This window comes from Diadema antillarum, unplaced genomic scaffold (genome assembly GCF_040938485.1).
Source record: "Diadema antillarum isolate AM-2024a unplaced genomic scaffold, OU_Dant_1.0 seq00000835_RagTag, whole genome shotgun sequence".
NCBI lineage: Eukaryota > Metazoa > Echinodermata > Echinoidea > Diadematoida > Diadematidae > Diadema > Diadema antillarum.
Window position 1 is genome coordinate 1110133 of NW_027271711.1, and position 53245 is coordinate 1163377.

The 53245-nt window shown below is 41.5% G+C and overlaps 1 protein-coding gene across 1 annotated transcript; it reads left to right on the forward strand.

The window, feature by feature from the left end:
• The first annotated feature begins 27993 nt into the window (after window positions 1-27993).
• LOC139740106 (uncharacterized) lies at window positions 27994-42719 on the forward strand. Its single transcript, XM_071650690.1, has 3 exons — window positions 27994-29391; window positions 29946-30508; window positions 42695-42719. The coding sequence occupies exons 1-3, from the start codon at window positions 27994-27996 to the stop codon at window positions 42717-42719; spliced, it is 1986 nt and encodes a 661-aa protein (XP_071506791.1).
• The last annotated feature ends 10526 nt before the right edge of the window (window positions 42720-53245 follow it).

The window sequence follows — 53245 nt, forward strand, 5'->3', positions numbered from 1 at the left end:
CTAGTAGAACACATCATTGAAAGTTTGAGGAAAATCAGACAATCCGTTCAAAAGTTATGAATTTTTGAAGTTTTTGTGCAGTACCCGCTGGATGAGAAGACTACTGCAGTGTATGAATAACTTAGATGTCACATGCGTACAACAATATAAGGAAAATATAAAGAGAATTTCACAAAATTCCATCTTTTGAAAAAAGTACAAATTCCCCTGACTCGTTACCGATAAATGTTATGGGTAATATTATTCCCCCTGCCTTTAGAAAGAGGCAAGTCAATTGCTCTTTTATTATGCGAAAAAAGTGAAAATATGTTGAATTTTCTTTTATATTTTCTTTATACTGTTGTACGCATATGACTCACAAGCTGTAGTAGTCTCCTCATCCAGCGGTTCCAACACAAAAATTTAAAAAATTCATAACTTTTGCATCGATTGTCCAATTTTCCTCAAACTTTCACTGATGTGTTCTACTAATATTGTTGCATTTTCTCAATCCTTATGTTTATGAAGGTGAACTTGTTCTTTAAATCCCCAAATACATGTTCTCCTATTCATCCAATTAAACCAAGGTCAAGGAAGGTGAACATTCAACACATTTGTGACAAACTTGTCATTTCAATATTTTGCCAGTTTTGTGAAAATGTAGTCACACATTGTCCACATGTACTATCTAGACCTATTAGGAGAATCATGCATTATGGCGGAGGCATAACAGTCGCCATAGCGACATTTCTAGTTTCCTTATTAAATCTTACAATTCTACTCAAGATATAGTGACGGCCTTATAGATAACGATTTATACCAACAAACTGTGGACTTATAATACTCTAAATTGTACGAGCGAGTGAGCCGAATTTTGTATAATATTCCGCGTTATCATTACGTTTTGTTCTTATCTTGCTTGATTTTTTTTGGCCCCCCCCCCCATGTTCGAAACCGTTGGCGCCTTTTTTTGATCCAATTGGCGATCGCTTCAGAACGAAAGAAATTGCAGCCGCTGCTCCGCGAAACATTTTGCCTGCTAAATGTAAAATGACATGTGTGAACACAATAGACATTGTCATTTTATCCACGTCATTATCACGTTTTGTTCTTACCTTCTTTTTTAATATAAATTTTGGCGAGCGAGCGCAGTGAGTAAGCCAAAAATTTTTGTATTTCAGCTGACAGAACATGAAATTCTTGTGTGAACACAATAAACATTGCCATTTTGTCCGCGTCATCATGTTTTGTTTTTATCTTGTTTGATTTGGTTTTCAGCCTCCCCCCTTTTTCCGGGCGAGTTTTTTTTTCTTCTTCTTCTTCTTCTTTTCTTTTTTTTTTTCTTCTTTTTTTTTTTCGTTTTTTTGCGCCCCCAAGGAGTGGCGCCCGGGGCACGTGCCCCCCTTGCCCCCCCTAGATACGCCACTGATCGGCTGTCAGCGTCCAACTCACCGCGGACGTAGGCGTAGGATCCCAAGGTCGCAAACCCCAGTATCTACCACTGTGCCTCCAACGGGCCTCCAACTTGGCCTGTGGAATGCAATGCACGGTCCTTGACCAATAAGATTCATGCAGTTACTGATTTAGTTGTAGATAATAAGCTTGATGTCGTAGTCGTAACTGAATCATGGCTCTCTGGGGATAGCAGTAGAGATGCTTACAATTTGGCAGATCTTAGATCATCTTTGCCAAATTATGATTTTACTCATCAACCCCGTGTATCTTCTAGAGGTGGTGGCATTTTTGTACTTTATAGATCGACAGTACGGTGCACTGTTAATACAAACCACACTTTATCTTTATTGGAGTTGCTTGATCTAACACTTAACCTTACTTCATCCTCTGCAGTTAGGTTATATTGTATCTATCGCCCTCCTTTAAGTAACAGTTTCTCAAGTCGGACCTTCTTGGAAGAGTTCCTCACTCTTCTTGAAGGCGCAAGTGTTAGTGATTACTTACCTGTACTCATGGGCGTAAATCCGGGGGGGGGGGGGGGGGGATGGGGGATATATCCCCCCCCCCTGAAATGGAGGAGGGGGGATGGCCTGTACAACCATCCCCCCCCCCCTGAAATTTGAGGAAAAAAAAATTGAGGAAGCAGAAATGTGATTGTATCAATTTTGGCATATTGCATGACGTTCGTACACCCGCCTTCAGACAGGTAACAGAGCTGAACAGTATTCTATCTTGTAGGATAATGTATACATAATTTTCTCAAGCGCTCGATCGCTTCGCTCGCTCGCGAAGAAAGTAATATCGACATAAGGTATGATCCAGACGTTGACAACGTCAAATAGCATAGGCTTACATGTAAACATGCTATGACGCGAGCAATGCGGGACCGTCTGCAAATCATGTACGAAAACAAACAAATAATAACAAAAACTGTACCGCCATAATTGAACCCCCCCCCCTCCATTTCCTGAATCATTCCTGAAACGATGATGACTCTGATACATCTATGGGCATACCCAGGGATGATCAGGGGCGTCGAATCTATCTCGGGGGAACCTACGGACGGAACCCACCTACCTACCTATACCTTACCTACGGACATGTTGGGGGCAGACAAATCATTTGTCCCCCCAAGCAATTCCCGAGATGAGGACAAATCTCGAACTTTCTTTATGGAAAATTGTCCAACTACCGCCAGAACTATGCACCGGATCTTTGAATTGCAATCATGAATATGCAAAAGCTCCGCTACTGGGTCCCTTTCAATAGACTTTGTACACTTTTGAGATCGACGTATTTCCTATACATTTTATCAAAGAGTGTGCAGCAGATCTTTCACTTACCAAAGCTCCCTCATATGCAGAGGCGTCGATGGAGGGGGAGGGGGATGGTTCCCCCATAAAAGTATTGGGGACAAACATATCATTTTGCTCCTCCTCGTAACTCCCGGGATGTGGAAATGTTTTTTTCTTTTTTGATAGAAAACTGTCTAAATATTTCACCCAAAGATGGCTGAATTTCAATTCTGAAAATACAAAATCTCCCTCGGGTAAGAGGGGGATAGGCCTAACCCCTTCCATACCCTCCCCTTTCAGTCCTTTCTACTTAATACACTTTAGATTGACATATTTTAAAATGTTTCATCTAAAGTGTGCACTATGGGTTTGTTACTTCAGTATAAAAAAATGCAAATGTTCCGTGGGTGGGAGGAGATATCTAGATACTTTCAATTAACGGAGGGTCCCCCCCCCCCAAAAAAAAGTATACACTTCTAGGATTGAAATTTTCCCAGATTACATCATAAATGTGTTTACGAGATATTTTCATCTGAATTCTAAAAATGCAAAAACACCCTCGTATGCAGGGGCGTCGATCCTGGAGGACGGGGAGCGCGGACGGGGGAAGAGGGGAGGGACAAACATATCATTATGATCCCCAATGATTCCCGAAATGAGGAACATTTTCTTGCGTTTTTTGATAGAAAACTGGTAGGGTGGTGTTAGCACTCGCCCACGCCTTCTCCCTGCTCGCCCGTCCCCCCCCCCCCCCCATATGCATACAAGTAGACTGTGGTTACACTTTGAACATAGACAGTTTTCCAAATATGCCACAGAATGTGTGCACCAAAACGTTTAAATGCAATCAGAAAATACAGAATCTCCCTCGTGTAGAAAGGGGGAATAGGGAATAGGGCTTATCCCCTCCCACCTTCTCTAATTGACAAATTTCCAGATATTCCAACAAAAGTGCGCACCAGATTGTTGAATTTCAGTTCTAAAAGTGAAAAAAAAGCTCCCTCGAATATGGGAGACATATCTTGCCACCCTCGTATTGCTTGGTCCCCTCTGTAGACTTAGTATACTTTGGGGAATGACAATTTCCGAATTTTCCACAAAAAGTGTGCTTCAGATCGCTTTATTTCAATTCTAATAACGCAAAAGCTCCGTCTTGTGTTCCCCCTCCCCCTAAGCTCTACCTCACTAGACTTTGTACATAAAACACAAAGATGGTGCACACTCAGAATAAGAGCTAAATTCCATGATTTTAACACTTCCCTGAAAAAGCCCTATTTATTTCTACAATTATTTTTTTTTTTTGGGGGGGGGGGGGCGGCGCTGGAAAAAATTCCAAGTATTGCACCAAAAGTTTGCACCAGATCGCTGAATTTCAGGTCTGAAAATGCAAAATCACCTTCGTGTGGGGGGAGAAATGCCTCTTATCTACACCTTCGTGTTCTTGCTTTTTCTATTTGAATTGCTTAACAGACTGCGTTCATGATAATTATTCATCGTAAAAATTAATACGAGTTTATTCAAATAATACCATTTTCTAAGCAAATTGTCCACTGTAATCTACATCAAAGTATTTTGCTACCTTAAACAAGCGGGACTGTTTCAAGTCGATAAAACACGTAAAAACACGCATCAAATTGCACCATTTACAACATCAAAATGCAAAAAGTTCTCACCGTAGGAGGGGGAACATCCCCCTCCCACACCCTCCCCCTCCCCCCTCTCTCTCTCTCTCTCGCTCCGCTCGCTCGGGTTTGGTCCCGTTCGTGATATTAAGTGTAAGAATTAATACAAGAAGTTTAGTCAAATGATACCATTTTATAGCCAAATTGTTTTATATTAATCGACATCACAATATAATGCTACCTTAAACATGTGGGACTGTTTCAAGTCGACAAAACACGCAAAAACATCCATCAAATTGCACCATGTACAACATCAAAATGCAAAAAATTCTCACCGTGGGAGGGGGAACATCCCCTCCCACACCCTCACCCTCCCCCCTTCCTCGCCCCCTCGGCTCGCTCGGGTTCGGTCGCGTTCGTAATATTCAGTGTAAGAATTAATACAAGAAGTTTAGTCAAATGATACGATTTTATAGCCAAATTGTTTTATATTAATCGACATCACAATATAATGCTACCTTAAACAAGTGGGACTGTTTCAAGTCGACAAAACGCGAAAAATCATGCATCAAATTGTACCATGTACAACATCAAAATGCAAAAAGTTCTCACCGTTGGAGGGGGGATACCCCCCCCCCCCCTCCCATCCCCTCCCCCTCGCTCGCTCCACTTGCTCGGGCTCGGTCGCGTTCATGACATTCAGAATTAATACAAGAAGTTTATAGGATAAAGGCAAATTGTTCAATAATAATTTACATCGAAAATATTCTGCTACCTTAAACAAGTGGGACTGTTTCAAGTCGATAAAACACGGAAAAGCATACATCAAATTGCACCATTTACAACATCAAAATGCAAAAAGTTCTCACCCTTGGAGGGGGAACATCTCCCTCCCACACCCTCCCCCTCCCACACCCTCACTTGCTCGCTCCGCTCGCTCGAGTTCGGTCGCGTTCATGATATTAAGTGTAAGAATTAATACAATAAGTTAATTCAAATGATACCATTTTATAGCCAAATTGTTTTAAAAAATCGACATTAAAATATATTGCTACCATAAGAAAGTGGGACTGTTTCAAGTCGACAAAACGCACAAAAACATGCATCAAATTGCACCATGTACAACATCAAAATGCAAAAAGTTCTCACTGTGGGAGGGGGAAACCCCCCCTCCCACACCCTCCCCCCTCGCTCGCTTCGCTCCCTCGCATCTTACCGCTCCCCCTAGGATCAAATTCTGGCTACGCCGGTGATAGGCCCCACTAATGATAGGCCTTCACAGTGATTTCGCACAGGCGGAGCAAGAGCTGAAATACCACGATGTAATCATTCAGTTATCTATGAATATTTCTTTTTCTTACTTGTTTTTTGATAGGAAAAAAACCCAAAATTTCACCAAAAGTGTGCACCAGATCGCTGAATTTCAGGTCTGAAAATGCAAAATCTTCCTCGTGTGGGAGGGGGGCCCCGCTAGGTCGCTCCGCTCCCTCGCACAGATATTCCAACTCAAAGTCCCTCCCCCACCCACCATCATTAAAACGGAACGATGCCCCTGGGATTATTGCTTTATTGACTTAAATCAAGAAAATGGAAGAATACAATTAATAGCTACAGGAAAATATCTACTACGTTATTATTACATACAAAGAAATGGATATCCATGTTACCATTTTATTGAATTTATTTGGGCATTATTCAGGTATGCGCTACGTTTTTGAAAGGGGGGGGTGTCAAAATCGCCTGTCAATCAAGAAGAAAGAATATCAAAAGACAAGAGAAAAAACAACAAGAAAGTCTTCATACTTTTAAGGTCTGATTTTCCGCCGAAAGTCGGCTGACAAGCAAAAAAAAAACCCAACAACAAACAAACAAACAAACAAACAAACAAACAAACAAAAACAAGAACAAAAAGTCTTCATATTTTTGCTGCCACTTCCCTCCCACTTTGCATGCAAATGAGTGGGACATTCGATCCCTGTAAAGTGTGTGTGTGTGGGGGGGGGGGGGGGGGGACCAAGCTTCCCTCTTCCCCCCCCCCCCCCCCCCAAAGGCTGCGCCGGTCCGGTTATGGGCTTGTAATCGTGGTGATGGTGACTATCGCCGATCCCCCCCCCCCCCACTCCCCAGTACGGATTTACGCCGTTGCCTGTACTCTTAGGTGATTTTAATGTGCATGTAGATGATCCCAATGATAATTTTGCAAAGTCTTTCATGGATGGAGTTGATTATCTGGGGTTCAAGCAGCATGGTCAAGGTGCCACTCATCGCGCCGGTCATACTCTGGACCTATTCTTCACTAGAGACTCAGACTCTGATATCATCCACCGTGTCAGCATGTTATTTTCGCTACCTTCAGCAAACCTCACAAGGCCGCAGAATCCCAAGAAACAAGTGAGCTACAGAAAATTTCGCAACATCGACATGGACTCTCTTCGAAGTGACATTGAATTGTTAGTCAGGTCTTTTCTTGGTCTGACTTGTCCTTCTGAAGTTGCTAATCAATACAACACCTGTCTCCGTTCTCTGTTAGATAGGTACGCTCCTCTCCAGGTGAAAACTGTAACGATCAGACCTCAAGCACCATGGTTCAACGATGAGATTCGGGAGGCAAAGAGAAGACGCCGCCGGGCAGAACGTCGAATGATCAAGTCAGGACTTTGTTTTGATCGGGAACAGTATCGTCACGAGTGTGAATCATACTACGAATGCATCTTCAAGGCTAAGTCAGCTTACCTTAAGAATCTCATTGCTGATGCTGACACCAAGAGACTCTTCAGTCTTGTGAAATCACTCTCCTCATCAAATCACTCACCGATTCTTCCTGACCACTCGTCGGACTCTGAACTTGCAAACAAGTTTGCAAAGTTTTTTGCTGAGAAGGTATCCAACGTTACATCTGCCTTCCCCGACTCTGTTCCAGTGCCATCAACCGCAACCTTGGTTGGTCCGTCTCAGTTTCAACTTTCAGAATTCTGTCCTGTATCTGATCTGGAAGTTAAGGAACTTATCGCATCACTACCACCTAAGTACTGTAAACTGGACCCAATACCTACCTGGTTGTTGAAGGACACGCTGGATGATATTCTTCCTGTCATTACCAAGTTGTTCAACCTCTCTTTTTCCACTGGTCTTGTCCCAGAACCATTTAAGTCATCTCTACTCCTCCCTCTCCTTATAAAGTCTTCAGTTGACCCAAATGAACTCAACAATTATAGACCCACTGCTAATCTTCCATTTTTGGGTAAGGTCTTGGAGAGGATTGTGTCATCACAACTCAAAGATTACCTTGAAAGATCCGGCATGTTTCCTATTTTTCAATCCGCATATCGAAATCATCATTCGACAGAAACTGCCTTGGTTAAACTTTTCAATGATCTTCTATTGGCCGTAGACAAAGGAAATGAAGCAGTGTTGATACTCCTGGACTACACAGCTGCTTTTGACACTATTGACCACAGTGTGTTACTTCGCCGCTTTGAAAAAGACTTCCTGATATCCGGAACTGTTCTTCAATGGATCCGTTCATATCTTCACAGCCGTACTCAACGAGTCATCATCAGTGACACGCTGTCTTCATCATTCCCCCTGACCTGTGGGGTTCCGCAAGGTTCCGTGGTCGGGCCACTCCTTTTTCTTCTTTATACCAGTCCGCTGTCTAAAGTCATTATATCCCACCAAGGCGTCCAGCATGTGGTGTATGCTGACGACACACAGATTTATGTTACACTCAAAGCAAATGAGAAGGCTGAAGCAGCTCAAAAACTTCAGAACTGTCTTGAAGACATTTCAATCTGGTCCTCAAACAACAAGCTTTGCCTCAATGAACAAAAATCAGAGATGATCCATATATATTCCAAACATAGAAACACCAATTCATTCCCAGATTTAGTTTCTGATAATGTTTCTACCAAGTGTAGTGAATGGGTACGCGATCTTGGTTTGATCATTGACAAAAATCTTACCCTTCAACAACATTAAGCACATTTGTAAGGCAGCATCTTTTGGATTGTTCAAAATTGGGAAGATAAGGCAACTACTTGACCGACCTACAACTGCCAAATTAACTCATGCATTTGTTTCTTGTCATCTAGATTGTTGCAATTCCATATTTTCTAACCTCACTCAGACACATTTATTCCCACTTCAACGGGTACAAAATTCTGCCGCAAGACTTGTCTCCCTCTCCAGGAAGTCCGAGCCCATAACTCCAATCCTCCGTTCTCTCCACTGGCTTCCCATACATCACCGCATATCTTTTAAAGTTCTTTTGCTTCTGAATGGGCAAGCTCCCAAGTATCTCACAGATCTTGTTTCTTTACGTTCCATTACTTCCTCAAGATCCCTCCGTTCATCCTCCACAATGCAATTGACTCCTGGACCTCGTACTTCCACAAAATACGGTGATCGTGCTTTTTCTACAATTGCCCCTTCTCTGTGGAATTCTCTACCTGCCTATATACATCTAGCCACTTCCGTTAATCAGTTTAAGACTCTGCTGAAGACTTATCTTTTTAGTAGATAGTCCTTTGGAATGGTCCAGTTGTGGGTCGGTCGATGGAGGTGCACACTGATTTTGATTTTCCGTACTTATCGCATTTATACACTGAATCTATTTTTTATTTTTTGTATTTTTGTATTTGTATTTTTGTATTTTTGTGTTGTTTTGGTCTAAATATTATTTTTTCCTGAAACTGTGCGCTTAGAAACATTTGTATTGAGCGCCTTATAAATGTATTGTATTATCATTATTATTATTATTAATTCCTCAGCAGTTTGGTTTTCGGAAACGCTCTTCTACAAGCATGGGTGTTTTCCATCTGTTATTAGATTCTATTTTAAAGTCTATTGATGACCATAAGTACTGCTTGGGAATTTTTATTGACTTGTCAATTGACACCATTGACCACTCTATCCTTCTGAGTAAACTTGAGCACTATGGTATTCGTGGCGTAGCGTTATCATGGTTTGAAAATTATTTATCTCATCGAACTCAATTTGTTGTGGTTAATGGTGTCAAATCCCAGACTACTGTCACCCAGTATGGTGTACCACAAGGGTCAGTGCTTGGCCCTTTGCTATTCTTAATATATATTAATGATGCTATCAGTTCATCAAATGTATTTTCTTATTCACTATTTGCGGATGATACTAGCTTGTTGTTATCCCGTAGAAATATTACTACTTTCCCTGCGTTCAGACGATCCCCCGCTTCGAGGGGAATCTCCCGTTTGCCAGGACATCCCCCGGCAATCCCATCGTGTGGACGCTCGGTGGGAGATTCCCCGCTCCCCCGGAAAGCTTGTCGAGTCCGACAACAATTCTGGCGGGGGACAGAGCGCGCAGCTGTTTTCCTCGTAAGTGCGCATGCTCAAAATGTGGTGGCGAATAACCTTCGACACAGCTGAAACCATCAGCCGTGATTTGTCCCCCGTTCAGCGGGGGATTTCAAGACACGTGTGGACGGTCGATCGTAAAAAAGATAAGATCTCTCCCTCTCTCCCCGCGAAGCGGGGGATCGTCTGAACGCCGGGACTAATGGCCATTACAAATGCTGAAATCAAAAAAATAATTGACTGGTTCTGTTGTAACAAACTGTTGCTCAATGTTCAAAAGAGAACTGTGTTAATTTTAGATCCAGAGGTAAGAAAATTCCTAATAACAATGTTGATCTCCTGAAGGTGGGTTGATCACAGTGTTGCACGAAGTGAGCATGTGAAATTTCTGGGTGTTATTATTGACGAATATTTGACCTGGAAACCCCATATAGATGCTATATGCACTAAAATTTCTCGAGGTATTGGTGTGATCAGTAGATTGAGATTTATCCTACATAGGAAGGTCTTAGTTATGCTTTATAACAGTATTATTCTCCCTTACCTTACCTATTGTAATGTTGCATGGGGTAACAGTTTTAAGACTTATATTAATAAACTCAAAGTATTACAAAACAAAGTTATTCGGTTTGTTACCAGCTCCAGCTTTAGGGAACCTAGTCAGCCATTATTTCTTAAGATGAAGTTGTTACCCTTTGATGAACTTGTGTCTTTAGGTAGTATGATGTTCATGTTTAAACTTAAGTTTTGTCCTCACATATGCCTCTTAAAAGACCTATTTTCTTGCAACTCCCAGATACATACTTACAACACACGTCAAAGAAACCCAGAGCTACCAAGTCTCACGCATTCTGCTTGAGACTCAAGCATTTAGGGCCTGTCTCACGATCTCACGCAGGGCACCCATTTTTCTCACGCATCGGGTGAAGTCTGCAATTTGTGCCAAAAATAAGCAGCATAGCTCAAAGGATTCAAGTGATAGTTGCAATTGAAGGTATATTTCCCTTTTGTCTTTCAAAATTAGTAAAAAATAGTCACTTAAGTATGCACCAGATCGCATCATTAAGAGCTAATAATTCAAAAAAGCTCCTTACTATGGGAGGGGTGACACCCTCCTCGTTCGCGTGCGCATGCGCGCGAGCGCCGAAACGCCGAGCCATGAAAATCTCACTCATAAAAGTTTTTTGAACTTGGCATCTCTGGAAACCTTCTGCATCATCCTCGTGTTAGGACAAATGTTGCATTCAATTCCTTCCAAATCACATGTGTGAAAGATTGGTACCAGTTACCTGCAGACGTTAAGGTCAGTACGACTGTTACTAGATTCAGGATTTTATGTAAATCATATTTACTTGGTAGATTGAAATAGATTAGCTATACAGTTATCATTTTATGAAGATGTACTACTGCTACAGAGAAGGCTCGGTATGCTTATTGTGCCAGACATCTTGTCATCACTTGTTTTTTCTAAAAAAGGTACAAAACCACCCTTGGAAGTGTATTTCATTGGGACTGATAAAATCAGTTTGTTTTTACCAGGCTCTGTTACAAGTGTATATTGGATCTATTTACAGTATATCGATTTTCCTCTGTATAGTGTCGACGAATCACTGTGTGTGTGTGTGTGTGTATTTGTGTGTGTGTGACCAATTGACGCTCTAGCACTTTTCAAATATCATTATCAGCGGGGGGGGGGGGGGGGACTTACGTTATGTTATCTTCAATGTTTCACGTTTTAATTTTTTTTTGGTACATCTGTATATAAATGTATATATATTATAAATGTTATAAATGTTTATATATGTTATAAATGTTATAAATGTTATAACTGTTATAAATATTATAAATGTTGTGAATGTTATAAATGTTATAAATGTTTTTATATGTTATAACTGTTTATATGTTATATATGTTACAGTAGGCCCCACTCACAAGCTGTCCTTCTTGGGGTCTATGTTTGGTTTGGTTTTCAATAAATTGAATTGAATTGGAAGTCAAGGTTAAAGTTTCAACGTGTAACAAATGTAACATTCAACAATTGTAACCACGTGGGGGCGCTGTTCTTCACAGTATGAAGAAATAACCACGAGACCTAATGTATTGTTTGGGATAGGTAAGCCCGACGTGTATAGTTATCATATTTCCAATCATGCAATATTAGAATTTTGAGCTTGCAGACTGATGATATGATAAACAACTGATACTACAGGCAAAACCTGTATGAAAGATTCCAAATAACATAAAATACAATGGTATATTGGAAAATTCTGGGGTTTTTTTTTAGTCATCTCTATTTGTCACATGGGTGGACTTAAATCATAAAACAATCACACTCGTGCCATTCACAGTTATAATATGTACAGTTTATTGAAACAATCTGTGGCAATATTTAAATGCTTAAACCTGGAATATTTCACCAGTAGGGAACATCAGGTCTCTGAATTTAAGCCTGAAAACGCGAAATTCTCCCTCGTGTGGGAGGGGGCATCTCCCCCTGCCCGTTTTCCTGAATGCTTTTTTGTTTTATATTTGTCTCACTTTTTCGATAGAAACAAGAATTGAATATGTTACAAAAAGTGTGCACTATAAATATCTCTGAAATTTAACTGAAAATGCAAAAATCTCCCTCGTGTGTGAGGATACCCCCTCTCTTCGCTTGGTCGCTCCGCTCCCTCTCACATATCTCAGAAGTTTTTGCTCCCCCCCACCCTCCCCTATAATGGAAAGGGTTCGACGGTATGATTATTTTAATTGACTTAATTCAAGAAAATTTATAATTCCATTAGAAAGAAGGAACTATCTACTACATTTTTTTTATTACAGGATAAATACCAATGTTAACATTTAATTTATGTCATTTCATTTCATTTTTAAAGTACACATTATGCGCCTGTGCATATCATTGACTATATCGCCGATCATCTCCCCCTCCTCGGTACGGATCTTCACCGATGGCTGGTACAACAGTGCGAACACTGGAAAAGAGAATCCCCGGAAGACAATTAAATTGTTCATTATCATTATCGTTACCGCACTTATTGCATAATTCGCATGGCGTGTTTATTCGGTGACAATGCTTAGCAAGTATTGTAGCAGATCGCCACTTCTCTCCCCCTCCCCTCCCTCCCCCTCTTCGTCCCCACCTATCTCTTTCTCCATACCAAATTGAATAATTATCCCCGTGCATTCTCACTTGAGAATAAGATTTTCCTCATAACTCTTGAATTTACTTAAAGGGGAAATCCAGTCCAAACATAAGTTAGTCTGATAAGAAAAAGTAAAATATTACGAGTTTAACGATACAAATATGATCGAAATCGGATAAAAAATAAGGAAGTTGTGACATTTCAAAGTTTCGCTATTTTTTTTTTTTTTTTGGTGGGGGGGGGGAAACGGTTCTTGAACAGTCAATATGAATATGCAAATGGAAAAGTGAGCATATCATTACTTCATAACTTACCATATAGTTCGTACATAAACTTTTGAAATTTCAAGTGTTTCATTCAAACGCACTTATGCCCGAGGCTCAAATCCTCCTATATCTGACAGTTTGATATGACACAGTTAGCTAACTCATTTGCTTATTCATATACCCACTGTACAAGAACTGTTTTGGAGAAATTATCAAAACTTAAAAATTTCATAACTTCCTTATTTACATCCGATTTCAGTCAAATTTTAACTGTTAAACTCGAAAAAATTTCTCTTTTGTATCAGACTAACTTATATTTGGACTGGATTTCCTCTTAAAACGCCATGACTCATCTCTCTTCCCTCCCTGGATGTCCAGATTTTTTTCCATCCTATATGATTGTATTTAAAGCCCGAGAGCATGTGATTTCGCTTGTGTTTGCTCAATGCATGTCCACTCTTATTATAAATCTTGACATAAACGCTCAGGATTTCCGTATTTCCCTACCCCACCTCCCCCCCCCCCCCCCACACACACACAATTAATGTGTGTGTTTAAAGGCCTGGCCGAACCCTGTGCCAACTGAAAGCTGTGCACAAACAAATCGGATGATGGAGGGATTGCCAATCCCACCGAACTGCCGGGGGGTCAAGGGGAAAGAGCAGCAAACACAAGTCAATATGCTTAGCATACTCTCGGGCTCGTCACTTGCCTTTTGTCAAGGCTCTCTCGCTGTAATAACGGGCAAGCGAAGCGAGCCCAGCCGGCTGGGCTCTCTTCACGATATACAGCGAGAGGGCCTTGACAAAAGGATAGCTCGTCACCAACCAACTTGGGATAGGGAGCACAGTACTCATTGTTTTCGACACTTCATTAAAATGCAACGAATTCATTTGAATTTATTGGTATTTTTCTGTTCTGGATTGCTGCACTATTGAAATATGTAAGCCTAATTATGTTACACCCGAGCAAAGGAAATTAATGACCCAAGAAGCAAAAATATTAAAAACATTCTATTTCTTGGTCAATTTCAATTTTGCTCCGATTTTCCTGAACACTTCGAGCGATCAATTTCATCTTCCTAAAAACGAATTTTTCGTCGTCACAACACGTTCATTATAGACGTGGAATCTCAGGTTACCTCCAAACATTTCAGATGGTTTCGTTTCCCCCTATTAATGCTTTGATCGCTCTCAACTAAAGTGCTTAATGTTTGTCTTAAATGAACGACAATTCCAGGAATTTAATTGGTGAGAGTTTTAACTGATGGGGAAAATCATATTATTGCCAGTGGGCCTATGTAGGCTCCTTGATCATAATGTTAATGTGCATTTACTCGGAAGAAAAAAATACAGTTTCGTTTCCTATACATTGTACGTCCCTTGTGCAAAAATTGCTTCAGCCATGCTCAAGTTCTGTATGCAAGTTATTAAAATGTTACTCATGTAATTACATTACATATGTATTGTATAATAGTAGTATGGTATGCGACATTTGAGTAGGGTTTCGGGGCAGAATTCAGGAGCAGAAAACCAAGATTGCGCAATCGAGAGGGACGGCTCCTGAATCCTGGCCTCTGATTGGTCAATTAGCCAAAACCACGCCCATTTTGCGATGAGTCATCCACCTGCTCCTGAAAGCGGGGCAGCCTGGTGGGGCAAGGAGCAAGGAGCAAGGAGCAACAGTTTGGGATGATGTAATAACTTTCCAAGCTGTATTGTTTTGAAGCGTATGTGAAATTCCATCATCTTGATTATTAAACGTATAATGTGATACGCAGCTTATAATAGTGGACAAAGAAAATGAAAGAAAGAACCCAGGCAAGTTTCTGATAACAATCACATAAAGATGATACCGCAGTAGCGTGGATAATGGATATCCACATGCGTGATTATCGTGTAGGGGGTCATGTAATCGGTGATATGGTTTCAAATTTTATTTGAGGTGAAAGAAAATAAATAAAACAAAATATCGATAATTTGAAGTCAGAGTTTAAACCACAATGTCAAATTAGGTATCCTTTGTAACACATGAAATTCATGCCCAGTGTTTATACAGTTTTTTTATTAAGCCAGGGTCTCACCTCTAAGCAATCATTACATGTGAAGTAGTGTAGCAGTTGAAGATAAACAACGTTCATACAATTTGGTATACAGCTAACAGGACGGTGAGGCGTAAAACAACACAACATTTGCGCGTTCGTTCGTGTTTTTTTTTTCGTTCATCAAACATCTTAAGTTCGATCAGTCTCTATTCACCCCTATACAAATGAAATAGTGATATTTGCGAGCATTGAAACACGGATCAGTCGAAAACTTTCACTCGTTAAAGTCCCTACAACTTCGTACAACTTCATGTCGAAAGGAGGCCACGCACTGGTATTTTCCTTTGACATTGTCTAAGTCTATATATTTCTTTCTCTCGTGATAATCTGAGAGTGTCTGGTGGTAGTGCTGTATAGTATACGCTACAAACCGCAATACTGAAAGTCTTGTGTGTTCGAACGGATGGAAAGTATTCAGCATGACAGGGGCATGTCAGGACAGGCATTCAACACTGTCCTATGCAGACGAGTGCATTACATCTCTTTTGTTGAGAACAATACAAATTATCGATGGTAGACATTCCTCGTGTTCGTTTCACCACCACCAGCTCAGTCCCCTTGCTGGTCCCTAATCACTCGAATAAACACCGTCAGGCCCCTGGGAGCAACTTTTTTTCACAGGGGTGCTGAACCCCTGAGCCACCCGTAGGTTGCCGGACCATATTGCACTCATTTTGGAGTGACCGCAGGGATCACTCGAAGATTTTGGACTTTGCCACAATAGTTCCGTAACAGTAAATTAACACAAAATCTATAATCATCGTTTGATGATAGGAAACCAAGTGTTGTCTTTATCATATTCTATAAATACTTCACGTATACGTTGTGATACCAAGGAGGTACTACGTACGATACCTGCCCGTAATATGGGTCATTCACGTAAACAAAAATCTCGGCCTCGAATTATACGATTGGTAAACAAAAGCTATCATTGATTTGAAATTGTAACACGACATTTCCATAAAGAATAATTAATAAACCTAAATAAAATGTCTTTCAGGGGGTCTTACTAAAAATTATTTGATTAAAACATTGTTGATTCCTCCGTACCGAAACTTGATATGGTTCTATCACATCGCCTCCAACGTATACATTGTTTATAACAATATAACGCTCAGTAAGACTCAATAGGCGCTTTCACATCAGCCCGATGTTTCGAAATAGCGCGCTATTTTTTCTGACTTGGGAAATTAAATTAACACTAAATCTATAATCATCGTTTGATGATAAGAAACAAAGTATTGTCTCTATTATATTCTATAAATACTTCACGTACAAAACGTTGTGATACCAAGGAAGTACTGCGTGATACCTGCCCGTAATATGGGTCATTCACGTAAACAAATCTCTGCTCGTTAGCTTTTTTTCGGCAGTTGTAACGGGAAGTGACTGTATGCGGTAAATTTTGATTAAAAAATGATAATAAATGACCGGACGATATATTGCCTGAATTTCACCCCAGTATTTTTTATTTATTTTTTTTTGGGGGGGGGGGCTGTAACTTCACAATTAATTTCTATAAAAATGTAGTGTCTATACTAATGTATTTTGGCTCATTTGGAGGTTGAAATCTTGATGCAAACTTCTTTCGTTTCATGTGTGTGAAGCTGCAGCCTGCAATAGGTGTAGCGTTTCAAATATTGGCGTCGTCTATCTGTTTGGATACTTTCTGAAATGTCTGTTGACACACACACACACACACAAATCGGAAGTTACCGATCGAGTTTTTTTCCTACTTTTGGGAATTGTGAGGGTGGCTATATAGTCGCGATTATTCAAAAGTGCCTCACATGCGCTGATCAAGCCTGTGTCAAGACAGTCACTAACATATCTCTGAGCTGGCGGTTTGAACATCAAAAATTCAATCGAAATCCAGCTAGGATCTTTTTTCTGTGTGTGTGTGTAGTAGCTAGTACACGTGTGTCTAGTCTTCAAACTTTCATGTTCGAGATGATAAAATCGTTGATGCCGGTGGTTCTCAAATACAGACATACGTGAAATATCTACAGTCGGTGCCATAATCATTCAATTACAGTACTTTCTTCGGACTCACAAAGTTTAGTACCCAATGGCACAACCTTGGATACATAGTATTCAATGGATGGAGCTGTACATTACTAGACATTCGGATTATTTCCATAACCAGGTAGGTAGGGATACTGGTATCGGCGACCCAACATGTTCAATGGGGTTACGATACCGGTGTGTGTTCCACCGTACACCAAATGAAGCAAGTGGCTGGGCATTGGGTATTGTGTGTGTTTCTCTGGTGTGTGTAGGCCTGTACGGCGAGAGTTGGGAGAAGGGGAGAAAGATTCTGCCGAGAGTCCTTGGGGAGCTCGCAGAGTGATAGGAAAGCCTAAAAATAGATGTGTTTCGGTCAAGGGGTCAGGAGGGCCTGTCGCTTGGTGGAATGGAAGGCGTGGAAGGTGGCTGGAGTTTGGCTCGCAAAACGCAGAGACAGTATCGTATTGCAATGGAAACGGCAGGTGGCGCTCTGTATGTAACGGTCATCCTGATAGATGTTGGAAAGATTTTGCCTTCTTGCAGCAAATTACTACGTACTAAATTCGTAATTTTCTCATCTATTTTACCCTGTAATGTGAAACGAACCATCGTGGATGTTGATACTATCCTTCCTCAACACAATTTCATCAAGTATTCTGCAAATACTAGCAAATAACATTCTGATACGCCACATAAACAGGAACAGGACCATCCCTTTAAGACTTTCAGTACATGATCCATGTAATACATGGCCACATTTTATGTAGGAATTATTGAAAGGGGGGGGGGGGGGGGAGGGGGAGCAGAGGAGGAGATGAAGGGAACATTAAACCGGGGGGGGGGGGGAGGGGCTGCCACACAAAGAAACTTGTGTATTCTTAGTGAAATTCAACGATCTTGTGCACACCTTTTGTGGAAAAGTTGAAAATTCTTGAATCATAACAGTAAGAAAAACTAATATTCAGGGGACAGTGTTAATGGCAGGTCCGGCAGAACTTTATTCATAGTGATGGGCCCACTGACAATATGAATAGGGGACAAGAACGTCTATCCGTTTTCAACATGGGGATGGGGAGCATGCACGAACCTTTGTCTGGGGTGGGCAAGAGTAAGGCCATATGTTGGGTGTTTGAGAGGAACACAAAAACGAGGGAGCGAAGGGACTGAGGAGGAGGGGGGGGGGGGTGTGGGAGGGGGATACCCCCTCCCACGCACCCCTCCCACGCAAGGGAGATTTTGCATCTTTAGAAGTGAAATCCAATGATCTGGTGCACGTTTTGTATGGAAGGAGGAGCCCGTCAAAAACATGGATATACGTCGCGTAGTAATTTGAATTGCTACGCGACGTAAATAATTACGTCGTGTCGTTATTCGAATTACTACGCGTCGTAATTCGAATTACTGCGCGACGTAATTATTTACGTCGCGTTGTAATTCGAATTGCTACGCGACGTAATTCCGAATTACTGCTCAACGACTTAACGTCACGACATTAAATGAATTAGTGTCATGCTGTAATTCCTAATGCTACGCAACGTAAATAATTACGTCGCGTAGTGATTTCAATTACGACGCGACGCAAATAATTACGTAGTGTTGTAAATAATTACAACGCGACGTAATTCCGAATTACTGCTCAACGACTAACGCAGCGAATTAACGTAGCGACGTTAAATCAACCAATGAAATCGTTCGTTATTTGCTCAGTGATGCATCACGGTGCACGTGCCAAAGGGCTAGACACGTACTCATTTCCTACAGCATGTTTGTCAGTACAGTATGGAAGCAGGAGCCCGTCAAAAACACAGATATACGTCGCGTAGTAATTCGAATTGCTACGCGACGTAAATAATTACATCGCGTCGTTATTGAAATTACTACGCGACGTAATACCGAATTACTGCTCAACAACTTAACGTCACGACATTCAATGAATTAGTGTCATGTTGTAATTCCTAATGCTACGCAACGTAAATACTTACGTCGCGTAGTAATTCCAATTACGACGCGACGCAAATAATTACGTAGTGTTGTAAATAATTACAACGCGACGTAATTCCGAATTACTGCTCAAAGAATAACGCAGCGAATTAACGTAACGACGTTAAATCAACCAATGAAATCGTTCGTTATTTGCTCAGTGATGCATCACAGTACACGTGCCAAAGGGATAGACACTCATTTCCTACAGCATGTTTGTCAGTACAGAGTACTTGGTTAGCTGGTATACCTTGAATACAAATATTTCTGATGCAATGTAGGCCCAATCATTTTTGCCGGGTGTTTGTCGGATAAAGCATTGCCATGGTAATCATAATTTCATCATAATTTTGTGGATTGAATAATTTTTATAGTATTTCAGTAATTATTGAAATTGGTATTTATGATGATTTATAGGTGTAGTTATGTTAGATTTTTTTCTCAGTTTTGAAGTAATTGAAATTATATTTGGTAGGTATTATGGTTTTGAGGCATATGTGAAAAAAAAATTGATTAGAAGTGAAAGATTTGTTGAAAGTTGAATTTTTGATAATAAGTATAATAATTATAGAATTTATTTAAATGAATGAATTGAATGAGATGTTTATATGTAATATGTACTATGAATATAATGGTTATTATTTTATTTTTCTGCAACAAGTAATGCAAAACATTTATGGTTTATCTTATTAGTAATCTGTAACGTACGTGTTCAATGAACAATTGTTATCTGTTTGTATCTCTTGTGTGTAACGCTGGTGGAAGGCGCATTTCCACTTTCGCATTGTGGACAATAAAGCAATCAATTCAATTCAATTCAATTCAATAATTTAGGTTATAAACATTTCATAGGATTGTATTGTCAACGAAATGGCATATGGCTCGCTGTATAGCAGGGAGGTGGAAAGGAACTTCCACCACCCTGCTGTATAGTCAGCTCCGGTTTTCACCAGCACGCAGTGAGCGGATTGCATGCGCTTCACTACCTGTTTTTCACACGCTATTACGAACGATCCCATTGGTTGTTTTAACGTCGCTACGTTAATTCGCTGCGTTAGTCGTTGAGCATTAATTCGGAATTACGTCGCGTTGTAATTATTTACAACACAGCGTAATTATTTGCGTCGCGTCTTAATTGGAATTACTACGCGACGTAATTATTTACGTTGTGTAGCACTGGTAATTACAAAATGACACTAATTCATTTTATGTCGTGACGTTAAGTCGTTGAGCAGTAATTCGGAATTACGTCGCGACGTAATTATTTACGTCGCGTAGTAATTCGAATTGCTACGCGACGTATATCCATGTTTTTGACGGGCTCCTGCTTCCATAGTTTTGATGGCAAGAGAGCAAGTATTCAAGACTAATGTGAATGACTGATATTGTAACTGTTACCTCTTTTTCAGCATGTGGGTCTTCACTGGATAGGCCTAGTATCACTAGGTCTGTGGTGATTGACCAAAGGGGGAGAGTGTGGGGGTATCCTCCTCCCACACGAGGGAGATTTTGCAATTTTAGAAGGGGAATCAAACGATCCGGAGCATACTATTTTGTGGAATTTGGGGAAAATTGTCAATCAAAAAGTAAGAAAAAATAATATTGAAGGACAATGTAAATGGCTAATGAGGTATCCGTCATCTTTTTTTTTTCTGTGTGTAGGCCTATATGCCCTATAGTCTTGGAGATTGACCAAAGAGGGAGGGCATGGGAGGGGGTATACCCCTCCCACGCTGTAGGGGACTTTTGCACTTTTTGATTTGAAATCTAGTGCAAAATTAGATCTTAGGTGGTGTATTTAGAATACTTTCAGCAGAAAAGTAGGAAAAATGAAAAAAAAAATGAAAACTGAGGTGGACAATAGGTAGAAGGAGGGTGACGTGGAGGAGGTATCACCCATATATACACATACTACCAAAATACAATGTATGTATAGCATACACTTTAGTTGTCATATTTGAGAAAAAAAATCAATAAAAACACTTAAGAAATAGCAATATCTAGAGGAAAAGTGAATGGCTATTTCGTGCCATTAAATTTTGTCACTTCTCTCCCCTCCTGTAGTAGAGAACCTTAGCAATTTTAGAATTAAAGTCCAGCGATCTAGTGCACTTTAGGTTGCATATCTAGAAGTTTTACAATATGAAAAGTAATAAAAATGATATTCTGGGGCAATGGAAGTGGACCGAAGAGAAGGGGGAGGAGGTGGATGGGGGTGTTGCCCTTCCGACTTTAAGGCAGTGGCGTATCTAGGGAAAACGGCGCGAAACTTGCACCCCTAATTTCTGAAAAAAGTGTTCAACCCCAACCCCATCCCGGTAGGGACTTACAAAAAGTCCACATGATATGCTTTTTCAAACACTTAAAAGGGGTCTTGTGAGGGTGATTTAAATGTAATAATTTTTGATAAACTTTGGCGAGCGAGCGCAGCGAGCGAGCCGAAATTTTTTTTTATTTCAGCTTACAAAACATGGAATTCTTGTCATTTTGGGGTTATTTAATCTTAAAATTGTAATCAAGATATAGTGACTGCCTTATAGATAACGATTTATACTAACAAACTGAGGACTTGAAAAAATACTATAAATTAGTACGAGCAAGTGAGCCGAAATGTGTATATTTCTGCGTCATCATTACGTTTTGTTCTTATCTTCTTTCTGAAACATTTTGGCAAGCGAGCGCAGAGAGCGAGCAGAAAAATTGTGCATTATAGCTTACAAAACATGGAATTCTTGTCATTTTTTGGTTATCTTATCTTTTTTTAATATCTTATTTTCTTTCCTTTTTTAAATATAGATTTTGGCGAGCGAGAGCAGCGAGTGAGCCGAAAATTGTTGTATTTCAGCTTACAAAACATGGAATTCTTGTCATTTTTGGGTTATCTTAACTTCTTTTTTTATATCTTATCTTCTTTTTTTATTTTGGCGAGCGAGCGCAGCGAGCGAGCTGAAAATTTTGTATTTCAGCTTAAAAAACATGGAATTCTTGTCATTTTTTGCTTATTATATCTTACAATATTCTAATCAAGATATAGTGACGGCCTTTAAGATAACGATTTATACCAACAAACTGAGGACTTGAAAAAATACTCTGAATTAGTACGAGCGAGTGAGCCGAAATTTGTATATTTCCGCGTCATCATTACGTTTTGTTCTTATCTTGTTTATTTGGGGTTTTTTGCGCCCCCTTCCTCTTTTGATCCAATCCAAGAAATTGCAGCTGCTACTCCGTGTAACATTTTGCCTGCTGAATATAAAATGACATGACTTTGTGTGAACACAATAGACATTGTCATTTTGTCCGTGTCATCATCACATTTTGTTCTTATCTTCTTTTATATATATAAATTTTGGCGAGCGAGCAGAAAATTTTTGTATTTCAGCTTACAAAACAGGGAATTCTTGTGTGAACACGATTTATTTGGTTTTCTGCCCCCCCCCCCCCCCCCCGTCCGGGCGATTTTTTTTTCTTGTTTTTTTTTTTCTACTTCGTTTGTTTTTTCCCCCCGTTTTTTCCCCCGTTTTTGGTGCCCCCAAGGAGTGGCGCCCGGGGCATGTGCCCCCCTTGCCCCCCCCCCCTCCCCCCGATACGCCACTGCTTTAAGGAACTATTGCAATTTAGAAGTGAAATTCAGTAATCTAGCGGCACTTAAGGTGGCATGTTTTGAAAACTGTCAATCAGAAAAGTAAGAAAATTAATATCCAGGGACATTTATTATTCCACTTGTGTGTCATTCACTTTGTACTTAGTCCATAAGAGGTGCAACAAAGGATGGAGGGTGTGGGAACTTTTGCACTTTAGTAAAATCCAGCAATCTATAATGCACAAGTGAGGTGGCATATTTAGAAACTTTTCAATAAAAAAGTTTTAAAAAAAAGATTATCAGGGACAGTACGGCGCATCGAAGGGGGGGGGGGGGGTGAAGGAGGATGTGTTCCCTCCTCCGCGAGCGCACACACACACACACACACACACGTAAGCTTTTGCATTCTTAGATTCGAAATTCTACGATCTAGTGTACAATTAGGTTGCATATTTTGACATTTTGCAATACAAGAAGTATGAAAGTAAATACTCCCGGTAAAATGTGGCTGAATAGTGGAATCTTATATATACTAGCAGCACCCGTGGAAATCCACGGGTCTGAGGGCCTGATATTTTTTTTTGGATTTATTCATATTATTTTGCCGCGTTTTTAGTTGTCAAAACGAAAGAACTTTACTAATTTCTCCTTTCTTCTTTTGCACCCTCTTCTACCCATGGCCATCCCCTCCTAACACCTGACTTGAGGAGCCGGTCCATGGAATGGGACTTTAAAATCGCCCCGCTTGCTGTTACCACAGATCACCCTTACGAAAAAGTCCTGTGGTACTCCTGTGGTAATTACCACAGGACGGTACCACAGGACAGTACCACAGGAAAGTACCACAGGACAGTACCACAGGACAGTACCACAGGAATTGTCCTGTGGTATTTTGGGACATACCACAGGACAGTACCACAGGAATTCCTGTGCTATTTTGGGACGTACCACAGGGCAGTACCACAGGAAAGTACCACAGGACCGGTACCACAGAACAGTACCACAGGACAGTACCACAGGAACTCCTGTGGTATTTTGGGACGTACCACAGGGCAGTATCACAGGAATTCCTGTGGTATTTTGGGACGTACCACAGGGCAGTATCACAGGACTAGTACCACAGAACAGTACCACAGGAACTGTCCTGTGGTATTTTGGGACAGTACCACAGGACAGTACCACAGGTCGATCATTACCACACAGCATTACCACAGGGCAGTACCACACAGCATTTCCATGGTACCACAGGAGAGTACCACACAGGATAGATCGAAAAAAAAAATCTGGGAGACTTTTAGCCACATTTCGAGGAATATTTCTGATAGGTGAGTGATGGATTTTAGGACAAACATGGCCCTACTTAATAACCTGTCCTACTCCTAACATATAACCTCAAACGAGAGTCTAATGGCCAAGTGCCAATCTAGTCCTATAATAGATCTATATAGTCATATTCTATTCCTAGGTAGCCATCGACCCTATCAGTACATATATATATGGCCGTCTATCCGTAAAGCATTAAGGCATGGTTACTAACTCGATTATACTTTATTATCAAGATATGAAATTACACTTTCATAACAATATCTATGATATTGGGAATAACATAACATAATTAGACAATCTTTCATAAAGTTCAAAGTAAGTTCCATCATTAATACTTTGACTTTTTAAGTCATATATGTATTTTCTAAAATCTAGAGTGCTTTTTATGAATATTCATGAGCTATGTAAAAATTTGTACCACAGGAGTACCACAGGAGTACCACAGAAGTACCACAGAAGTCCTTATGAAATTTCTCATGCTTTACATCAGCACTTTCACTAAATAGGTAATACTGTAGGAGTATAGGACAGGATAAGTAATGGCAAATCAATTGTTATAATTCACAGCATAACTCATCTATCAATCAATTAATTGAGGAATATTAATATGTGCTTTTTTGTTTGTATTTTTGTTATAAATTTCAGTTGATTCTGCCTTACAATTTTCCTGTGTGGTACTCCTGTGTGGCACTGCTGTTTGATATTCTCCTGATGTGATAGTCCTCTGGTATAAAATGTTAAGAAAAAAAAAAGAATATCCTGTAGCATTTTTCTGTGGTACTTACGAATTTAATTTGCTGTGTGGTACTTCTGCAATGTTTGGAATAGCACCATATTATGATTTTCCTGTGGGATTTTGGACAGTTCCTGTGGTACTCTTCTGTGGTATACATCGAAAATTACCACAGGAATTCCTGTCGTACTGTCCTGTGGTACGTCCCAAAATTCCACAGGACAATTCGTGTGGTACTGTCCTGTGGTACGTCCCAAAATACCACAGGACAAGTCACGTGGTACTGTCCTGTGGTACTATCCTGTGGTACTTTCCTGTGGTATTGTCCTGTGGTACTGCCCTGTGGTACTGCCCTGTGGTACTGTCCTGTGGTACGTCCCAAAATACCACAGGGCAAGTCGTGTGGTACTGTCCTGTGGTACTATCCTGTGGTACTGTCCTGTGGTACGTCCCAAATTACCACAGGACAAGTCGTGTGGTACTGTACTGTGGTACTATCCTGTGGTACTATCCTGTGGTACTGTCATGTGGTACTGCCCTGTGGTACGTCCCAAAATACCACAGGACAAGTCGTGTGGTACTGTCCTGTGGTACTATCCTGTGGTACTGTCCTGTGGTACTGCCCTGTGGTATTGTCCTGTGGTACTGCCCTGTGGTACTGTCCTGTGGTACGTCCCAAAATACCACAGGACAAGTCGTGAGGTACTGTCCTGTGGTACTATCCTGTGGTACTGTCCTGTGGTACTGTCCTGTGGTATGTCCCAAAATACCACAGGACAATTCCTGTGGTACTGTCCTGTGGTATGTCCCAAAATACCACAGGACAAGTCGTGTGGTACTGTCCTGTGGTACTTTCCTGTGGTACTGCCCTGTGGTACTTTCCTGTGGTACTGCCCTGTGGTACTGTCCTGTGGTACGTCCCAAAATACCACAGGACGAGTCGTGTGGTACTGTCCTGTGGTACTATCCTGTGGTACTTTCCTGTGGTACTGCCCTGTGGTACTGTCCTGTGGTACGTCCCAAAATACCACAGGACGAGTCGTGTGGTACTGTCCTGTGGTACTATCCTGTGGTACTTTCCTGTGGTACTGTCCTGTGGTACTGCCCTGTGGTACGTCCCAAAATACCACAGGACATGTCGTGTGGTACTGTCCTGTGGTACTATCCTGTGGTACTTTCCTGTGGTACTGTCCTGTGGTACTGTCCTGTGGTACTGCCCTGTGGTACTGTCCTGTGGTACGTCCCAAAATACCACAGGACAATTCCTGTGGTACTGTCCTGTGGTACTATCCTGTGGTACTTTCCTGTGGTACTGTCCTGTGGAACTGCCCTGTGGTACTGTCCTGTGGTACGTCCTAAAATACCACAGAACAAGTCGTGTGGTACTGTCCTGTGGTACTATCCTGTGGTACTTTCCTGTTGTACTCTCCTGTGGTACGTCCCAAAATACCACAGGACAATTCATGTGGTACTGTCCTGTGGTACTGTTGTGTGGTATACATCCCAAAATACCACAGGACAATTTGTGTGTACTGTCTTGTGGTACTGTCCTGTGGAACTTTCCTGTGGTAATGTCCTGTGGTACTGCCCTGTGGTACATCCCAGAGTACCACACGATGCTGTGACACAGTACCACACAGTTCCTGTGTTAACATATATTTGTGTGGTACATTGTGTGGTACCAACCAGTACCACAGGAAGTACCACATGAGCCTGTAAAACAGTACCACACAGTTCCTGTGGTAACATTTATTTATGTGGTACATTGTGTGGTACTGACAAGTACTACAGGGAGTACCCTACAAGCCTGTGGTACAGTACCACACAGTTCCTGTGGTACCATTACAAGTGTGTGGTACATTGTGTGGTACCGACAAGTACCACAGGGAGTACCACAGGACTTTTTTTGTTAGGGAACTTAGTGCTTCAGCACCCGTGGAAATTCGAGGATTGTCTTCTTTGCCCAAAGATTCTTCCCGTCAAAGCACGGGGTGCCAATGACATTTTGCCCTACATATCTCCCCCTTCCCCATGCCATTCGCCCTCAGTCTCGACGCCCGTTGAAAAAAAAAATACATGAGCCCTTTCTGGCCCCAACGCACACACATCTTTTCTCTTCATGAAAAAGCTGAAAAGTCGCGTATGTCATGAATAATATTCATTTTACCACGTCATTTAAAAAAAACGACAATATGTTTACATATCCCCGCCCGTTTATCTGCTTCAGACTGTACATTATCATTATTATCATTAATATATGAATACTATTATTGTATCATCATTTGATAAATATCATTTTGGGAGGGGAGATGATATAGTCATTATAGGTTTAATAAGTAGGCATCCGTGGGTATCCATGGGTCTCAGGGCCTCGTATTTTTTCTTTAATACATGTATTTCTTTTCCCACGTTATGGGAAAAAGAAGATTATTCTTGTCTTCATTTGCTCCCTCTTTTTTATTTTTATCTCCAAAACTTGGTCTGACGGACTATAGAATCACCCATTTAATTTCCACTTGTAACTTCAAAAATAGACGGTCGGCAAAGCGAGGTTTTCCCCTACGTCCGCACGTGTCTTATGAATATTCATGTTTACAGCAGCAATAAACGAATGGACAGCGGCGCGTGTAATCTGAAATGGAAGGGCACGATCGGCAAGGATAAAAATTTAAATGGATATTTAGCCGTCCTAAACAGTCTGACTACAATGATACCCGACGTGAGGGCTAAATGACGTACCTGAGCTGCATAGTATCCTGTAGTGTTGTGCAAAATACAATAAAATAACAGCATTCGCTGTTTTCATTTCGGCACGCCAATGGCGAACTGTACGTAAATGCCCTTGTATGACCGAGCCGTGTATGTAATTACCATATGAGAGCCCATATCACGTGCACGCAGATAGTGTGTTTCGTGTAACCATCGTCAATACATACACAGGCGCAGGCCTGTAATCTGATATGGAAAGGAACGATCGGCAAGAACAAAATTTAAGTGGATATTTAGCCGTCGACATCACTGCTAAACGGTCTGAGTACAATGATACCCGACTTGAGAGCAAACTGAATGACGTAGCTGAGCTGCAGAGGATCCTGCAGTTTTGGAAATAAAATACGGCATTCGTAGCTTCCCGTGTACCGAGTACGATATCATACAGATATCATATGTGGTACGGAGATATCATATGTGGTACGGAGTCATGGTTGTCTGGAATCAAGCCTGGCAAGGATCCCGAACACAATGCCATCAAATCAAGCGAAGTGTTTCCACCAACGCATGCCTTTTATCGAAACGACAGAGAGACCACCGGTAGTGGGGTCTTCGTTGGTGTTAGAAAGGACATGACATCTGAAAGCCAGCCGTCACTTACGACGGAATGCGAGGTAGTTTGGACCAAAGCCAAGATCCAAGGGAGCAGGGACCTCTACATTGCATCCTTCTACATGCCACATAGACACTTGGACAGCATCCGCAAATTAGGAGACTCACTGCAAAAATTGCTGTCCCAGCCCAAGGAGAAGCATATAGTGCTAGCGGGGGATTTCAACTGCCCCGACATAGACTGGGAGCATCTGACAGTGAGGAAAGGAGCACCGGATAGGGAGGTACAACAAGCTCTCATTGACATCGCCACTGACTATGGACTGACACAAATCCATGATCAGCCCACCAGGTTAGAGAACATTTTGGACCTGGTCCTCACCAATAATCCATCTTTGGTGAAAACTTCCACAAGTATCCCTGGAATCAGTGATCATGCGATGGTGGTGACCGACTTCTGTATCTTGCCTCAACTCACCACACAAAATGCCAGACGTCTCTATGTCTTCTCCAAAGCAGACTGGAAGAAAATTCATTCTGAAGCTTCTCACCTCTCCACCATCATACTAGAAAGAAAGAAACAGGGGGATGATATATGCTCATTATGGACCACCTTCAAAACTTCACTCTCTCACATCATTGATGAAAGTGTCCCCTCGAGAACAACAAAGAGGAGAAAGTCCCTCCCTTGGTTCAACCACAAACTGAAACGTATGGTACGTCGAAAGGCCCGACTGTATAAGCAGGCAAAGAGAAGCAACGACTGGGGCAAATTCAAAGACTTCCAACGGAAATGCAAGAGAGCATTTCGCATAGCAGAAGAGGAATATGTCAACACTTCCATTATCACAGGGCTTGACAACAACAACTCCAAGCCCTTCTGGAGATACGTCAAAGCCAAGCGGCAAGACAGGACAGGACTTCCACCACTCAAAAAAGATGGGAAACTCCTACATGACAGCAAGGATAAAGCCCAGATTCTTGTGAAGCAGTTTGAGTCAGTCTTCAAGAAAGCAAGTAGTGACCTACCCACTACCAAGAGTTGCAAACACCAAATCGAACCTCTAACTGTTACTGTGGAAGGAGTTGAAAAGCTTTTAGCTGGTATCAACATCTCTAAAGCAGTCGGCCCAGATAACATCCCAAACATCATCCTAAAAGAATGCTCCAAAGACTTAGCTCCGGGATTGACCGAGATATTCCAACTGTCTGTATTAAAAGGCACCTTACCCCCTGACTGGGTAAAGGCAAATATCACACCTGTCTACAAAAATGGAGACATACACTTGGCAGAAAACTACAGACCAGTCTCACTCACGTCAGTAATCTGCAAACTCCTCGAGCACATCATTTGCAAGCATATGATGGACCATTTGGAGACACACAATATCTTAACATCTCTAAATCATGGGTTCAGATCAGGTCACTCTACCGAAACTCAACTGTTAACTACTGTCCATGATTTTATGACAGCCTACAACAAAAGGAAGCAAGTAGATGTTGCCATACTTGATTTTTCGAAGGCCTTCGATACAGTCCCACACAACAAGCTACTACACAAACTTACTGAATATGGGATCAAAGGCCCCCTACATAGTTGGCTGCAAACATTCCTCACTACCAGGGAAATGTCTGTAGTAGTGGATGGACACCAGTCTGCGGCAGTGCCTGTTACATCTGGCGTCCCACAAGGCACAGTCCTCGGCCCATTGCTTTTTCTCTGTCACGTAAATGACCTTCCATCCTGCGTCAAATCACAAGTACGCTTATTTGCTGATGACTGCCTACTATATAGGGAGATCGGATCGCAAAGAGATCACCAGATACTCCAAAACGACCTCATCAACCTGGGGAAGTGGCTGAAACATGGGGCATGACATTCAACACCAGTAAATGTAAGATACTGAGCATCAACTCAAAGTCCACCCACTTTTACAGGCTACAGGATCAGATCCTAAAGCAGGTACCGGTATCTGAACACCCTTACCTCGGAGTTACTCTAAATGAGAAGCTGAGTTGGAGCCCACATGTTGCCAAGACAGCTCGCAAAGCAAATGCAGTACTTGCACTTCTGAGGCGTAATCTGGGGTTCTGTCCAAAGAACTGCAAGAGAACAGCTTACACAGCACTCGTCAGATCCATCATGGAATACGGCGCCATAGTATGGGATCCATACTTAATGAAGGACATAGACTCCCTCGAAAAAATCCAACGAAGAGGAGCCCGTTTCATCACTGGAGACTACCAGTCGAGAGACCCGGGAAGTATGACGCAGATGCTGACCAATCTTGACCTTCACACATTAGCATCGAGGCGGAGATGTGCAAGGCTATCATCCTACTTCAAAGTGGTCGGGGGGTTGGTACCAGCCCTCCCTGTAAATGATTTTCTCAGACCTATACGACCAAAAAGACAAATCAAAGCAAAGAAATTTACTGGGTTTGAGGCAGACAACCTAGTAGAAAGGCAAGTCACAAATCATAGTAAGTGTTTTGTTGTTGAAAGTTCAAATACAGATCAGTATAAGAACTCTTTTTTTGTTAAGACAACGGTGGACTGGAATCATCTCCCAGACACCATAGCAACTTCCCAAACAGTAGCAATATTCAAGGCTGCAGTCGGGGACCAGTTTCTTCAGTACTGGTACCAGTAATCTTCATCAGCCCTCTCTCTCTCCGGTGCACTATACCACAACGGTCCTGCACTGTACACATCCAGCATCATGATATGCAATAAATGCAACACAGCGACAGGCTCAATGCATACACATATCTCTCTGCGATATACGAGTATTGCCCGTACCCGGTACCCATAGTGTGTGTGTCATGTCTCCGCGAACGATCAGCTGGGCGAGCGAGAATGCTCACTGTGCTACCGCTATAACAGGGCCATTCTCAGATTAAGTGTTCAATTCCATGTGAGTAAAACCGAAAAATCAACCACAAAGTAATACATTCAAAGATGTGTTTTCGGAAACTTCAAAACCGGTCAAATACGAAACAAAAAGTGGAACATTCTAAATGATGGCCATTCATTTAGTAAAAATGAATTGAAATAGAGCATCATATATGATATTTGATCACCAATCAGATACGTTACCGCAAATTTACATGTTGTAGTGGACTCCTAACTCTGAATTAAATTTATTGTTTTGATCCAATTTCTGTTTAGGAAAAGACATCTGTCCCCCTAAAGATATTGGGGTTTTTCAAGAGGTAAAGATGTTGTCATCCCTTGCTAATTGGTAGAAATTATTTCTGTGTGGTAAGTTGAAATATGCTTTTTGCTGAAATGAAATGTAACCTTAAGATTCACTTTGTATTTTTAGCAAATTTCGCTTACAAATAAAGTTTCGAATTCCACAAATCATGCAAAGGGAACGATCCAATTTGGAATTTCACAGGAAACAAATATGAATTGCTTTCCTGGGGAAATAACTATTGAAAAACATCGAATCACCTTTGGTAACGTATCTGGTAAAATATAAGTAATAATTTTAGTTGTGTATGAATTAATAAATATCACCTGTTTAATTATTTACCTCATGAATTGATGTAAAAATGAATGATGTAAGCCCAAATTAACCATTTTAAACATTGTACGTAATATTTAAACTATGAAATGTAGTGGAAAAGAGCCCTAAATGTGAAAGCTGAGTTCTTCATTCACAGAATATTCTCATCTTACGTCTGAATGTATTTATCCATCTGACTATAAATATTCATTACGTTTTGATGGATAATGCAAACAAGGTTTAAAAAATATATATTTGCAGGCATTTAGAAGGAAGTAGGTACAGTCTCTATGAACTCGATATGCTAAACAGTTGTTTGACCTATGGTAACGTATTTGGCTCATCCCTTTTAATGAAAATGAATAAATAATTGTTCAACTTATCAATGAATCTTGAGTAGTTCTTCATATGTTGAAAAACACTAGAATAAATATGCAACAGAACACTGAAACTTTTCTCGGAAGCGTTTCATAAACTACTTTTTACTCTTTCAAAGTTTGGTAACGTATCTGGCGTACCGTAAATGAATCTGTCGGTGAAGTTACAGAGCAATTTCTACTAAATATTCTTCATTTGAACATAACTTTAATTTTTTATGGAAGCGTCATTCTATGCAGAATTGTTTTATGAACACTTTGTTTTACATAACATTATTTGTCACCGTGGGTGCCCTGAATTATACGTAACGTATCTGCTAAATCCGAAAAGCAAAAAACTGATATGCTGAATCTTAGCTTCGTCTTGTAAGATAAACGTTCAAAGTTGTTGCATAGAATATGAAAGTGGCTGGGTTTTATAGAATAGAACTTTGGAGTTTATGAGCACACAACGATTTGTTTGTAAAAACATTTACAATTTCTTTTCAGCATTTTGATTGTGTGGTAACGTATCTGTCGGAAAACTTGGCATTAAGTTGTGAGACACTGATGCAGAAAGAAAAATCATGTGGAAGTGTTGGTCTTTTTCACCTCTCTGTCCTTTTGGTGTAAGAATATAATCCTGAGGTCCAACAAAACGAAGCAGGTAATGTGTAGGGATGAATTTTGACCAGATTTGATCCCCAGAAAGCACAAGACCAATGAGCAAAATTCGGTCACGTATCTGGGGTAACGTATCTGTGGTAACGTATATGGTCGATCATATTATCATGAGAGCGATATCTACCAAATATTTCTCGCTTGTACTAAACTTTAATGTTGAATCGATGCGTCATTCCGAGGAGTAATGTATAATATACAATTTGTCTGACATTGCAACATCTGTCGCAGTGGGTGGCGTGAAAAGTATGTCACGTATCTGTCCAAATAAAAGTGTAGAAAACCGATATTTCAAACATTGTACCGTATTCTCAAAAAAGAGCTGTTGCACAAAAAATCTAAGTACTTGCAATGTATGAAGTATATCCTCAGGGTTTCATATACACAGGGTCATTGCATAGTCTTGTTATTTTCGCAATGCTGTAACACTAAAGAAACTGGTAACGTATCTGGCGGTGAACTTGGCGACAGGTTTCAAAAGGCTATAAAAAAAGAAGTCAATAAAAATTTTGGAACTTTTTGAGTATTGTGATTAGCTCATATGATATGCTCATCGTCCATGAAAATGATATTTGGAAAGTGTGTTTGTGGACGGAGAGGAGCAATAAAACATAATTCTGAAATAGCCGGCGACACTGCGTTTTTGGGGTCTTAACGAAGTTTAACAGCAAAATTTTATACAAAAAGGCAGATAACCGCATTTGATCGTGTTTATTTTTAACAAATAAAGTCCTCGTGATATATTATAAACATTTAAATAGTATCTAATAGGTTTCAGGGAACCGCAAACTGTCATGGAATGTCGGCGACACCAAAATTCCGTATTTGAACGCTTTTACTGAGAACGGGCCTACAGATTGTATAGAGTTCTGTGTGTGCGACCTGAGCCTGCGAGCTGGCGCGAGCTGTATATAACCAGGGAGGTGAGACAAAACCCATATACATCGTGCACGTGCGTGTGTGTGCGTCCAAGAACGATGATAGAGCTTTCGCCGCGCACTGACGCGGGATACCAGCGCGCAAACGCTGCATGTCGGTGTTTGTCTTTTGTTTTTCTATGTTTTTTGTACCGCTCTCGACGTCGACACGGAGGAGGAGCGCGGACGAAACCCGAACGGGAAATAGAAGAGACCCTCCCGCTGCCGACGGCACCGGTCTCGGGGGCCCGGAGCCGGCGGCTTCGGAGGAGATAGCCGCACAAAATAAAGCACGGGAAGGCATGGGGCCGATCCTTACGCGATTATAATATAGGACTAGCAGCACCCGTGGAAATCCACGGGTCTGAGGGGTTTTATTTTTTTTCTCATAATACGATTTTGCACATTTTTATAGAAGAAATAAAAAGAAAAGTCTTCTCATTCTTTCGTTAATTGTGCTGTCTTCTAAATGACCACCCTTCCCAGAAATTTTATAATACATTTTTGTAGTATATGCCAGGCGATCCGGTCCATTGGTAGGGATCATTCCCGCCACTACTTGCTTTTATTATAGAACTTGAGTTTCGAGGGGTTATTTGCACCCGTTGAAGTCCAACAGTTGTCTTGTTGCCCCTCACCCCTCCCCCCCTCACGCACACACACATTTCCACCTCCGCAGGGCAAAAAACAAAAACATTCAGGGAAAAATTACCAAAAACGCAAATGAGATTCCCCGAAAGTTCTGCCCACAGGTTGTTCCCGTTGAAACGGGAAGATATTAACACTATGACTTTGATTACCCCCTGCTCTTGCATCCACGCGGGCACCCGCGGGAATCCACGGCTGGTCTCAAGGCCTCGGTTTGTTTTGTGTTTTTTTTTTTCATGTTTCTTTTCCCCACGTTATGAGAGAAAAATAAGATATTTTCGTCTTCATAATTTTGCTCCCTCCTTGTTTTTAATCACCAAAACTTGGCTTGATATATCATATCAATATAGAACTACATCTGCTTCAGATTGTACATTATCATAATTAATATTAGGCCTACAATTATTGCTCCTATTATTGTTATTATTATATCATTATTATCATTATCCTTATCATTATTATTATTATTATTATTATTATTATTATCATCATTGTTATTATTTGGGGAGGGGGAGATCATAGTCATCAGGTTTAATAGGCACCCGTGGGAGTAGGTTCTCACGACCTCGTATTTTTTTTCTTTAATATTTTTCCCATGTTATGGAAGAAAGAAGAATATATACATCACTGCATTCGTCTTCATTTGCTCCCTCTTTTTTTGTCACCAAAACTTGGTTTGATAGACCATAGAACCACACATTCTATTTCCACTTGCAATTTTAAAAATAGGCGGTCGGCAAAGTGAGGTTTTCCTCTACGTCCGCTCATCTTATGAATATGTATGATTACAGCAGCTCTGCAGTAAACGAATGGACACAGCTGCGCGTGTAATCTGATATGTAAGGGTACGATCGGCAAATATATTTAGCCGCGTCTAAACAGTCTGCGTACAATGACACCGGACTTGAGAGCAAACGGCGAGCAAACTAAATGACGTACCTGAGCTGCATATAGTATTCTGCAGTTGTGCAAAATACAATTACATAACCAACGTTCGTTGTTTTCATTTGGGGACGCCAAATGGCGAACTGTACGTAAATGCCCTTGTAGTCCATGTCACGCACACACAGATTCGTGAAACCATCGTCAATACATTCAGTACACGTAACAGGCGGAGGCAAAGGTACAGCACAGAACTATACACACAGTGTAGAGTGTGTAGAGTTCTGCGAGGTACATTGTGTGTGTGCGTGCGCGTCCGCCGGAAGATGTCAGAGATTTCGCTGCACCATCATCTTTAGTATCCCCCAATGTCTCTGCAAGCTAAAAGATGGAAGATCGAGAAAGCAGGAGGCCAGCGCAGGTTCCGTGAATATTGAAACGCTCGGCTCTGTCGTCACGCACAAAAATGCATTATGCATGTAGCTAATTAATTTTTCTTTTTCGTCCTCGACGTCGACACGGAGGCGGAGAGGGGACGAAACCCACGCCATTCGATGTAGGATACTCTCCTGCGGCCGACGGCACCGGTCGCAACTGCCCGGAGCCGACGGCTCGGGAGGAGATAGACAAACCAGCAACGCCGAAATAAAACAGGAAATACATAAGGCCGCGACAACAACAACAACTTCGAGTATTATAGTATAGGACTAGCAGCACCCGTGGAAATCCACGGGTCTGAGGGGTTTTATTTTTTTTTCTCATAATACGATTTTGCACATTTTTATTGAAGAAATAAAAAGAAAAGTCTTCTCATTCTTTCGTTAATGTGCTGTCTTCTAAATGACCACCTTTCCCAGAAATTTTATAATACATTTTTGTAGTATATGCCCGGCGATCCGGTCCATTGGTAGGGATCATTCCCGCCACTACTTGCTTTTATTATAGAACTTGAGTTTCGAGGGGTTATTTGCACCCGTTGAAGTCCAACAGTTGTCTTGTTGCCCCTCACCCCCCCCCCCTCACGCACACACACATTTCCACCTCCGCAGGGCAAAAAACAAAAACATTCAGGGAAAAATTACCAAAAACGCAAATGAGATTCCCCGAAAGTTCTGCCCACAGGTTGTTCCCGTTGAAACGGGAAGATATTAACACTATGACTTTGATTACCCCCTGCTCTTGCATCCACGCGGGCACCCGCGGGAATCCACGGCTGGTCTCAAGGCCTCGGTTTGTTTTGTGTTTTTTTTTTCATGTTTCTTTTCCCCACGTTATGAGAGAAAAATAAGATATTTTCGTCTTCATAATTTTGCTCCCTCCTTGTTGTTTTTAATCACCAAAACTTGGCTTGATATATCATATCAATATAGAACTACATCTGCTTCAGATTGTACATTATCATAATTAATATTAGGCCTACAATTATTGCTCCTATTATTGTTATTATTATATCATTATTATCATTATCCTTATCATTATTATTATTATTATTATTATTATCATCATTGTTATTATTTGGGGAGGGGGAGATCATAGTCATCAGGTTTAATAGGCACCCGTGGGAGTAGGTTCTCACGACCTCGTATTTTTTTTCTTTAATATTTTTCCCATGTTATGGAAGAAAGAAGAATATATACATCACTGCATTCGTCTTCATTTGCTCCCTCTTTTTTTTGTCACCAAAACTTGGTTTGATAGACCATAGAACCACACATTCTATTTCCACTTGCAATTTTAAAAATAGGCGGTCGGCAAAGCGAGGTTTTCCTCTACGTCCGCTCATCTTATGAATATGTATGATTACAGCAGCTCTGCAGTAAACGAATGGACACAGCTGCGCGTGTAATCTGATATGTAAGGGTACGATCGGCAAATATATTTAGCCGCGTCTAAACAGTCTGCGTACAATGACACCGGACTTGAGAGCAAACGGCGAGCAAACTAAATGATGTACCTGAGCTGCATATAGGGCCATTCTCAGATTAAGGTGTTCAATTCCATGTGAGTAAAACCGAAAAATCAACCACAAAGCAATACATTCAAAGATGTGTTTTCGGAAACTTCAAAACCGGTCAAATACGAAACAAAAAGTGGAACATTCTAAATGATGGCCATTCATTGAGTAAAAATGAATTGAAATAGAGCATCATATATGATTTTTGATCACCAATCAGATACGTTACCGCAAATTTACATTTTGTAATGGACTCCTAACTCTGAATTAAATTTATTGTTTTGATCCAATTTCTGTTCAGGAAAAGACATCTGTCCCCCCTAAAGATATTGGAGTTTTTGAAGAGGTAAAGATGTTGTCATCCCTTGCTAATTGGTAGAAATTATTTCTGTGTGGTAGGGTGAAATATGCTTTTTGCTGAAATGAAATATAACCTTAAGATTCACTTTGTATTTTTAGCAAATTTCGCTTACAAATAAAGTTTCGAATCCCACAAATCATGCAAAGGGAACGATCCGATCTGGAATTTCCACAGGAAACAAATATGAATTGCTTTCCTGGGGAAATAACTATTGAAAAACATCGAATCACCTTTGGTAACGTATCTGGTAAAATATAAGTAATAATTTTAGTTGTGTATGAATTAATAAATATCACCTGTTTAATTAGTGACCTCATGAATTGATGTAAAAATGAATGATGTAAGCCCAAATTAACCATTTTAAACATTGTACGTAATATTCAAACTATGAAATGTAGTGGAAAAGAGCCCTAATAGACCGGGGGCCCAGAGCATTTATTCAGCTGAAAAGGGTCACAGTTTTTAATGGTCTCATCATATAAGGATGTGGCCAAGGGTCAATAAAATGAATTGCTGGCAAGTCACATCCTGTACCGTAAGCCTAGGGGCGACAAACAGGGACCCCGAAAAATGGATTTATTCAGCCGAAGGGGGTCACGGACAAAAGTTGGTGGATATTGTTCCTTTGGGTGTACTTATCATGAAAACAGCAATGCCAGCTATTTTATCCTGTACGGGGCCCCAGACAGTAGCCCCAAAGGGCCCCACAAATATGGTGTTATTCAGCTGAAAAGGGTCACGGCTAATTTCTTTTGCAATGGAAGTAGTTCCCATCAGAGATATCCAAAACACCAATGCCAGCTATTTTATCCTGTACGGGGCCCCAGACAGTAGCCCCAAAGGGCCCCACCCCCATAGGCCCTACGTACAAACACACACAAACATTGATTTTATTCAGTTGAAAAGAGTCATGGCTAATTTCTTTTGCAATGGAAGGAGTACCAATCAGAGATATCCAAAACACCAAAGCCAGCTATTTTATCCTGCATGGGGCCCCAGACAGTAGCCCCAAAGTGCCCCGCCCCCTATAAGCCCTACGTACAAACACACACACACACACATTGACTTTATTCAGCTGATAAGAGTAACGGCTAATTTCATTTGCAATGGAAGTAGTACCCATCAGAGATATACAAAACACCAAAGCCAGCTATTTTATCCTGTACGGCGCCCCAGACAGTAGCCCCAAAGTGCCCCCCCCCCCCCTACACACATACACAATAGTTTATTCAGCTGAAATGGGTCACAGTTTTTAATGGTCTCATCATATAAGGATGTGGCCAAGGGTCAATAAAATGAATTGCTGGCAAGTCACATCCTGTACCGTAAGCCTAGGGGCGACAAACAGGGACCCCGAAAAATGGATTTATTCAGCCGAAGGGGGTCACTGACAAAAGTTGGTGGATATTGTTCCTTTGGGTGTACTTATCATGAAAACAGCAATGCCAGCTATTTTATCCTGTACGGGGCCCCAGACAGTAGCCCCAAAGGGCCCCACAAATATGGTGTTATTCAGCTGAAAAGGGTCACGGCTAATTTCTTTTGCAATGGAAGTAGTTCCCATCAGAGATATCCAAAACACCAATGCCAGCTATTTTATCCTGCATGGGGCCCCAGACAGTAGCCCCAAAGTGCCCCGCCCCCTATAAGCCCTACGTACAAACACACACACACACACACATTGACTTTATTCAGCTGATAAGAGTAACGGCTAATTTCATTTGCAATGGAAGTAGTACCCATCAGAGATATCCAAAACACCAAAGCCAGCTATTTTATCCTGCATGGGGCCCCAGACAGTAGCCCCAAAGTGCCCCGCCCCCTATAAGCCCTACGTACAAACACACACACACACATTGACTTTATTCAGCTGATAAGAGTAACGGCTAATTTCATTTGCAATGGAAGTAGTACCCATCAGAGATATACAAAACACCAAAGCCAGTTATTTTATCCTGCACGGGGCCCAAGACAGTAGCCCCAAATTGCCCCCTTACCCCCTCCCCCCTCCCCCCCCCCCACACACACACATTGATTTTATTCAGCTGAAAAGGGTCGCGGCTACTTTCTTTTGCAATCGGAAGTAGTACTCATCAGAGATATCCAAAGCACTAAAGCCAGTTATTTTATCCTGTACGGGGCCCCAGACAGTAGCCCCAAAGTGCCCCCTACACACACACACACACACACACACACACACATATATATATATATATATATATATATTGGTTTCATTCAGCCGAAAAGGGTCACGGCTAATTTCTTTTGCAATGGAAGTAGTACCCATCGGATATCCAAAATACCAAAGTCAGACTTTATCCTGCACGGGGCCCAAAACAGTAGCTTCAATGTGTTTTGCTTTATTCTCTTTATCGTTTGCATCTCTTCTTCTTCTTAAATATGCGCTCCTTCGTCTTCATTTTCGCGACAACGACAACGTCCTCCTCATCATCATCAGTTTTGCTGTTCTGGCAAACATTTTCCAGCGTATCGGCTACGTTCGATTTTAGAGCGGCGAGAGCGGAAGACATGCGTAATTGAGTCTGGGAAAGCGTAGGAACAGCGTAGCTAAAGCGGCCAACAGCGTTATCTAAGCAGGAATGAAGCGTCGTAGGAACAGGCCTTGATTTTATACGAGAGTAGTGAACTTAGTGAGAGCGTCGTTAAAGCGGGAAGGTTGTGCTTTGATCAAGAAAGCGGCGCAGCAGCGGGACCATGTCGTCGGTGTCTAGTTTAGACTACTTCCCGTTCTTGTGACACTGTTACTACGGTCAGAAAAACCTAGAATTGTTATGCTCATCCCGCGGTATTTACACTGTCACTGCTCTCTCCCCGTTTGGGCTACGATTCAGACTAGGTCAATCTTGATGGGGAGATGGGGAAGAAATTTTGAACCAGTTCAAAATTTCTTCCCGATCTGTAAAATTGCCAGATCCAACCCCATCACCCAAACGCTGCTGCTACGATGCTCCCGGTCCCCGTACACTTTTGCCGCTCTCTCCCGATCTGACAGATTGAATAGATCGGGGTGCAGATCTTGATAGTGGAATTACATGTGGGGACACTTTAGGAACACTCCGTGGGGCCCCATACAGCTATATAACTGGTTTCGGTGTTTTTGATACCTCGTTGAGTACTACTTCCATTGCAAAAGAAATTATAGCAGTGATTCTTTTCACTTACTTAAGAATAAAATAATACGGGAGCACTTTCCAGCTACTGGCTTGGGGCCCCTTAACTGGATGGGTTTGTGTTTTACGTATCTCAGCTGTTAATTCCACTGCCAAGGAAAATAGGCATACATGACTCTTTTCACCTAAAAACACTTAATTCATATGGGATGGGAATACCTTGGGGCTATACCTGTCAAAGGTCCTGCATCCGGGCCAATTTCGCACCTCTTTTAATCGAATTCTTTACTGTTGAATTAAATTTAGCAAAAATTTCGCCTAGATGACATGGTAGTTCAATGTCATAATCTCTTCATTCAAATTCATTTTGAAACATTCACATTACCTCTAACCTTATTCTAAATAACACTTTTTCAACTGAAATCCATGATTATAAGACAAGCACCATTCCACTATCCGTTCATTCATAAATTCATAATGATATAGTCACGTGATCACATGCTGCACTCGTTCATTCAAATTGATTTCTGGTCATCTAATTTAACGTGTCTGCAGTCCAGATATGTTCATGCTTGACCTCTTTCCTTATTTCTTTTCATCGTAGTTATTGTTTTGTAAGCATCATAGCTTTTCATGTTTTCGTATTCGTTTAAGAGACTTTGACACCAGTTTTTTTTTTTTACGTGCTTTTTAAATCCGAAGAAGTAAGAAGCCACAAATTATCTGGCCGTTACGAGCGCTTTATTACGAGCGGTCGGCCAGTTCCAGGAAGTCAAGGTTATGATCCTCAATTTTTTTTTAAATAATACTTTCTATGTCTTCTAGAGATATACGTCTGTGTCTATTGTGCTGTCATGCTAATAAAAAATGAAGTTAATCTGCATTACTGGTACACGTATAGGCCTATAATGACATGTATATGACAGAGAAGGAGCGTTACCAGTCTGGTTACAGAACAACCAAATCCAGTTATACTAGATAAGAAATATGATACTTTTACTGCTTTATAACAGTAATTTATAGATGAAACGAAAACACACATAGAAAGACACATTAAAATGATCTGAAACAAAGAAATAGCATGATTTAAATTGAATTAACACGTTTGGAATTTGACTGTCTTTCGCGAAATTTAATGACTGAAATACCCTTTTCGGCAAGTCAAGGCGAATTTGAATGAACGTATAGGGTACCGGCCAGCCAATTTGAATACCCATTGTACGAATTCGAACCTTCTATCAAATGAACCGACAAAAGTGCGAAATGGGCTGGGAAAACCTAACTGGCTTTGATGTTTTGGGTATCTGGGCTACGGTCACAACTCAGAGCGGCGACCGACCGATTTGTAGCCTGCTCGGTCGCCGCTGAGATTTTGGCACTGCCCAGCAGTTTTTGGAGCTGTTGAGCAGGCTGACAGCCCCAGCGAAAATCGAGCAGTGCCCGAGCGATGATCTGTCGATGTCCTGTCGGTGACTCGTCAGTTGCCGGCCGATTTTAGGTCAAACTTGGCGAAATGCCAGGATCCTCTCAGGGCAGAGTCCGATCAGTCACCGAGCGATTACCCGTCGGCAACTGAGCGGTCTCCCACCGGCCACCGGTCGATTTTTAAAAAATCGACCAGCGGCCGACCGATGATCGGCAGGGCATCAGAGGTTTCCTGTCGGCGTACGGGCGGTGGCCCATCGTTCCCTGCCAGGATGTTCTCACGAGCAATATTTGGGACTGTATGTCCCTTTTGTATAAACAATAACGCTCTTTCTCTGCATCAGAGAGGTCAACGAGGTCTAAGATGTCGTTGATTCCACCTCAACTACTTCGACAACGAGATCCACAAGTCCAGCAGTTTGTGACAGTCGGTCTCATTAGGGATTTAGCCAGCTCCCCCAACAGATGTCCTCTCTTGGCCTTATTTTTGTAATCATTGTTCCCCATGTTAAAGAACAATGTATGCTCCTCAAAAAAAAAAAAACAACTGTGCGATTTGTTCTTCCTGCTCCTCTGTGAACCGTTTGCTGGAGTTCAGTGATTGTTGGATGGAGGGCAGGTCGTCATTTGTCCCACAGTTGCTATCCTTTCCTTCCTTGTCCTCCATGTCTCCAGCCGACGTGACCGAGTCCTCTTCTGATGAGTGGACAATTAGAGCCACAGTTTCCTGCTTCTTCCTCCGGGGATAAACCCTGGTGACGGTTGCCTCTTTCTCTCCCCATACCTGTTCCAGACGGCCCCGATTCCTCCTCCCCTTCTTATCGTTTTGAAGTGCTTTTCCTTTGCGCTTTTGGCATTTTCTTGTGAATGAAAATTGTTGGGAAAACCAGGCTGAGTTGATGACTTCGTTCAGAAATCTTAAGGGCTTTTTACACTTGTAAAATTTTGCTTAGCCCCGGACCAACGGTGGGGCTAAGGGGGGGCCTTAGCCCCACCGTTGGTACGGGACTATCCTTAGCCCACTTTCTGTTTACACTCGTTTTTGCCAAAGTGGGCTAGCCCCACCGATAGTACGGTACTATCTGGCCCTGCAAAATAGCAGGGGTTAGCACCGCAATTGCGGTGCCAAGCAAGTGAGTGTAAACAGAACGAAAAAATAATCCTGGGCTAAGCGACGGAGACGAAGTCCGACCCTCACTGACCAATAAGAAACGAGGTAATCAAGTGCTGCCGGTGCGTGCGTGTACGTGTACAGTACACAACGTAATTATGAATATTCATGTGGTTTGGAAAGTCCGGGGCTAAGAAATACGAGTGTAAAAAGGTCAGTTTTCTCCTTAGCCCCGGACAAGAGATAGTACGGGACTAATTGGCGAGTGTAAAAAGCTGAAAAAATTGGTACGGGACTAACGATAGTCCTGGGTCAGAGAAAGTCCGGGGTTAGGAAACACAAGTGTAAAAAGCCCTTCTCTGTTTCTCTTGGTGGGTGCTGGGCAGCTCTTTATATATGCCCTGGGGAACGCCGCTGTAAATCAAGCAGTCGCCGCCCGGACGCCGGTCAGTTTTTAACTCGCCGACCGGTGACCGACCGGTGACCAACCGATCTCCCATCGGTCATCGAGCGGCCACTGCTCGGCAACTGATTCTCTTGGGGCTTAATTTTTTTTAACCTAAACCGCCCAACGGCGACCGCTCGATAAGATCGGTGACCGCTCAATTAGGTCGCCCAGGCACCGGTGGCCGCCCAGGCACCGAGCGTATTTTGAACGGCGAGTAGAAATCGAGCGGTCACCGCTGAAATTTTAGCTCCGCGCTAAAACTTCAGCGGCGACCGACCGATGCCCTAAAAATCAGCAGTGCCTGGTCGGTCACCGGTCGGCGACCGACCGATATTGGCTAAAAACTCGCCGAGCGGTCGCCGAGCAGGCTGATTTGGGGGGTTGTGACCGTGAGATGTAAACTAAGGCCTACTTCGATTGTAAAAGAAAAACAACTATGACTCTTTTCAGCTAAATGATGTCATACAATATGTGGGGGAGGGGCACTTTATGGCTACTGTACTGGGCCCGATACAGGATGAAATGACTGGTTTTCGTAATATGGTCATCTCGGTTGTGCACTATACAGAAGTATGCTTCCTTTGCAAATTTCTTGGGTGTTTTGCTACTGTAGTAACCTATAGGACTCCGTATACAGGATAAGATGACTTGCTTTGGTGTTTGTGATATCTCTGTTCAGTAGGCCCTGATATTTACGTTACAAAAGAATTTGTAAGACCATTTTCAGCTGATTCACAGTACTTGAATAATGGATGGGACACTCAATCTGGGGCTCTGTACAAGATAAAATAACTGGTCTTGGTGCGTTGAATATCTCTGAAAGGTATACTTCTTCCAGTGCAAAAGAAATTACCCGTGTTTGGGGCTATACTGTCTGGGGCCCCGTGCAGGATAAAATAACTAGCTTTGGTATTTTGGATATCTCTGATGGATACTACTTCCATTGCAAAAGAAATTAGCCGTGACCCTTTTCAGCTGAATGAAACTAATGTGTGTGCGTGTGTGTGTGTGTGTGTGTGTGTGTAGGGGTGCACTTTGGGGCTACTGTCTGGGGCCCCGTACAGGATAAAATAACTGGCTTTAGTGTTTTGGATCTCTCTGATGAGTATGCCTACTACTTCTGATTGCAAAAGAAAGTAGCCATGACCCTTTTCAGCTGAATAAAATCTATGTGTGTGTGGGGTGGGGGGAGCAATTTGGGGCTACTGTCTGGGGCCCCGTGCAGGATGAAATAACTGGCTTTGGTAATTTGCATATCTCTGATGGGTACAACTTCCATTGCCCAAGAAATTATAGCCGTGACCCTTTTCAGCTGAATGAAGCTAATGAGTGTGTGTGTGTGTGTGTGGGGGGGGGGGGGGTACTTTGGGGCTACTGTCTGGGGCCCCGTACAGGATAATAGCTGGCTTTGGTGTTTTGGATATCTCTGATGAGTACCACTTAAATTGCAAAAGAAATTAGCAGTTGACCCTTTTTTCAGCTGAATAAAATCAATGTGTGTGTGTGGGGAGGGGGGGGGGGGGGCATTTTGGGCTACTGTCTTGGGCCCCGTTCCGGAATGAAATAACTGGCTTTGGTATTTTGGATATCTCTGATGGGTTCTACTTCCATTGCAAAAGAAATTAGCCGTGACCCTTTTTAGCTGAATGAAACTAATGTGTGTGTGTGTGTGTGTGTGTGTGGGGGGGGGGGGGGGGCTGCTACTGTCCGGGGCCCCGTACTGGATAAGATAGCTAGCTTTGGTGTTTTTGACATCTCTGATGGGTACTCCTATTGGAAAAGAAATTAGCCGTGATTCTTCACAGCTGCACGAATAAAATCAATGTTTGTGTGTGTTTGTACGTATAGGTAAAATTATGGCCTATAGGGGTGGGGCACTTTGGGGCTACTGTCTGGGGCCCCGTAAAGGATAAAATAGCTGGCATTGGTGTTTTGGATATCTCTGACGGGAACTACTTCCATTGCAAAAGAAATTAGCCGTGACTCTTTTCAACTGAATAAAATCAATGTTTGTGTGTGTTTGTACGTAGGGCCTATGGGGGGTGGGGCCCTTTGGGGCTACTGTCTGGGGCCCCGTACAGGATAAAATAGCTGGCATTGGTGTTTTGGATATCTCTGATGGGAACTGCTTCCATTGCAAAAGAAATTAGCCGTGACCCTTTTCAGCTGAATAACACCATATTTGTGGGGCCCTTTGGGGCTACTGTCTGGGGCCCCGTACAGGATAAAATAGCTGGCATTGCTGTTTTCATGATAAGTACACCCAAAGGAACAATATCCACCAACTTTTGTCCGTGACCCCCTTCGGCTGAATAAATCCATTTTTCGGGGTCCCTTTTTGTGGTCCCTAGGCTTACGGTACAGGATGTGACTTGCCAGCAATTCATTTTATTGACCCTTGGCCACATCCTTATACAATGAGACCATCAAAAAGTGTGACCCTTTTCAGCTGAATAAATGCTCTGGGCCCCCGGTCTAACTCGTGTGTTACTTGTATGCATTGATACAGCAGCGGCGCATGCAATCCCTAAAATAGAAGGGCAACGACTGTGACGAACACGTCCAAGTAAAGTAGACATTTAGCCATCCTAATTAGAGTCTGAGTACAATGACACCCGATTTGAGAGCAAACTCAATGACTTACCCGAGCTACACAGGACCCTGTAGTTGTGCAAAAATGCAATAAAATACTGAGTAGAGCAATCGGAGCTTTCATTTCAGCCGTTGCACGGCGAAATAGGCAAGCTCCCGTGTATACAATGTACACACCTGTATTTACCGTGCGTACGCTCTCTGTGAGCAATCAGCTGGGCGATCGTGTGTGTGTGCGACCTGAGCCTGCGAGTTGGCGCGAGCAGCTGTATACATGTATAACATGTATACATCGTGTGCGTGTGTGTGCGTCAGGAGTCCGGCGCAATCGCTACCGTACTTGTTGTTGTTTGTCTTATGTGTTTCTTTGTTTTTTGTGCCGCTCTCGACGTCGACACGGAGGAGGAGCGCGGCCGAAACCCGGCCTATCCAATAGAAGAGACTCTCCCGCTGCCGACGGCACCGGTCTGGGCGGCCCGGAGCCGAGGGCTTCGGAGGAGATAGCGTTACAAAAAACAGCTCTCTCGATGACTAGCAGCACCCGTGGAAATCCACGGGTCAGAGGGCTTTTATTTTTATTTTTTTGATTTTCCACATTTTTAATGATGAAATAAAACAAAACATTTTCCTATTCCTTCATGGAAATTGTGCTCCTCTCGTCTACCCGCCACGTAAATGCTTTTATCACAGAACTTGAGTTTGGAGGGGTTAGCAGCACCCGTTGAAATCCAACCGTATTGTCTTGTTTTCCCTCATCCCCCCCCCCCGCTCATGCAAAACACACACACACACACACACACACACACACACAAATATCCACCCCCGCATAGAATATACAAAACCACTGAAAACCAAAATTTGGGGAAAACTACTAAAACCGCTTTGATATTTACATTCCCAGAAAATTACCCTGCAAAAAGATTCTTCCTGTCGAAATAAAAAGATTTTTACTTTGAAATTACCCTCCCCCATCCACGCGCACGTGCCTCCATCACAGGCACCTGTGGAATTCCACGGCTCTCAGGGCCTTGTACGGTGTGTATTAAGCTTTTGTTTTGTTTTTTCCATTGATATTTCTTTTCCTGCGCATATTAGAATAGAAAAAATCAAATATTTTCGCCATCGTTTGCTCCCTCCTCTTTGCTTGTTTTTTCCACCCAACTTTGTTTGATGGATCATAGAACCATCCATGTATCTGCTTCAGACTGTTCCTTTATCATTATCTCTCTTATTGTTATTGTGATTGTAATCATAAAATATAAATCACCTTTATTGTTATCTGTTATTATTAAAATTGAGGAAGGAAAAAAGATAGTTCGTCAAGGATTGTGAACATCTTTTTTTTTCATTCATGTAAAAGGTACTCTTCACTTGATGAGACTTTCATCAAGTCAAATAGCTTTTGATACATACCTTTTTAAACATTGAAAAAATCCACCCGTTATATAGCGCCTCTTCCGCCCAGGGGACTTTTTTATCATGGGGGGTGGAGGGGGGGGGGGGTAGAGCCATTTTAGAGTTTTGGACACAGAAGTATATTATGTATATATATATATATATATATATATATTTACATATATATATTATATATACATATTTATATATACATATATATATATATATTTATATACATATATATATATATATTTAGGGATGAATCAAGGGGGAATTAGTTGATTCGATAGGATTGTAAATATCTTTTTCCATCAGGTAAAAGTTGCTCTACTCTTAACGAAAGTGTATATCCTGTGTAAACTGTCCAAAACTGATTCACTGCAATCACGTACAATGTATACGTGATTTTGTGCCGAGTAGGCCTCAGTCATGGAATTCTAGTGTTATTGATGTTGTTGTTGTGAAGTTTCCCATTAAGAGTACACTCGCTATAATTCCACTGCTCAGTTCTACCAATACAAAGAGAAAAATTGAGGGAGATAGTGAGGAAGTGATCGAGAGCTATAGGCAAATTTCCAGAGAGCGTTATTTGCTTGGATTTATTGTAACGTTTCAAGACACTTTCCTTCATCGTCACATTCCATTTACACAACCGACAGGTACAGCTCTATCCCCAACGCTTTTTTTTTTTTAGTTATAGGAGTGTATTTGTATATCTAGTCTTTGCAAGCGAGTCATCGAATCAACTCTCGCGAGTGTTTTTTTTTTTTTTTTGTGAGGCAGCCCGTGGATCTGTTGAAGTTCGCTATAATTCCGACACTATAGCGACATTCTGACCGGCTGCGATGCCCCAGGTTGCTCGAATGGACTCGTTCGTGTTTACTTGTATGCATTGATACAGCAGCGGCGCATGCAATAGAAGGGCAACGACTGAGACGAACATGTCCAAGTAAAGTAGACATTTAGCCATCCTAAAGAGTCTGAGTACAATGACACCCGATTTGAGAGCAAACTCAATGACTAACCCGAGCTACACAGGACCCTGTAGTTGTGCAAAAATGCAATAAAATACTGAATAGGGCTATCGGAGCTTTCATTTCAGCCGTCGCACGGCGAAATAGGCAAGCTCCCGTGAACACAATGTATGACCGTGCGTACGCTCGCTGTGAGCAATTGGCTGGGCGGTCGTGTGTGTGTGCGACCTGAGCCTGCGAGCTGGCGCGAGCAGCTGTGTATAACATGTATACATAGTGTGCGTGTGTGCGTCAGGAGTCCGGCGCAATCGCTACCGTACTTGTTGTTGTTTGTCTTTTGTGTTTCTTTGTTTTTTGTGCCGCTCTCGACGTCGACACGGAGGAGGAGCGCGGCCGAAACCCGGCCTACCCAATAGAAGAGACCCTCCCGCTGCCAACGGCACCGGTCTGGGCGGCCCGGAGCCGACGGCTTCGGAGGAGATAGCTCCAGAAAAAAAGCGTGCAAAACCTATGGGGCTCCTCCCACGATTACTATATATAACTAGCAGCACCCGTGGAAATCCACGGGTCTGAGGGGTTTAATTTTTTTTTCTCATAATACGATTTTGCACATTTTTATTGAAGAAATAAAAAGAAAAGTCTTCTCATTCTTTCGTTAATTGTGCTGTCTTCTAAATGACCACCCTTCCCAGAAATTTTATGATACATTTTTGTAGTATATGCCCGGCGATCCGGTCCATTGGTAGGGATCATTCCCGCCACTACTTGCTTTTATTATAGAACTTGAGTTTCGAGGGGTTATTTGCACCCGTTGAAGTCCGACAGTTGTCTTGTTGCCCCTCACCCCTCCCCCTCACGCACACACACATTTCCACCTCCGCAGGGCAAAAAACAAAAACATTCCGGGAAAAATTACCAAAAACGCAAATGAGATTCCCCGAAAGTTCTGCCCACAGGTTGTTCCCGTCGAAACGGGAAGATATTAACACTATGACTTTGATTACCCCCTGCTCTTGCATCCACGCGGGCACCCGCGGGAATCCACGGCTGGTCTCAACGCCTCGGTTTGTTTTGTGTGTTTTTTTTCATGTTTCTTTGATCCCCACGTTATGAGAGAAAAATAAGATATTTTCGTCTTCATAATTTTGCTCCCTCCTTTGTGTTTTTAATCACCAAAACTTGGCTTGATATATCATATAGAACTACATCTGCTTCAGACTGCACATTATCATAGTCAATATTAGGCCTACAATTATTGCTCCTATTATAGTTATTAATATATTATTATTATCATTATCATTATCCTTATTATTATCATTATTATTATTATTATTATTATTATTATCATTGTTATTATTTGGGAGATCATAGTCATCAGGTTTAATAGGCACCCGTGGGAGTAGGGTCTCACGACCTCGTATTTTTTTTTTCTTTAATATTTTTCCCATGTTATGGAAGAAAGAAGAATATATACATCACTGCATTCATCTTCATTTGCTCCCTCTTTTTTTTTGTCACCAAAACTTGGTTTGATAGACCATAGAACCACACATTCTATTTCCACTTGCAATTTTAAAAATAGGCGGTCGGCAAAGCGAGGTTTTCCTCTACGTCCGCTCATCTTATGAATATGTATGATTACAGCAGCTCTGCAGTAAACGAATGGACACAGCTGCGCGTGTAATCTGATATGGAAGGGTACGATCGGCAAATATATTAAGCCGCGTCCTAAACAGTCTGCGTACAATGACATCGGACTTGAGAGCAAACGGCGAGCAAACTAAATGACGTACCTGAGCTGCATATAGTATTACTGCAGTTGTGCAAAATACAATTACATAACAACGTTCGTTGTTTTCATTTGGGGACGCCAATAATGGCGAACTGTACGTAAATGCCCTTGTACTGTAGTCCATATCACGCACACACAGATTCGTGTAACCATCGTCAATACATTCAGTACACGTAACAGGCGGAGGCAAAGGTACATCACAGAACTATACACACAGTGTGCGTGCGCGTCCGCCGGAAGATGTCAGAGATTTCGCTGCACCATCATCTTTAGTATCCCCCAGTGTCTCTGCAAGCTAAAAGATGGAAGATCGAGAAAGCAGGAGGCCAGCGCAGGTGCCGTGAATATTGAAATGCTCGGCTCTTTCGTCACGCACAAAAATGCATTATGCATGTTGCTAATTAATTTTTCTTTTTCGTCCTCGACGTCGACACGGAGGCGGAGAGGGGACGAAACCCGCGCCATTCGATGTAGGATACTCTCCTGCGGCCGACGGCACCGGTCGCAGCTGCCCGGAGCCGACGGCTCGGGAGGAGATAGACAAACCAGCAACGCCGAAATAAAACAGGAAATACATAAGGCCGCGACAACAACAACAACTTCGAGTATTATAGTAGTAGACTAGCAGCACCCGTGGAAATCCACGGGTCTGAGGGGTTTTACTCTTTTTTTCCCTCTCATATATACGATTTTACACATTTTTATTGATGAAATAAAAAGAACAGTTACTTGTGCTCTCTTCTACTCATGACCACCATGCCCTCACACACATTTTCACCCTCGCAGAACAAACAAACAAACAAACAAACATTCAGGGAAAAATCACCAAAAAACGCTTGATGAGATTCTCCGAAAGTTCTGCCCACAGATTCTTCCCGTCTGAACGGGGAGATGCTATTGACACTGTATGACTTTGATATTAATTATACCCCCTGTTCTTGCATCCATGCAGGCACCCGAGCGAATCCGCGGCTGGTCTCAAGGCATCGCATTTTTTTTTTCATTCCTATTTCTTTTCCCACGTTATGAGAAAAAAATATAATATTTTCGTCTTCAATCGCTCCCTCCTTTTTGTTTTTAATCTCCAAAACTTGGTTCGATGTATCAGAGAACCATCCGTTTATATACTTCAGACTAAACATCATCATTATTATCATATTGTTATCATTATTATGCTCCTACTGTTATATTATTATTGTGATCATGTAGTCATTAGGCTTTATAAGTATAAGAAACCCGTGGAAATCTACGGGTCTCAGGGCTTCGTATTCTTTCTTTAATATTTCTTCAACCACGTTATGACAGAAGAAATACACAAAGATTATTTTTGTCTTCATTTGCTCCCTCATTTCTGTTTTCATAATCAAAACTTGGGTTGATGGATTTAGAACCGCCTGTTTATCTCATTGATACTGTTTATTGTTTTTACTATCATTATAATCATTGATTATGATTATGATTATGATTATTACCATTATTATTTTCAGGGAGGGGAGATCATAGTCATTCGGTTTCATTGCTATTTTATATAATTCATTGACATGGGGATGACTCAAGGGAATTCAGAAAAAAAGTTTATCGGTCAAGGATAGTGAATCTTTTTGTCCGTCATGTCAAGGTTACTCTCAAGGTTACTTATTTCAAATAGCTTCGTTATCATTGATATTTATTTTTAAACATTAAAACAATCCAGTACCTGTTTGCGTCTCTTCCGCCCACTCTTAGTTATGGATTATAGCACCCCTCCCCATTAATTTGTATTGGCCTATTCTCTTATTATCATTATTACAGTGTAATATTGTTATTGTTATTATCATTTTTATTATTACTAACATTTGTATAATTATTATTATTTTTTTAATCATGTTCCAAATTTCACATTTCATATTCAGGTTACATATTCCATTTGATTTTGAAGTAAAATATGTTTAACACAACAGTCAATTTTAGACATAATTTCACAAATGTATAAGGACATGTAATACAATGATGTGTAAATATGAGGAACCTACTAAAAAGCAATGCTTGTAGGATGTAGGTTCCAAAGAAATAATGTAAGCGTTTAGTGCAACATGCTAATTACGAAAGATTACGAAACACATGCGAAATTCAGTATGTCGAGATTATAATAAAATCTACGGAATGAACAAAATAGTTTATAATTTTCAAGGTAAAAACTCAAGGATTTAATGCTACATAAAATTGCAATATTGGTCAAACAAATGTAGTCAAATGTAGTCACCCGAGCGAGGCACCATTAGGGGAGAGGAGAGAGTAGAGTCATAATATAGGGATGATCAACATAGGGAGGCAGAAATGTTAATTTGTTAAGAATTGTAAAAATCTCTTTCCCCCATTTTTCTGCTCTTGATAAAAAGCTTTTCTGAAGACAGTCCTGCGCAAACTGTCAAAAACTGCTTCACTGCACTAACATACTCAATCTTGTGCTGAGCAGGACTACCCCAGTTGTGTTTTTGTTGCTATTGTGCTGAGAGAAATACAATATTTTCGTCTTCACTATACTGCTCTCTTCTTTTAGTTTTTATCACCAAACCTTGGTTTGATAGATCATAGAACCACCCGTTTATCTGCTTCAGACACAGGTACATTTTATCATCATTATTATCATTATTGTTATTATCATTATTATTATTATTATTATTATCATTATCGTTATTATATTACCACTATAATCTCCACTATTATTTGTGGAGGGGGAGATCATATTATAGTCATTAGGTTTAATAAGTAGGCACCTGTTGGAATCCATGCATCTCAGGGCCTCGTATTTTTTCTTTAACTCTTTTCCCTCGTTATGGGAGAAAGAAGAATATTTTTGTCTTCATTTGCTCCCTCTTTTTTATTTTTATCAACAAAACTTGGTGTGATGGACCATAGAATTACCCATTTTATT

Bases quoted from the DNA above. Each gene is read 5' to 3' on its own strand.
- LOC139740106 (XM_071650690.1), top strand. From the start codon at position 27,994: ATGTGGTACGGAGATATCATATGTGGTACGGAGTCATGGTTGTCTGGA. The intron at 29,392-29,945 runs GTAAAGGCAAAT...CCTACTATATAG, and splicing joins GCACCTTACCCCCTGACTGG to GGAGATCGGATCGCAAAGAG. The intron at 30,509-42,694 runs GTTGGTACCAGC...CCATGTCTCCAG, and splicing joins TACTTCAAAGTGGTCGGGGG to CCGACGTGACCGAGTCCTCT.